The 60,907-nt window shown below is 42.8% G+C and overlaps 1 protein-coding gene and 2 long non-coding RNA genes across 5 annotated transcripts in view; 2 read left to right on the top strand and 1 right to left on the bottom strand.

Annotated features, from left to right (window-relative positions):
- Nucleotides 1-9,394: 9,394 nt before the first annotated feature.
- On the top strand, nt 9,395-43,282 carry LOC110538371 (uncharacterized). 2 transcript variants are annotated; one of them, XR_002475740.3, is made up of 11 exons: nt 9,395-9,526; nt 9,608-9,701; nt 34,262-34,328; nt 34,560-34,691; nt 35,038-35,190; nt 35,679-35,732; nt 36,189-36,323; nt 36,669-36,821; nt 37,021-37,074; nt 39,011-39,112; nt 39,301-43,282. It is a non-coding gene; the product is annotated as an uncharacterized LOC110538371 (long non-coding RNA). The 2 variants fall into 2 exon arrangements; XR_002475741.3 differs by having other exon boundaries at nt 9,446-9,526; nt 39,304-43,282.
- On the bottom strand, nt 23,302-32,724 carry LOC110538396 (uncharacterized). The gene is made up of 4 exons (XR_002475752.3): nt 32,458-32,724; nt 31,902-32,237; nt 24,236-24,307; nt 23,302-24,144 (listed from the first exon to the last, which is right to left on the bottom strand). It is a non-coding gene; the product is annotated as an uncharacterized LOC110538396 (long non-coding RNA).
- An 11,269-nt stretch (nt 43,283-54,551) lies between the features above and the next one.
- The window catches only part of LOC110538238 (uncharacterized), an 11,804-nt gene continuing 5,448 nt past the window's right edge, over nt 54,552-60,907 (top strand). The window contains exons 1-2 of one of the 2 annotated variants that reach the window (XM_036942736.2): nt 54,552-54,650; nt 59,210-60,420. In XM_036942736.2, coding sequence (XP_036798631.1) covers nt 59,309-60,420 — 1,112 coding nt within the window. In that variant the 5' untranslated portion in view covers nt 54,552-54,650; nt 59,210-59,308. Of the gene's footprint in view, nt 55,040-59,209; nt 60,421-60,907 lie in introns of both variants that reach the window. The other variant, XM_036942732.2, reaches the window with a different exon arrangement.

Raw genomic sequence — 60,907 nt, 5'->3', positions numbered from 1 at the left:
GTAGTGAACAAAACAACAAGATATTTATATTTGGGGCCAATGTCTGGCACAGGATGTGTGGGGTTGGTGTCTAGAACCATTGCAATGTAATTTTTATCAAAGATTCTCTGTAATGAGTTATTACGCGATTAGACTGATTTATCACGTAACCGTAATTACTAGGAAGTCGGGGCACCAAGGAAAAATATTCAGATTACAAAGTTCATTTCATTTCCTAAAATAACTTTTCAGATATTTTATCTGATCAATTAGTCTCAGAATTAATGAATGATTTACTTTACCTCACGTTAGTCTCATTCCAAACATTGTAAATTGTTGGTTATCTGCACAAACCCAGTCTTCACTATGAGTCATCCATACATCAATTGTCTTAAATAATTTATTTATTACTAACTAAGTAATTCACAGAAATGCACAAACAAACAAACAAACAAGGTAAATGTAATGATAGGAGAATGTGCCCTTGTGGGCTAAACCGGCATGGCAGCTTGCTAGACAAAAGGGGAAGTGGGGGTCAACTAAGAAGTCACTAAAGAGTGATAATTATAACAATTGAAATGCTAATCCTTTACACATGAACGCTCACTCATTCCGGAACAATTGCAATCTATATATATATATGTATTTACGCTCAGTGTGTCGTCTTGCTCGCTGGTGAAAAGTTTGTCTTTTGTAGAATTGTCCATCTCTCTCCCTCTCTCTCTCTCGGTTGTGGTGAGAATCAAATCAAATCAAATCAAATTTTATTTGTCACATACACATGGTTAGCAGATGTTAATGCGAGTGTAGCGAAATGCTTGTGCTTCTAGTTCCGACAATGCAGTAATAACCAACAAGTAATCTAGCTAACAATTCCAAAACTACTACCTTATAGACACAAGTGTAAGGGGATAAAGAATATGTACATAAAGATATATGAATGAGTGATGGTACAGAGCGGCATAGGCAAGATACAGTAGATGGTATTGAGTACAGTATATACATATGAGATGAGTATGTAAACAAAGTGGCATAGTTTAAAGTGGCTTGTGATACATGTATTACATAAAGCTGCAGTAGATGATATAGAGTACAGTATATACATATGAGATAAATAATGTAGGGTATGTAAACATTATATCAAGTGGCATTGTTTAAAGTGGCTAATGATACATGTATTACATAAAGCTGCAGTAGATGATATAGAGTACAGTATATACGTATACATATGAGATGAATAATGTAGGGTATGTAAACATTATATTAGGTAGCATTGTTTAAAGTGGCTAGTGATATATTTTACATCATTTCCCATCAATTCCCATTATTAAAGTGGCTGGAGTTGAGTCAGTGTTAGACTCAATGTTAGTGGTGGCTGTTTAACAGTCTGATGGCCTTGAGATAGAAGCTGTTTTTCAGTCTCTCGGTCCCAGCTTTGATGCACCTGTACTGACCTCGCCTTCTGGATGATAGCGGGGTGAACAGGCAGTGGCTCGGGTGGTTGTTGTCCTTGATGATCTTTATCTTCCAGGTGTCCTGGAGGGCAGGTAGTTTTTCCCTGGTGATGCGTTGTGCAGACCTCACTACCCTCTGGAGAGCCTTACGGTTGTGGGCGGAGCAGTTGCCGTTCCAGGCGGTGATACAGCCCGACAGGATGCTCTCGATTGTGCATCTGTAGAAGTTTGTGAGTGCTATTGGTGACAAGCCGAATTTCTTCAGCCTCCTGAGGTTGAAGAGGCGCTGCTGCGCCTTCTTCACGATGCTGTCTGTGTGGGTGGACCAATTCAGTTTGTCTGTGATGTGTACGCCGAGGAACTTAAAACTTACTACCCTCTCCACTACTATTCCATCGATGTGGATAGGCGGGTGTTCCCTCTGCTGTTTCCTGAAGTCCACAATCATCTCCTTAGTTTTGTTGACGTTGAGTGTGAGGTTTTCCTGACACCACACTCCGAGGGCCCTCACCTCCTCCCTGTAGGCCGTCTCGTCGTGGTTGGTAATCAAGCCTATCACTGTTGTGTCGTCCGCAAACTTGATGATTGAGTTGAAGGCGTGCGTGGCCACGCAGTCGTGGGTGAACAGGGAGTACAGGAGAGGGCTCAGAACACACCCTTGTGGGGCCCCAGTGTTGAGGATCAGCGGGGTGGAGATGTTGTTACCTACCCTCACCACCTGGGGGCGGCCCGTCAGGAAGTCCAGTACCCAGTTGCACAGGGCGGGGTCGAGACCCAGGGTCTCGAGCTTGATGACGAGCTTGGAGGGCACTATGGTGTTAAATCCCGAGCTGTAGTCGATGAACAGCATTCTCACATGGGTATTCCTCTTGTCCAGATGGGTAGGGGCAGTGTGCAGTGTGGTTGAGATTGCATCGTCTGTGGACCTATTTGGGCGGTAAGCAAATTGGAGTGGGTCTATGGTGTCAGGTAGGGTGGAGGTGAAATGGTCCTTGACTAGTCTCTCAAAGCACTTCATGATGACGGAAGTGAGTGCTACGGGGCGGTAGTCGTTTAGCTCAGTTACCTTAGCTTTCTTGGGAACAGGAACAATGGTGGCCCTCTTGAAGCATGTGGGAACAACAGACTGGGATAGGGATTGATTGAATATGTCCGTAAACACACCAGCCAGCTGGTCTGCGCATGCTCTGAGGGCGCGGCTGGGGATTCCGTCTGGGCCTGCAGTCTTGCGAGGGTTAACACGTTTAAATGTTTTCCTCACGTCGGCTGCAGTGAAGTAGAGTCCGCATATTTTGGTTGCGGGCCGTGTCAGTGGCACTGTATTGTCCTCAAAGCGGGCAAAAAGGTTATTTAGTCTGCCTGGGAGCAAGACATCCTGGTCCGTGACGGGGCTGGTTTTCTTTTTGTAGTCCGTGATTGACTGTAGACCCTGCCACATACCTCTTGTGTCTGAGCCGTTGAATTGAGATTCTACTTTGTCTCTATACTGACGCTTAGCTTGTTTGATTGCCTTGCGGAGGGAATAGCTACACTGTTTGTATTCGGTCATGTTTCCGGTCACCTTGCCCTGATTAAAAGCAGTGGTTCGGGCTTTCAGTTTCACGCGAATGCTGCCATCAATCCACGGTTTCTGGTTTGGGAATGTTTTAATCGTTGTTATGGGAACGACATCTCCAATGCACGTTCTAATGAACTCGCTCACCGAATCAGCGTATTCGTCAATGTTGTTGCTTGATGCAATACGAAGCATATCCCAGTCCACGTGATGGAAGCAGTCTTTGAGTGTGGAATCAGATTGGTCGGACCAGCGTTGAACAGACCTCAGCGCGGGGGCTTCTTGTTTTAGTTTCTGTCTGTAGGCAGGGATCAACAAAATGGAGTCGTGGTCAGCTTTTCCGAAAGGAGAGCGGGGCAGGGCCTTATATGCGTCGCGGAAGTTAGAATAGCAATGATCCAAGGTTTTTCCAGCCCTGGTTGTACAATCGATATGCTGATACAATTTAGGGAGTCTTGTTTTCAGATTAGCCTTGTTAAAATCCCCAGCTACAATGAGTGCAGCCTCAGGATATATGGATTCCAGTTTGCAAAGAGTCAAATAAAGTTTGTTCAGAGCCATTGATGTGTCTGCTTGGGGGGGAATATATACTGCTTGATTATAATCGAAGAGAATTCCCTTGGTAGATAATGCGGTCGACATTTGATTGCGAGGAATTCTAAATCAGGTGAACAGAAGGACTTGAGTTCCTGTATGTTGTTGTAACCACACCACGTCTCGTTAACCATGAAGCATACGCCCCCGCCCCTCTTCTTACCAGAAAGATGTTTGTTTCTGTCGGCGCGATGCATGGAGAAACCAGCTGGCTGCACCGACTCCGATAGCGTCTCTCCAGTGAGCCATGTTTCCGTGAAGCAAAGAACGTTACAGTCTCTGATGTCCCTCTGGAATGCTACCCTTGCTCGGATTTCATCAACCTTGTTGTCAAGAGACTGGACATTGGCGAGAAGTATGCTAGGGAGTGGTGCACGATGTGCCCGTCTCCGGAGTCTGACCAGAAGACCGCTTCGTTTCCCCCTTTTACGAAGTCATTTTTTGGGGTCGCCGGCTGGGATCCATTTCGTTGTCCTGGGTGAAAGGCAGAACACAGGATCCGCTTCGCGAAAGTCATATTCTTGGTCGTACTGATGGTGAGTTGACGCTGCTCTTATATTCAGTAGTTCTTCTCGACTGTATGTGATGAAACCTAAGATGACCTGGGGTACCAATGTAAGAAATAACACGTAAAAAAACAAAAAACTGCATAGTTTCCTAGGAACGCGAAGCGAGGCGGTCATCTCTGTCGGCGCCGGAAGTCACAGAGGGGATAGTTCAGAGTGACATTCGTTATAGAATGGATGTTTCGGCGGTTGTCGTTCATCGCGTTCAATGATACCGAATTCCTAGCTGCAGACTAGTAATTAGTATCAAAGACTTGTTCTTATTCTGTCGGTATCGATAGACTAAGAGTTTAACAACGTGGTATGGTTAACAGAATCAGCAATGGTCTACAACCTTTGTCCCCCTCCTAATGGAGAAAAACATGGTCTGCAACCTTTAACCATCTCGTAATTGAAGTAAGCTCGGTCTGCTGATCACAAACCCGAGTGGGGTTTTTATTCGGAAGGGCCGAAAAGGGCTGTCCCAGGATGTATGACCCTAACTGGGCTCAGGGGCGGTCCTATGATTTAGTTCAAATCAAAAGGGAATTGTATTTTTCTTCATTAAACAGTCCAAAATCATATTACACAACTATACAAACAGTATCATACTCACTCATCCATCTTATACAACAATTAGATGTAAACCTCATATCTGAGGCTATTATATAAACAGCGTTATGGTAATGTGGCCACACCGTCTCCCATGAGCTTCCCCAAGTCGGGACAAATGGACCAGTTCGTAGCTGGATTCTTCACCAATCTTTTATACTTTCTCCAGAACATGAAATTTGTTCGTGCCTCAAGTTCTGTGAGGTGGAAGGAATTCCTTTGTTCTCCATGACAATCTACTCTCTCTATACAGTGTGTCCATGAGGAGATCCTCAGGAATTTGCGACGTCTCTCTGAGCGCAGCAACCTTGTTGAAGGAGGCAAGGGGGAGGCAGGGAGAGGGGGATGGGGCTTGCTATACCCAAAGAGGCCAACGTCATGACACGCCTATATAGTATATAACCCAGAGACTCACTCCACTCAGTGGGCTCTCACTTTACTCACTTTGTGGGTGGTATGACCAGCTCCCTTTACTAAAGTTAATATCCTGATTGAGTAAAATGTCCACCACATTATTTGGTTTTTAGCATATAGATCATGCTCCAACAGTCTTCCCACTCCTTTCCATGGCCCGTGGATTTGGAAAAGGCCATTTTCTATTCGTCACCTGCACGAATGCGCACCAGATTGCAGATTGTGAAGTACTGGGCCCCATGCATTTGTTTGATGATGGTTGGGATGAGGGGTAAAGGGTAGCTGAACCTAGTGGTGGCTTTATTCAGAGTTCGATAATCAATGCAAAGCCGCGGTCCCCCACCTTTCTTTTTAACAAAAAATAAGCTTGAGGAGGCTGGTGACATAGAGGGGCGGATAAAACCCTGCTGGAGGCTCTCCTGTACCTACAGTGCCTTGCGAAAGTATTCGGCCCCCTTGAACTTTGCGACCTTTTGCCACATTTCAGGCTTCAAACATAAAGATATAAAACTGTATTTTTTTGTGAAGAATCGACAACAAGTTGGACACAATCATGAAGTGGAACAACATTTATTAGATATTTCAAACTTTTTTAACAAATCAAAAACTGAAAAATTGGGCGTGCAAAATTATTCAGCCCCCTTAAGTTAATACTTTGTAGCGCCACCTTTTGCTGCGATTACAGCTGTAAGTCACTTGGGGTATGTCTCTATCAGTTTTGCACATCGAGAGACTGACATTTTTTCCCATTCCTCCTTGCAAAACAGCTCGAGCTCAGTGAGGTTGGATGGAGAGCATTTGTGAACAGCAGTTTTCAGTTCTTTCCACAGATTCTCGATTGGATTCAGGTCTGGACTTTGACTTGGCCATTCTAACACCTGGATATGTTTATTTTTGATCCATTCCATTGTAGATTTTGCTTTATGTTTTGGATCATTGTCTTGTTGGAAGACAAATCTCCGTCCCAGTCTCAGGTCTTTTGCAGACTCCATCAGGTTTTCTTCCAGAATGGTCCTGTATTTGGCTCCATCCATCTTCCCATCAATTTTAACCATCTTCCCTGTCCCTGCTGAAGAAAAGCAGGCCCAAACCATGATGCTGCCACCACCATGTTTGACAGTGGGGATGGTGTGTTCAGCTGTGTTGCTTTTACACCAAACATAACGTTTTGCATTGTTGCCAAAAAGTTCAATTTTGGTTTCATCTGACCAGAGCACCTTCTTCCACATGTTTGGTGTGTCTCCCAGGTGGCTTGTGGCAAACTTTAAACAACACTTTTTATGGATATCTTTAAGAAATGGCTTTCTTCTTGCCACTCTTCCATAAAGGCCAGATTTGTGCAATAGACGACTGATTGTTGTCCTATGGACAGAGTCTCCCACCTCAGCTGTAGATCTCTGCAGTTCATCCAGAGTGATCATGGGCCTCTTGGCTGCATCTCTGATCAGTCTTCTCCTTGTATGAGCTGAAAGTTTAGAGGGACGGCCAGGTCTTGGTAGATTTGCAGTGGTCTGATACTCCTTCCATTTCAATATTATCGCTTGCACAGTGCTCCTTGGGATGTTTAAAGCTTGGGAAATCTTTTTGTATCCAAATCCGGCTTTAAACTTCTTCACAACAGTATCTCGGACCTGCCTGGTGTGTTCCTTGTTCTTCATGATGCTCTCTGCGCTTTTAACGGACCTCTGAGACTATCACAGTGCAGGTGCATTTATACGGAGACTTGATTACACACAGGTGGATTGTATTTATCATCATTAGTCATTTAGGTCAACATTGGATCATTCAGAGATCCTCACTGAACTTCTGGAGAGAGTTTGCTGCACTGAAAGTAAAGGGGCTGAATAATTTTGCACGCCCAATTTTTCAGTTTTTGATTTGTTAAAAAAGTTTGAAATATCCAATAAATGTCGTTCCACTTCATGATTGTGTCCCACTTGTTGTTGATTCTTCACAAAAAAATACATATCTTTATGTTTGAAGCCTGAAATGTGGCAAAAGGTCACAAAGTTCAAGGGGGCCGAATACTTTCGCAAGGCACTGTAGGTCTCCATGACCTCGGTCTCCGCATAGGAGAGGGGATAGACATGTCCGGTGTGTAGCCTGGGTACTGGTGGCCCACTTTGGCTAAGGATGTGAGGGTTTATGTTTCCTCCTTCTCGGTGTGTGATCAGTGTAAGGCTCTTAGGCACCTGCCAGATCAGACACTATATCCTCAGGCACCCCGTAGTGCCAGAAGATGTGCGTAAACAAGGCCTCCGTAGTCTGAAGGGCTGTCTGAGGTGCGGGAGGTTCCTCCGCCCCCTCTGGACATCGAGGGGGTCCCAGCGTACTCCGTTCACTCTATAATGGATTCGAGGCGTCGGGCGAGGGGCCTCCAGTACCTCGTGGACTGGGAGGGGTATGGTCCGGAGGAGAGATGTATCATTACCAGGGTCTCCCAGGTGGTGCAGTGGTCTAAGGCACTGCATCGCAATGCTAGCTGTGCCACCAGAGATTCTGGGTTCGAGCCCAGGCTCTGTCGCACTCTCCGGGTTAGGGAGGGTTTGGCTGGCAGGGATATTGCGCACTAGCGACTCCTGTGGTGGGCCGGGCACAGTGCACGCTGACCAGGTCGCCAGGTGTACGGTGTTTCCTCCGACACATTGGTTCTTGTGTCAAGAAGGAGCGCGGCTAGGTTGGGTTGTGTTTCGGAGGATGCGTGGCTCTCGACCTTCGCCTCTCCCGAGTCCGTACGGGAGTTGGACAAGACTACCTACCAACACTTTAATGTAACTTGACAAGCAAATAGTGGTTAAACCTCTGACCAACCATATCCTCACATCAGTATTTGGAATGTAAATCAGTAACAAAGATTTTAATAAAGATTTATCAACTAATCCATCCTCTTACTCTTCTGGTCTAGAATAAAGGTGAAGTCCATTATTTTAATGAAAGCATGCAGATTTGGTGTATGATGTAGTTTATGTTGTTCCTGTTCTTTGCTTTTGATAAGATGGAAATGTGTAATGGAATAAAAACCAAAAAAGAATACCATGTGCTGTTCAGAGAGAGAACATTTTCCAAACATGACTGTTGAAAACGGACTGTTGTAAAAAACCAGCACAAGACGATACAGTTAACTTCTGACTGAATGTATTTTAGGTAGATGTTGAGACATTTCTTCTTCGGTAGGGCATCACTCCCCTAGTAGAACCCCAAGGACTAACCGGTAATCAGTAGACAAGCTACATATCCAATACCTTCCTCATTATCTCACTGTAGTTTAACACTGGATGTCTCTTTTCACTATTTGCAGGTCTGAATGAGAACAGTGGGATGTCATTCATTATTGTGGTGCAATGGACTTCAGCATTAGGGAACATAGTGATGTTGGCAACATGGTGATGTGGAACAGTTGCACCTAAGGAGGTATGCCGAGGACTGGACTATTGCTCAGATTGGGTGGGACCACAATATTTGCTTGAGCACACCTGAGCTATTTTCAGTTTATTGTTTCAAATTCAAGTTAATCTTTAGGAACATAGCCGGTTTGCAGGCAGGATGAACATACAAGACAGAACATATAGATTCTGTTTAAACACCAGTTGAATGTTAATCCACTGTTGTTGCTACTTTTTCAGTCCCATTTCTCATCCAAGGGAAATGGGTTGCATCTCACTGAAGCATCGGTCACAGTTGTTATGATCAATATCATTCACTGTATATAGATAAGGAGGGATTGTCCTCTTTACAATGACTGATTGTTGACCTCTTGGACCTCTTGAATTTATTTTCCACTACATGACTTTGGTACCAGAGAGAGTTCTCTGAGAGTTCTCATTTACAACTGCGACCTGGCCAAGATAAAGCAAGATAAACAGCTTTTACCCCTAACCATTAGACTCCTGAACATCTAATCAAATGGCCACCCAGACTATTTGCATTGCCCCCCCCCCCCCCCCCCCCTCTTTTATACCGCTGCTACTCTCTGTTGTTATCATCTACAGTATATATAGTCATTTTAATAACTCTCCCTACATGTACATATTACCTCAACTAACCCGTGTCCCCGCACATGGACTCTCTACTCCCCTGTATATAGTCTCGCTATTGTTATTTACTGCTGCTCTTTAATTGATTTATACTTTTATTTGTTATTGTTATTCGTATCAAACACCTGCATTTTGTGACTAATAAAATGTGATCTGATTTGAATTTCAGGACCTGAATGGTAGTTTGATCATAGCACTCCTCTCACAGCTATACAAGTATTCCCTGAATTTACTCAGTTTGTTTGGAATGGGATGTATACCCAGAATACCTCCAGCAGAAGGATTGGCCTGCTAGAGTTGTAACATTTGCTAACATGAGTACACATTGCATACAATGGTGTATGTTTCATTTTTTACCTTTATAAACTCAACTTGCGTCTGTAAATATCTGTATTCATTATACTATTATTATTTCCGTAGCCTAGGCTACACTAATGGTCACGTTCCAAGCCCTATGCCTGTAAATTGATTTGAACGCCAATCGGCTACACTCCGGTACAGTACCTGCACCACGGTAGGAATTTATGTTTTACGCCTCAATTTTAACCAAGATTAAAGTGAATAGTTAACTTGATTATGATAAGTTATGTAATAATCAATAGCATAGTAGTTCTACAGTAGCTATAGAATTAACGTTGTAAAGTTGAAAAGATAAAATAAAAACAAAAGCAACATTTAACTTTCGATTTTGATCATACTGTAGGTAGCCGATTGTATTACCTCATCTAATCACTATGTATATCATACAACATAAAGATAAATTAAGAGAGTAGGTCTAAACCTAGCAACAACAAAAAATATCACGTCCTTCTGCCATATTGATAAGTATGTGTTAAATATACAGTCTGGGATTTGAAAAACAGCAGAGGCTATTAAAGCTTTCATTTTAATATCCTCTGGGATTTTATTTAGCAGCTGAGATATGGGGCTGAAACGTAACCACTCTCATTTATAGACTGAGCTATGAATGGAAGGACATGATTATGCATTGATTGAAAATTATCGTTTTAACCATGGTTTAAAGTGGTACGGTGTTCCGTTTATAATTAGAGTACATTGTTTACAAACAATGGCGTAAAACAATGTCTTATTTTGTGTTCTTATGGTGTAAAACAGTGGAATTTAACAATAGTCAATGGCTGTATAATTCATTTAAACGTCCAATAATAGATGTACCAATCAAATAAACTTGATTATGATGAATTATTTGTTCATCAATAGCATAGTAGCCTACAGTACCTCAAGAATGAACATTGCAAAGTTGAAAATAAAATAAAAACGAAAAAAACATTTAACTTTCGATTTTGATCCCCATGACGTCACAAGATGTTATCTAACCGGTTTTACAGGTGAACTACAAAACTCTGCACCCGACTGTAGACTAGGCTAACCTACATGTATGTGGCATTGGTAGCCTATTTCATTAGCTCATCCATCACTATTCACATCATATACAAATATACACCAGTTTATTAGGTGCACCAACCCGTTCACTAAAATTAAGCGTGATTCGTCACTCCAGAGAAATCGTTTCCACTGCTCCAATGGGGCGTGCTTTACATCACTCCAGACGACGCATGACATTGCGCATGGTTATTTTAGGCTTGTGTGCGGTTGCTCGGTCAAAAAACAGTTATTTGGGAATTCGGTAGTGAGTATTGCAACTTAGGACAAACTATTTGTTTGCGCTAAGCACTTCAGCACGCAGCGGTCCTGTTCTGTGAGCTTGTGTGGTATACCACTTCCCAGCTGAGCAGTTGTTGCTCCTAGAGGTTGAAACTTCACAATAATAACATTTACAGTTGACTTGGGAAGCTCTAGCAGGGCAGAAATTTGAAGAACTGAGTTGTTGGAAAGGTGGCATCTTATGACGGTGCCACTGAAAGTCACTAAACTCTTCAGTAAGGCCATTCTACTGCCCGTGTCTATGGAGATTGCATGGCAGTGTGGTCGATTCTATACACCTGTCTGCAACAGGTGTGGCTGGAATAGCCGAATCCACTCATTTGAAAGGGTGTCCACACACTTCTGTGTATATATAGTGTATATTATTATGCTCACTCAACTGTGCCTCACAATAATAATACAACAAATTATATATTACCATTGTGATCATATAGATTTTGTAAATATAATTTTCAGAAGAACAACATTGGCAGGGCAATTCAAGCATAGTGATAATGTATTGGGCCTACTGTACATGTGGCCATAGAGGCCAGATCGTTTTTCAAGATGTTCAAACATTCATAGATGACCAGCAGGGTCAAATCATAACTATGATGGCTATAGAGGGTGCAACAGTTCAACACCTCAGGAGTAAATGTCAGTTTGCTTTTCATGGCAGATGTTCAAAAGTTTCTCTCCCTGCAGTGGCAGGTAGGCAAGGTATTTTATGCTAATGAGACAGTAGTGTCCCCTCTTTCCTGCTTATAGTACTTCCTTATACCTTAGCACTTATTTGTACTTTATCAGTGTGACCTTTGACCAGTGGCGACCCACCTTTGACCAGAGCCCCTCCTGTTTTGAGCCCCACCTGTTTAGCTAAAAAAATATATAATAATAATAATAATAATAAATATATATATTTTTTTGCATATATCATATATCAGTTTGCAAATAATGTTAAAACAATTATGTAAAAAACATGTTTTCTTTCTTGCTTTCTTGAGTAAGGCAGCTCCAAAATGCAGGCGTTTGATTAAGGCAGAAAACACATTTCAGTTGAATGCATTCAGTTGTACAACTGACTAGGTATTCTCCTTTCCCCGTTCACCCTAGCTCAATGCTTTCTGTGTTGGTGGGGTAGCCAGCGGAAAATACGGAGCATAGGGGCTAGTAATGTTCTCTAGTTGCGGCCTGATTGGCTCAGTGTTCTGTCACTCATGGGGACACTACGTCAACACAAAATCTATGGGGAGAGATCGAAAATTCAAACCCCTTGGGTGCTGCCATAGAGTTACATTAGATGTGCCCATCCACAAAGGCTCAAGGTCATTGGCCACAGACAAAATTATGTCAAATCAGGTTATATGTCCCATAGCTTCAACATCATACATTCAAAGTCTTAGCTAGCAACCATCATCATGAATGAAGTCAACAATCTACTGGCAAATCCTTTACAATCGTTGTCATATGAAGAGAAACTATAAAGAGAAATTAAAGATACAATGTATCTGTGCTCATCGGCCATTGGACAAGTTGGAAATCACTAATTCAACAATGAATGGTTTGGTAGGAATCAGTGGCTAACTCCAAGCATTGCAAAGTAAATACTGGCCTGCTATTCAGTGGAGTGTGTGTGGTCCAAGTCTGGGTTTAAGTGTCTCTTTTCCAAGCTTATAAGGACAAACATTCAACACTGGTGTCACGACTTCCGCCAAAGCCGGTCCCTCTCCTTGTTCGGGCAGCGTTCGGCAGTCGACGTCACCGGTCTTCTAGCCATCGCCGCTCCACCTTTCATTTTCCATTTGTTTTGTCTTGTTTTCCTGCACACCTGGTTTACATCTCCTCATAATTACTATGTGTATTTAACTCTCTGTTCCCTCCATGTCTGTGTGGGGTATTGTTTACTGGCAAGGTTGGCACGCTTCCGGCTGGTTTGTGCCAGGTTTTGTTTTGTGCCCGTGCTTTGTGGCAGCCGGTACTTTGTACTTGGTTATTGTACTTTGTATTGCCTCAGTAAAGTGCTTTGTCCACTCATCTCTGCTCTCCTGCGCCTGACTTCCATGCACCAGCTACACTCACCATTTGACAGAATACCTCACCCTCAATGGAGTCAGCAGGTGCAGGTGCCCCTGTTTTAGGGGTAGAGGAGCGCGTCCAGGAACACGCAGCGATGCTCCACCATCTCGGCACCGCCATGGACCGTGTCGTCCAAACAATGGACCGCTGGGAGAGACAGGGAGTCCCTCCAGCACCTCCACCAGCACAACAGGGGCCTCCACTTCTCGCTCCCTATGTACCCGGTTCCAGGTGTATTCGTCTCGCCCTCCCCAGGGAGTACGATGGGACTCCCCAGTGTTTCCTGCTGCAGTTGGAGTTATACCTGGCGGCCGTCCACCCGGCTCCTTCGGGCCATGAGAGGGTGTCCGCCCTCGTCTCATGCCTCTCGGGGAAAGCCCTGGAGTGTACAAACGCTGTGTGGGTGGAAGGAGATGCGGTGCTGGACCACTTAGAGGAGTTCACCCGTCGTTTCCGAGCAGTCTTCAACCACCCGCCCAAAGGTAGAACGGCTGATGAAATTCTCTTTCACCTGCGGCAGGGGACGAGGAGCACCCAGGAGTTCGCTCTGGACTTTCGGATCCTGGCCGCCGGAGCGGGATGGAACGGCAGGGCCCTGATCGACCACTATCGCTGCAGCCTGCGCGAGGATGTCCGTCAGGAGTTGGCCTGCAGAGACACCACCCTCACCTTTGACCAGCTGGTGGACCTGTCCATCCGGCTGGATAATCTGCTGGCCACCAGCGGACATCCAGATCGGGTTTTGTTGGTTCCATCCTCCATCACCACCGCTCTGATACCTATGGAGCTGGGAGGTGCTGCGCTTAGAGAGGCAGGAGGAGGGGCCTTCTCGTGCACCATCTGTGGCCACAGAGGTCACACTGCTGGTCGGTTTCGAGTTTGTTCCTCTGGGGGTCGAGGCAACAGGCAGGGCACTCTAGCGTCACCCCAGGTGATTCGGCACCATTCTCACCCAGAGTCCTCTGTTGCACCCCTGTTTTTGCATGTCATTTTTCCTGAGTTTTTCCCGCAATCCCAGCATAAGGTGCTCGTCGCTTCAGGCGCAGCTGGGAATTTTATAGACAGAGCATTCGCTCATAGTTTAGGGATACCTATTGTTCCAGTGGCTGTGCCCTTCCCACTTCACGCCTTAGACAGTCAACCATTAGGGTCAGGGTTGATTAGGGAGGCCACCGCTCCCCTGGGCATGGTGACGCCGGGGGGTCACAAGGAGAGAATCAGTCTCTTCCTCATTGACTCTCCTGCATTTCCCGTGGTGCTAGGCCTACCCTGGTTAGCCTGTCATGACACCACTGTTTCATGGCAACGGAGGGCTCTCACGGGGTGGTCGCGAGAATGCTCGGGGAGGTGTTTAGAAGTTTCCGTTGGTGCTACTACGGTGGAAAGTCCAGACCAGGTCTCCACCGTGTGCATTCCCGCCGAATATGCTGATTTGGCTCTCTCCTTCCCCAAAAAGAAGGCGACTCAATTACCACCCCATCGACGGGGGGATTGTGCGATAAATCTCTTGGTAGACGCCGCACTTCCCAGGAGTCACGTGAATTCCCTGTCACAGGCGGAGATGGCGGCTATGGAAACATATGTCTCCGAATCCCTGTGTCAGGGGTTAATTCGGTCCTCTACTTCACCCCTGTGCTTCCTCAAGTTTATTTTTTGTGAAGAAGAAGGAGGGAGGTCTGCGCCCGTGTATTGACTATCGAGGCCTAAACCAGATCACTGTGAGGTACAGTTACCCTCTCATAGCCACAGCGATTGAGTCAATGCACGGGGCGCGCTTCTTCACCAAACTAGATCTCAGGAGCGCTTACAACCTGGTGTGTATCCGGGAGGGAGACGAGTGGAAGACGGCGTTCAGTACTACCTCAGGGCATTATGAGTACCTCGTCATGCCGTACGGGTTGATGAATGCTCCATCAGTCTTCCAAGCCTTTGTAGACAAGATTTTCAGGGACCTGCACGGGCAGGGTGTAGTGGTGTATATTGATGACATTCTGATATACTCCGCTCCACACGCTCAGCATGTGTCCCTGGTGCGCAGGGTGCTTGGTCGACTGTTGGAGAATGACCTGTACGTCAAGGCTGAGAAATGCTTGTTCTTCCAGCAGTCTGTCTCCTTCCTGCTTCCGTGCTCTCTCAGCGCTCGGCTACGCCACCGAAGCTCCACCCCTGTGCCTTCTTCTCGAGGAAGCTCAGCTCGGCGGAGCAAAACTATGACGTGTGGGACCAGGAGCTGTTGGCTGTCGTCAAGGCTTTGAAGGCGTGGAGACATTGGCTTGAGGGGGCTAAACACCCTTTTCTCATCTGGACTGACCACTGCAATCTGGAGTACATCCGGGCAGCGAGGAGACTGAACCGGCGCCAGGCAAGGTGATCCATGTTTTTCACCTGTTTTGTTTTCACCCTTTCTTACAGACCTGGTTCCCAGAACATGAAGGCAGACGCACTTTCCCGGCTGTATGACACAGAGGAGCGGCCTATGGATCCCACCCCCATACTCCCGGCCTCCTGCCTGGTGTCGCCGGTAGTGTGGGAGCTGGACGCGGACATTGAGCAGGCGTAGAGCCTGCTCCCCTCCAGTGTCCCGCTGGGCGTCTGTACGTTCGGTCTGCTGTCCGTGACCGGGGTGATCTATTGAGCCCACACGTCACCTTCCTCTAGTCATCCAGGCATCGATCGGACGGTACACTGTCTGAGTGGGAAGTACTGTTGGCCCACTTTGGCTGAGGATGTGAGGGTTTATGTTTCCTCCTGCTCGGTGTATGCTCAGTGTAAGGCTCTTAGGCACCTGCCCAGAGGTAAACTACACCCCTTACCCGTTCCACAACGATCCACAACCTGTCGACCGATCTCACCCATCACAGGGAAACACCACGATCCTGGTTGTTGTGGATTGTTTTTCTAAGTCCTGCCGTCTCCTTCCTCTGCCCGGTCTCCCTACAGCCCTTCAGACTGCAGAGGCCTTGTTTACGCACGTCTTCTGGCACTACGGGGTGCCTGAGGATATAGTGTCTGATCTGGGTTCCCAGGACACTTCGAGGGTCTGGAGGGCGTTCATGGAACGTCTGGGCGCTCTGGCGCCTTGGCATCAGAGTCAGACTGAGGCTCCTGCGGTGAACGGCGCGGTTCAGGCGCGCGGAGGATACATGGGACGCCGCCCATGTTCACCTCCAGCGGGCCGTGCTGCGCCAGAATGCCAGCACAGACCATCACCGCAGTGAGGCCCCGGTGTTCCCCGGTCTGGCTCTCGACCCGAAACCTGCCCCTCCGCCTGCCCTGCCGGAAGCTGGGACCGCGGTTTGTGGGGCCATTTAAAGTCCTGAGGAGACTGAACGAGGTGAGTTACAGGTTACAGCTTTCCCTTGATTAACGTATTAACCCCTCGTTCCATATGTCTCTCCTCAGGCCGGTGGTGGCTGGTCCACTCCAGGAGTCTGAGGTGCGGGAGGTTCCTCCACCCCCTCTGGACATCGAGGAGGTCCCAGCGTACTCCGTTCACTCTATAATGGATTCGAGGCGTCGGGTGAGGGGCCTCCAGTACCTCGTGGACTGGGAGGGGTATGGTCCGGAGGAGAGATGTATCATTACCAGGGCCTCCCAGGTGGTGCAGTGGTCTAAGGCACTGCATCGCAATGCTAGCCGTGCCACCAGAGATTCTGGGTTCGAGCCCAGGCTCTGTTGCACCCTCCGGGTTAGGGAGGGTTTGGCTGGCAGGGATATCGCGCACTAGCGACTCCTGTGGTGGGCCGGGCACAATGCACGCTGACCAGGTCTCCAGGTGTACGGTGTTTCCTCCGACACATTGGTGCGGCTGGCTTCCGGGTTGGATGTGTGTTGTGTCAAGAAGGAGCGCGGCTAGGTTGGGTTGTGTTTCGGAGGACGCGTGGCTCTCAACCTTCGCCTCTCCTGAGTCCGTACGGGAGTTGCAGCGATGAGACAAGACAACCCTACCAACACTTTAATGTAACTTGACAAGCAAATAGTGGTTAAACCTCTGACCAACCATATCCTCACATCTGTATTTGGAATGTAAATCAGTAACAGAGATGTTTTATCAACTGATCCTCTTACTCTTCTGGTCTAGAATAAAGGTGAAGTCCATTATTTTAATGAAAGCATGCAGATTTGGTGTATGATGTAGTTTATGTTATTCCTGTTCTTTGCTTTTGATAAGATGGAAATGTGTAATGGAATAAAAACCAAAAAAGAATACCTTGTGCTGTTCAGAGAGAGAGAGAGAGAGAACATTTTTTTGACTGAATCTATTTTAGGTAGATGTTGAGACTCCATTTCTTCTTCGCGAGGGCATCACTCCTTCTTCAGTAGGGCATCACTCCCCTAGTAGAACCCCAAGGACTAACCGGTAATCAGTAGACAAGCTACATATATCCAATACCTTCCTCATTATCTCACTGTAGTTTAACACTGGATGTCTCTTTTCACTATTTGCAGGTCTGAATGAGAACAGTGGGATGTCATTCATTGTTGTGGTGCAATGGACTTTAGCATTAGGGAACATAGTGATGTTGGCAACATGGTGATATTGTGGAACAGTTGCACCTAAGGAGGTATGCCGAGGACTGGACTATTGCTCAAATTGGGTGGGACCACAATATTTGCTCGAGCACACCTGAGCTATTTTCAGTTTGTTTCAAATTCAAGTTAAGCTTTAGGAACATAGCCGGTTTGCAGGCAGGATGAACATACAATACAGAACATATAGATTCTGTTTAAACACCAGTTGAATGTTAATCCACTGTTGTTGCTACTTTTTCAGTCACATTTCTCATCCAAGGGAAATGGGTTGCATCTCACTGAAGCATCGGTCACAGTTGAAAGCAAAGCAAAGCAGTGTGACAAAAAACAACACATGGGAGAAACAAAAGTACAGTCAAAAACAATAGAAAAATCTATATACAGTGTATGCAAATGGAGTAAGGCAATAAATATGTCATAGTAGCGAAGTAATTACAATTTAGCAAATTAACACTGGAGTGAATGATGTGCAGATGATGATGTGCAAGTAGAAATACTGGTGTGCAAAAGAGCAAAACAGTAATTAAAAACAATATGGGGATGAGGTAGGGAGGTGAGCTGCTCAGATAGCTGTTGCTTAAGGTTAGTGAGGGAGATATAAGTCTCTCTGATTTTTTGCAATTCGTTCCAGTCATTGGCAGCAGAGAACTGAAAGGAAAGGCAGCCAAAGTAGGTATTGGCTTTGGGGATGACCAGTGAGATATGCCTGCAGGAGAGCGTGCTATTAGTGGGTGTTGTTATGGTGACCAGTGAGCTTTACCTAGCGAAGACTTATAGATGACCTGGAGCCAGTTGTTCTGGCGATGAATATGTAGCGAGGGCCAGCCAACGAGAGCATACAGGTCGCAGTGGTGGGTGGTATATGGGGCTTTGGTGACAAAACGGATGGCACTGTGATAGACTGCATCCAATTTGCTGAGTAGAGTGTTGGAGGCTATTTTGTAAATTACATCGCCAAAGTCAAGGATCGGTAGGATAGTCAGTTTTACAAGGGTATGTTTGGCAGCGTGAGTGAAGTAGGCTTTGTTGCGAAATAGGAATCTGATTCTAGATTTAATTTTGGAATGGAGATGCTTAATATGAGTCTGGAAGGAGAGTTTACAGTCTAGCCAGACACCTAGGTATTTGTAGTTGTCAGAACCGTCCAGAGTAGTGATGCTGGTCGGGTGAGCGGGTGCAGGCAGCGATCGGTTGAAGAGCTTACATTTAGTTTTACTAACATTTAAGAGCAGTTGGAGGCCACGGAAGGAGTGTTGTATGGCATTGAAGCTTATTTGGAGGTTTGTTAACACAGTGTCCAAAGAAGGGCCAGATGTATACAGAATGGTGTTGTCTGTGTAAAGGTGGATCAAGGAATCACCCGCAGCATCATTGATATCATTGATATATACAGAGAAAAGAGTCGGCCGAGAATTGAACCCTGTGGTACCTCCATAGAGACTGCCAGAGGTCCGGACAACAGGCCCTCCAATTGTACACACTGAACTCTATTTTAGAAGTAGTTGGTGAACCAGGCAAGGCAGTCATTTGAGAAACCAAGGCTGTTGAGTCTGCCGATAAGAATACGGTGATTGATAGAGTCGAAAGCCTTGGCCAGGTCGATGAAGACGGCTGCACAGTACTGTCTTTTATCGATGGCGGTTATGATATCGTTTAGTATCTTGAGCGTGCCTGAAGTGCACCCGTGACCAGCTCGGAAACCGGATTGCACAGCGGAGAAGGTACGGTGATCAGTGATCTGTTTGTTAACTTGGCTTTCGAAGACTTTGGAAAGGCAGGGCAGGATGAATATCGGTCTGTAACAGTTTAGGTCTAGAGTGTCACCCCCTTTGAAGATCTTTCCAATCTTTAGGAATCTCGGGCGATACGAAAGAGATGTTGAACAGAATAGTAATAGGGGTTGCAACAATGGCGGCAGATAATTTTAGAAAGAGAGGGTCCAGACTGTCTAGCCCAGCTGATTTGTACGTGTCCAGGTTTTGCAGCTCTTTCAGAACATCTGCTATCTGGATTTGGGTGAAGGATCAGCTTGGGAGACTTGGGCAAGTAGCTACGGGGGGTGCGGAGCTGTTGGCCGGGGTTGGGGTAGCCAAGAGGAAAGCATGATCAGCCGTAGAGAAATGCTTATTGAAATTCTTGATTATCGTGGATTTATCGGTGGTGACAGTGTTTCCTAGCCTCAGTGCAGTGGGCAGCTGGGAGGAGGTGCTCTAATTCTCCATGGACTTTACAGTGTCCCAGAACTTTTTGGAGTTAGAGCTGCAGGATGCACATTTCGGATTGAAAAGCTAGCCTTTGCTTTCCTATCTGACTGTGTGATTTGGTTCCTGACTTCCCTGAAAAGGGACTATTCGATGCTAGTGCAGTACGCAACAGAATGTTTTTGTGCTGGTCGAGGGCAGTCAGGTCTGGAGTGAACCAAAGGCTATATCTGTTCTTAGTTCTACATTTTTTGAAAGGGGCATGCTTATTTAAGATGGTGAGAAATGTACTTTTAAAGAACAACCATGCATCCTCTACTGACGGGATGAGGTCAATATCCTTCCAGGATACCCGGGTCAGGTCAATTAGAAAGGCCTGTTCGCAGAAGTGTTTTTGACAGTGATGAGGGGTGGTCATTTGACCACGGACTCATAATGGAAGCAGGCAATGAGGCAGTGATCGCTGTGATCCTGATTGAAAACAGCAGGGGTGTATTTGGAGGGCAAGTTGGTCAGGATAATATCTATGAGGGTTCCCATTTTTACGGATTTAGGGTTGTACCTGGTGGGTTCCTTGATAATTTGTGTGAGATTGAGGGCATCTTGCTTAGATTGTAGGACGGCCGGGGTGTTAAGCATATCCCAGTTTAGGTCATCTAGCAGAACAAATTTTTAAGATAGATGGGGGGCAATCAATTCACCAATGGTGTCCATGGCACAGCTGGGAGCTGAGGGGGGTCTATAACAGGCGGCAACAGTGAGAGACTTATTTCTGGAGAGATAATGTTTTTTTAATTAGAAGCTCTAACTGTTTGGGCATAGACCTGGAAAGTTTGACAGAACTTTGCAGGCTATCTCTGCAGTAGATTGCAACTCCTCCCCTTTTGGCAGTTCTATCTTGATCATTTTTCACTACTGTCAGAATTCTGAAAATAGCACTTTTTAAAACACCACAAGTCCTGACACATCCTTAGAGGTTCATAGTTTATTTATAACTCATGGCTAGGTTGTTCTGCTGTGTACTCCATGAAACCTCTTGTGACACGAGGGAGTAAATTATTGATCACATCAGAGGAGAGATGTGGCTGACTCACCCTCATCACCTCAAACCGTTCTGTTTCTTTATTCAAACACTGCTTTGAATATGGGAAGAGGAGTTCAAATGCTTGAACTCAGAGATTTGATTTGTTCATGTATTGCTTTTGGATTGTAGTAATCACAGGTTGTGTTTGCTGCATCAAGATAAGTAGAAAGCCGAGATAGTCTTTGTATAATTTGTACAGCTCCGTTTAGTGAATGAAAACGTGGAATGTTCACAGTTTAAGTCAGTTGAACCTTGTATCGATACTACTGAAACCATAGAAGAGAACAAACTTGCCTATGTTTCGCCAAAGATTCAAGGTTTTCATACCAGCATTTAGCAGATGTAGAATGGTGAATACTGTAGTGACTGAACACACATTTGTATGTCCTCTCTTGATTAAGATACTTCTATGTTGGCCTTCCTCCCCTCCCCACCAGAGAAATCTGAACAATGAATTAAGCATTTTAAAACTGTAATACAATGACAAATGACCCACAAAACCCTGTCGCTCTGTTTTCTTGAATCACTGTTCTTCACCTCTAAGCACAGGATGGGATATTTGTAATATCAGCCTGCTAGGGGTCACCAAAAATATGAATATGTTCTATCACAGTTAGAACCATAGAGGTGGTTATAATAACACATTAATAAACACACCACCAACAGGAATGTGGAGTGTTCTGAAGTATGTCGTATGACTTAGATTGTGTGGCTGGGTGTATTGTATTGTCTAGATTGGAGCATCTATACTGTGTGCAACACAATAAACAATTTGCTGCCATATTTGAGGTTTGAGAAACATAACCAGCATTGATAGTTAAGGGAATAAAACCTCAAGTGTTCTGCAAATGTGTTTATGCCGTTTTATGGATGTCAGAGAGGGGAGTTGAACACAACCACACATCAACCAAACCTCTATTTAAATTAAACAGAACATGAAGCACAAAGTCATCACATCCTGTTCTTACACCTCAAATGTTCCATTGCAGCTGTTCTCCTTTAGAGCTGAAACCATCACAGACTTTTCTCAACCATGAACTGTGTTGTAATGGCAGGAACAGGAGCTAATCAGAGCCAATCAGTAAAAAACAACAGCACTTTTACCCCACATTTTAACACTTTTGTGTCAATGTTTTTTATTCAACTAAACCAACTGATTGAAAAAGGCCCTGGGGTTTGTTGTGTGCGATCATTACAACAAATGTAAATTTTCATCAGCAATGCTGTCTAGGCTTTGTCCGGCTATTTAGTAGTGAATGTCGCGACATACATTTATCTGAGTGTGCTATGTCATTGTTTACTCAGTCTTTTTTCCATCCCGAGGTGATTGTGATAAAGTGCAGTTATGACAATTATTTTATGGATTTACGAACCTAATCTTATCAAAAATAATTGTGGCAAAAATGGATTTGGTCAAATATATTTGAGCATATACAGTTTATTAATTCAACTGTAATCCATCCAAAAACAATTTATTGTTTTTGGTTTCGTCAATAATTATAAATCTATGAATGGTGCTGTCCAAGCTGTCACAGAGTGCCCGCTTTGTGCTCTATCGTTTTTATCGTGATGAGATTATTTTTTTTTATGACAACACAAACAAATCACATTCCCTACGACCATTCCGTGTTTTCTCCACATTCAAGATGTCGAAGGTGACCTACTTTAGTTTTCAACTTAATTATATAATAAACAATGAACTTATTTACTTTTAATCAATATTATATCAATAGCAATATGTCTGTTTTAACATTATAGGCTACACAAAGAAATGTTGGTGATATAGGAATTGCCTCACAAAAGTAAAAGAGGCAGCTGTAGCCTAGCCTTGTGCAGGGCTTCCCAAACTCGGTCCTGGGGCCCCCTCCTGGGTGCATGTTTTAGGTTTTGCCATAGCACTACACAGCTTATTCAAATAACCAACTCATCATCATGCAACTTTAGGAAACCCTGGCGTAGTGTGTGGCTGCAACCTGGACTCAGGTAGACAAAACATAGTAAAATCACATCAGGGACACTCCAATTACAATGATATGTTAAATTTTGTATGGTATGTATACATTTGTAGATGTCCATAATCCATTTTATATAATATGTTATGAATTGCAATTTGACGTGGCTTACGTTAGCTAGGTGGCTAACGTTAGGCTGGGGATTAGGTTAAAGGGTTAAGGTTAGGTTAAAGGGTTAAGGTTAGCTAACATGCCAAGTAGTTGCAAAGTAGCTAAAAAGTAGTAAGTAGTTGCAAAGTTGCTGAAGTTATCCAAGATTAGATTCAAATGTAACCTTTTGGGTTGCTAGACATACGTGTTAAATGCCCACCCATTCACACCGACAGTTGCTAGACGTTTGTGTTATACGCCCACTCATTCACCCTGACCAACCACCCTACTTTTGCCTTAAGTAACCCTACCAAAAATAAGATATACTAATATCAGTGTCCCGGGCTTATGTTTACTATGTTACATCTAGTCTGAGACCAGGCTGGTGTGTGGGAGAATGTATCCATATCGTGCATAGTGTCACATGGAATGACGCTGGAGAGACGAAGCAGGTACGGGAGTCAAACATTTAATAAAGAACCGACATGAGACAGGAACAGCGTCAGTAAACTAATAATACAGACAAAAAACAATCAATGCATCAGCAGGGAAACCGGCTGCGACCGGGAGGTCCGTGGGGCGACGCACAATTGGCCTAGCGTCGCCCGGGTTAGGGAGGGCTTGGTCGGTAGGGGTGTCCTTGTCTCATCGCGCACCAGCGACTCCTGTGGCGGGCTGGGCGTAGTGTACGCTAGCCAAGGTGGCCAGGTGCACGGTGTTTCCTCCGGCGCATTGGTGCGGCTGGCTTCCGGGTTGGATGTGCGCTGTGTTAAAGAAGCAGCGGCTTGGTTGGTTGTGTATCGGAGGACGCATGACTTTCAACCTTTGTCTCTCCCGAGCCCGTACGGGAGTTGTAGCGACGAGACAAGATAGTAGCTACTACAACAATTGGATACTACGAAATTGGGGAGAAAAAGGGGTAAAATTCAAAAAAAAAAAAAAAAATGCCTTTCAGTAGGCATACATTCTATACATTAGAGTAATAAAATATGAACAGGCCTAAAAACACAATAAAAATGCAGTGCATGAAGAAAGCTATTGTTCCGAAAACGTTTCAAATCACAGTTTACAGTTTACTAAAGGTAACATAGGTTTACTAAAAGCATAGGCTTTAGGCTATAACTCGGAAGGGTGCTTCAGGCAATATTTTAACAACTAATGCAATCCCTTTTTAATTCATATTCATTTGGGTTCTGATGTATGACACACAAATTATTGTGGCCACAATGAAAAGCAGGATGTTTATGCTGAGAAAAACATGGTTCAGCCAAGTGAGAGCATGTTCCTGTTTGATTTCTGAAACAAGAGGAAAGTGGTTGTTACAGTCATGTCTACTTGAATAGTAGGCTAACAAAACAGACACATGTCAAGTTGTACCAACACTTACCCTTTGGGACCAGTGTTGTCAACTCTGGGACCAGTGTTGTCAACTTTGAGACCAGGGTCATCTGGTTGATGTCTTACACAGGAAAAAGGAGAGATGGTGTTAGTGTTCAAATACTGGAGAGTTGAGACCAAATCACGGACGCTGGACAGAGTGGATTTCAGTTGTAACAAAAGACAGTTTTAATGAGTCAGAGATATCTTGTCCCGCAGTTTTACGTGCACGGACCTAGTTCACATAACTCGGCAAGGAGCCAGGTGAAAAAGAGGCCTATACAATGGTTACACACATTTTTATACATAGAATAAAGTAGGTGGAGTCTTGTCGTTTCGGTCTTCTTGACTGGTCGGAGGGTTGGAGGCGGGCCTTGCTCTAGCCAGAGCGGGCCCCATTGGTGCACAGCAAAAGTTCTTTGCTCTTGGGACCGGCCAGTTAGAGGGAGATGAGATGTGTGTTTATATAAGGAAGAGGGGGTCAGTCTTCTGGCTGGGTGTATGTGTTCTTACGACGGAATGTCTTTGTTTATATGAGCTATGTGTATGAATATTTATATAACAAATCCCCCTCTTCACGTCTATTAGACGTGAAAACTATAGCAGAAAGGTGGCGGTTGCAATCGTGGGTATACATAAGGTGGTGCTCCTAACCTTGTCTGATTTGCATGGTGGGTCTGTAGGTGTAGTGCTACGTTTGGGACGGGAGTGATTGGAGGGAGTGATATCAGGAAAGGAGTTAGGGACATGTGTAGGGGTTGGTGTATGTGATGTGGCAGGGTGAAATAGTTGTTCAATTAACCATGTGAAAGTCCTAGGGTTACTCCAAATATCAGTATGAATATCACAAATAAGGGACCAGATATCCCCAGCCTCACCCAGAGAGGGAGAAATTTCCCTCTAACTGGGCGAGGTTCCCTTCTCAGGGGAGGCGGAGTTTGATGCCGCATCACCTGAGGAAGGAGTGTCTTCATTTGGAATCGAATTTAGGCCGCTCAAATCAGCTCTGACTTCAGTCAGTGTTCTAGAAGGAATTGGGGCTGGGGTGCAATGTGTAAGGCGGTGTCAAGGTGTGCCTGATTTACCTTTGACCTGGACTGAGTGTGAAGTAACCTCCTTCACTTCGTACGGTCCAGTCCACCTGGGTTCCAGCCACTTTCTCTTGTGGACTGTAACCCTCACCCCGTCACCAACCTTTACCTTCAGTAGTGTCGTGTCCCCCGGCAGCTCCCCCTCCTGGACCTTGTGAACCTGGGTAGAGAGTGCTGCAGAGAGAACCGTCAGTTTTTTCACATAATTAGACATTACAATTTGTTGTACATCAAGGGCGGGCATATGACCTCCCTCCCTTGGTGGACCATGCATGATTCTTCCAGTCATTATCCCATGAGGCACATACTTTAGCTATCTTAGCTTTTGCTTTTGGTTTGACGTTCCACCAGATTTTGGGATTGGGGCCTGTACACAGATCCAAATCTGTGGGTTATGCCAAATCTTTCTTCCACCTGTCTCAGGTGTTTGTTAAATGTGAGCCATTTGTCAAATTTGATTTGTCTTGGGATGCCATACCTGGGTATTAGTTTGGTTTGTAGCCACTTAAAAGACTGACCTAGCATCCTCCCCTTTTGTTAGTATTGCCTCTACCCATTTGGAGAACCTATCTACTATGACTAGGAGATAGAGTTTGCCTTTAGATACATTTTCGGGGCCCATGTCGGTGTAGTCTATACTAATATCCTGAAAACATGCATTAGGTATTACGTATGAGCCCATTGGTGTTTGATATGGTTTCTTTGGGTTGTGTCTGTCACAACCATTGCATTCGTCACAAAATAAATAATCGTCATAAAATAAGTCAGTCATATTTTTTATGTGAGGGTGCCACCAGATGTGCGAGGCCTTTTTGGAGGGTCTTTAGTTTGCCTTCGTGTGTGGGGCCATGTGTTTCTCATAAAAGTTCTGGGTCCATCAGTGTGGCCTGCTTCATGGGCATGGGCTGAGTCTGTATAGATATTCAGTCTTTCCTTTTCCTCTGATGAGGACCTGCGTCAATCCGATGATTTCAGCTAATTTGGCCGATGCTGGTTGAGGGATGATGGCTGATTGAAGGGTGACATCACGAGGTGAGCTGTTTTTTCAATAGCTTTTGCTACTGCAGCAACGTATCTGGAGCATGTTGACTGTCCTACCACAATGTGGTCAAGTTTGAAGAGTAGTACATCAAGACCCTTCTCTCCCCCTCTTGTTTCTGGAATAGGACGGATGAGGTGAATCCTTCCCTTTCAGAAACATCCAAATGGAACTTGTTCTTGTAGTCAGGTGCAGTCAGAGCTGCTGCCGCTGATAGATCTGTTTTCAGGAATGCTATGGCTGTTGATGCTTCAGCCGTCCAGGCCAGGGGTGCATGGAGGTTCCTTGATCGTAGGATGACCGGTGCTGCCACCCCCTCTGGGCCACACCCAATGGTACAACACCTGATAGGTGGGGTCAGGTGCATCATGTCTTCGTCCCAGTCTGCAGTGTAGAGGCAGTCATCAGTTTCTGTTGCATTGAGTGTGCAATGGATCTCAGCTTGGGGAGTCTTATATGGGTGCAGAGTGTAGATTTGAGCTTTCAGTTGGTTGAACTTAAACTGGATGTGAGGGGTGGCAGGCCCTGTGGGTAGGCATTTTAGCCAGTACACTTCTTGGGCTTCAGACAGTGTGGTCATCGGCAGGAGTGGCATCCTCATCATTCTTACTGGGTGATCAGGTGTTGAAGTGGGAGGGTTGGTTGTAATCTTGCTGCTCCTGTTGCATGTGGCTAGATTCTGGGTGGTTGTATGCTGGCTGTTGCTGATGCATGGGTGTGGGTCCTGGTTGCTGATGTTGCAGAGGTGGGTTTCCCCCACTTCCTCTTGCTCTCCATTGCTGTTGCTGCGGGGAGAGTGGTTTCATGCAATCTCTGGCAAAATGACCGGTAATTCCGCAGTTAAAACACTGGTAATTTCCCCCTCTGTGTTGTCCAGTGTAGGGACCCCGTCGAGCCCATACTGGGTGTTGTTGTTGCAGGATATACTGCTGTGGGTGAGGGTATTGGGGTGGTGGGGCTGCCTGCTGTTGGATCATCTGAGAGACAGTCTGTGCCACGATTTGGGAGATGTCTGTTTTGGTTCCCGGCTCCTTCGTTTCTTCCGCCACCATCTGTTTCTTAGGTTTTTCTCCTTGTTGTGCTTCCTTCAATTGGAGTTTCAGGAGTTGTACCTGGAGGGACTGCACCTGGCTCTCAGCACCCCCTCTTTCCTTGTTGTGCTGGGTCACATGGTGGTGCACATGCGTATTGAATTGGGTCAGAGGAAGTGCAATCAACCCTACCGTTCCTCTGAGTTTGGTTTTAACATCTCCAGGACACCCGTTGACCACCATTTCCTTCCACATGCTGAGTGTGGTATCAGTGTGATCGAATGGTTCTTCGTGGACCGATCTCCATGTGGTCTTAGCCCTGTCCAGGTATGCTGCAGGTTGCTCACCTGGGTTGATTGTAAAGGAGGATAAGGTGGCATGGTTTCTTTCTGTAGGGTATGCTCTCCGTAGAACTTCCCATAATCTGGTACGGAAGTGGTCTATGGGCAGTGTTGGGGCCCGCCATCCAAGGTCAGCTGCTGTCATGAGGGCCTCCATGGTTCCGTGGTCGGTGGCTCTTGCTAGAAGTGCTTTCATGTCTCCTAGGCAGAGTTGCAGGCCTGACGTAAGTGTCTGCAGTTGAAGTAGCCACGCTGAAGCTCCTCCATGTAGGCTAGGCATCTGTCCCATCAGTGTTGTTAAATCAGTCATTTTCCAGGGCTGGTACTCCACAGTGTGTGCATCACCTGGTGTCGGTCGCAGGGGGTACTGTCCTGCCATCTCCTGCTCTCGCTCTCTTCTATCAGCAATTCTGGAGGACCGACGGAGTGTTTCGGACCCCATTGATTCGGTAACTTTGGTTACTGTTCCTCTCCTTATGCCTACCACACGGTAGGCTCCCTCTCTGTTGTTATCTTGGTTAGCTATTAGCTCCCTGAGTTCCTTAGCTCGAGCTATTGATGATTTCAGCAGCTCCTGCATCTTAGTCACGTTTGGAGCTCCCATCGGAGCTGGGGTGAGCACCATGTCAATTTCTTCTTCGTTTTCGATGTCCATGTTCTGATGACAGTCCTCCCTATCCGTCTGATAGAAGTGGTTTGAATCTAATCTTGTTTGTAGGTGTCCTCTGGTTTCAGAGGTGAGAGAGTTCACAGAGGAGCATTGCGGCCTCCGTTCCTGGGGGAGGTCTCCTGCTCCTGGAATCCCAGTTTCGAACTGTTCACATACCATATGGCCAGCCGTTATCCCCAGGGTAATTTCCCCTTGGTCTATTCTCAGAACTGGAGCCTGTATTGTGGGAGGTGCCCTGGGTAGGAATGGGTTGTGTGACGGGCTCCGGTGATTTTGTCCCTTTGAGTATGGCTGGGGCTGAACTGCCTCCATTGTCAATTGTGGATATAGTGAGGGAGAAACGGCCACAGGGGGAGCCGTGGGCAAGTTCTCAGGCGGAGCTTTAACATCCCCCGACGCCACAATAGCCACGCCCATCATGTCTGGTGTGTTTTTGGGCAGCACCCTCCTACTCTCCTGTATGGCCCATGTACCTATCTTGAGCTCCCCCTCTGCTCTCTCTCTCTCTCTTGTACCTACTTTTTTGAACATGTGTATGTTGTTTCTCTCCGCCTCACTCGCTTTTGCATGCTCTACTGCGTCCTCTAATTCTGTCTGCATATCTTGGAGTTTCCCCCCTGTAGGTGGTCCTCCGCTAAAATAACCTGCTTGTGTCCATCTTATCCGTAATCCTTTCCACACTTTCTCCACTTTCCCATACTGTTTTTTACCTCCCGCTCTATCAATCATACTCTGATCTAAATAATCATTGAATTTTAGTTTGGGCGTGGTAGCTGCAGACATTTTATCTAGTTCGTCTGATAATGTGTATAATGCGTTATTTAGGTATATTCAATTCTTACTATGTGGTGTTTATTTCTATCGTTGTATGCTTAGCCTGTCCCTGGTCGAGACAAAGGGGGTTATCAGTATGTGACGCCCGCCACGTGTGTATTTCACCGGTATTTTATTTGAATTTGTTCAGCGATTCGTTTAGGTATTTTCTATAAATGATTCTGCGATTTCCTTTTGGAACAATATATCAGTGAATATATGCGGTTCTATAACAATTTTCAGAGTAATTCTAGCTCTTTAGGAAATATAGATAGAATTTCTAGACAACTAAAAGTTGTTCAGTGAATTATTTAAATACATTCTGTAAACAATTCAGTAAATTCCTTTATGAACTTATATCAGTAAATTCGAGCGATTCTATAGCAATTGTCAGAATAATTCTATATATTTAGGAAATATGGATAGAATAGAAAAACCCCAAAATCAGTGTGTAGCTTTTGGCGTCTGTAAAACAAAGTCTGTACTAAGCTCGGCGGCTTATTTAAATACTTTCTAGAAACAATTCAGTAAGTTCCTTTATGAACTTATATCAGTAAATTCCAGCGATTCTATAGCAATTGTCAGAATAATTTTAAACTTTAGGCAATATCAACAGGAATGAAAAAAAAAAAAACGAAAATCAGTATTCCAGCCCGGCTGCTGTCAATCAAAGTTGCACGGCCATTCGATACTAAGGTGGCTTTGTCTTTCAGCACGTGTGCCTAATAGCCCAGTTACGTATCCCAACCTACTCCGCGACAAACGTTTCTTTCAATTTAATTTCCCCCATCCCCAAATCATGGAATGTCAACTCTGGTTCATCTTATGTTTATTGTTTGATGTGCAATAGCCACATCATTCCCGATCTCTGTCTAGTGGAAGGCCAAACTTACATATCCTGTATCTACTCGACTACACCTCTTACAAAACCTATTAAATAATACACAGCTTTTTTAATAGGGCATTTTTCATGCAGATTCATTCAATCCAACCACACCTCCACAAGACCTATTCGATGTTATATGTATCAACAGGAGATTTTACTTGCAGATCCGGTTCATCTATCATTCAACTATAACCACACCTCCACAAGACCTTACTTGCAGATTCGGTTCATCTATAACCACACCTCCACAAGACCTTACTTGCAGATTCGGTTCATCTATAACCACACCTCCACAAGACCTTACTTGCAGATTCGGTTCATCTATAACCACACCTCCACAAGACCTTACTTGCAGATTCGGTTCATCTATAACCACACCTCCACAAGACCTAACTTGCAGATTCGGTTCATCTATAATTCATTCATTCGTATGAAATTCTCATTGAATTTCCAACATCCATAATTGTGTCCATTACGTGTTAAAACACAGCCACTATTTAACGTCACCTCTATACACAACCCAATACATATATAATTAGGACAGTTTTCTATGCAGATTTCAGAACAAATAGGGTCCCTGGAGGAATTTAACACATTGGTCAATCACAATTCACACATTCCTATTAAAATAACTGAGTATAGGCCCATTAATAAGAATATATATATATATTTTTTTTTTTTTTTTTACAAAGCAAGATATCTTTAATCAATGTCTTAGGTTCTTATGTAAAAAATTTGGGCACCGATTCATACTCACGCCCAGTACTTTCTGATCAAAATTTGGTTTAGACTATAATACAATATGCAGATTTCGATATAACGGGCTCTGCTCACCTTTATATAGAGCGCTCCGATCAGATTTCCTGAGGCAAGATGAATGGCTGGGGAAGTCACTCTTCCGTCTGATTTTTAGCCGTGATCAGTCTCGTCCTCTCACACTAACTTATAATAGATCGAATTCAAGAACAACCAACCTCTGCTACCAATTCTGTTAGTGTTCAAATACTGGAGAGTTGAGACCAAATCACGGACGCTGGACAGAGTGGATTTCAGTTGTAACAAAAGACAGTTTTAATGAGTCAGAGATATCTTGTCCCGCAGTTTTACGTGCACGGACCTAGTTCACATAACTCGGCAAGGAGCCAGGTGAAAAAGAGGCCTATACAATGGTTACACACATTTTTATACATAGAATAAAGTAGGTGGAGTCTTGTCGTTTCGGTCTTCTTGACTGGTCGGAGGGTTGGAGGCGGGCCTTGCTCTAGCCAGAGCGGGCCCCATTGGTGCACAGCAAAAGTTCTTTGCTCTTGGGACCGGCCAGTTAGAGGGAGATGAGATGTGTGTTTATATAAGGAAGAGGGGGTCAGTCTTCTGGCTGGGTGTATGTGTTCTTACGACGGAATGTCTTTGTTTATATGAGCTATGTGTATGAATATTTATATAACAATGGCCACTTTACAATATTATAAACAATTTCTTTAGAATTTCATCAGAAATTCAGCTGCATAACAATGGTTTATTTTGTAATGTAGCCTATATGCGTGTTACATTCTTAAAAGTGTTTCAAAAGTATGCATAAGCTACAACAATTTTGTGGTTGTTGGGTAACACCCAAACGTGTGCTCTCTGTCATTATGAATTATTATGTAACAGTACAAAAGTACAGAAAAAAAACATAAGAACTTATCTGGTGTTTTCACCTGCAAAAGTTTTTGAAAGCAAACTAAAGTTTTATCCATATTTTCTGAAAACCAATGTAATTTAAACCAATTACATGTCAGTGGTGGTGTTGATGATATACATACCTTCAAAAATGTGAAGTGTGCCACCCTCCCCATAAACCTTGCTGTTGACACTGTCAATGATGCACTTTGCGATGCAAATTGGCATAATGGTGTCATTCAAGGTCAGGTTTCTCAATGTCATAGTAGTAGCTGTTTTGCTCAAATTTATGTTGACACGTTGCGTATACAACTCCAAACTTGTGACATCACCTTGATCTTCAATGATCCATCTCATTTTGCAATTTCTTATTTCCTCATGATCTGAGGTTATGTTGCAATAAAGAGCAGCTGTTTCCCCTACTATGTAAGCATTCTTTGAGGACCACTGGTTCATCCACACCCTGGCATTTGCAGGGACTAGGAGGAAACAAACATGCATAGTAATGAATGTCTGAACTACCCTTTAACCTTAACTTGCATGCAGTATGATTGTCAACATCTTCTGAAAATGTTCAAGGTAAAAGTGCCTTACATTCTTATTTTAGAAATAACATCCATTATATCAACCATAGCAATACTTATCTTAGATAATTATTATGGATAATAATATCTTACATATATTTGTTAAGTGTCTTACCTGGGAATAACAGCAATACTATAGAACACCAAAGGGGAAGTTTGCACATGATTCTGTAGATTGTTCTCGTTCAGTGTCAACTACGGATGAAAATGAACAACCCCTGTTTTCCTGTAATCATATAACTTCATACTGTAGAACAGAGTACAAAAAAAAGCCACAATGAACACAGAGACTCAGAAACGTTACGGAAGCCTGTAGACAGGATATGCTGTATAGGCTACTTGTCATAAAGTGCAGCTTGGTCAATGGTTCCCCGTAACGTACAGTGGGGCAAAAAAGTATTTAGTCAGCCACCAATTGTGCAAGTTCTCCCACTTAAAAAGATGAGAGAGGCCTGTAATTGTCATCATAGGTACACTTCAACTATGACACTTCAACTATACTTATTTTCCACCATAATTTGCAAATTAATTAATTAAAAATCCTACAATGTGATTTTCTGGATTTTTTTTCTCATTTTGTCTGTCATAGTTGAAGTGTACCTATGATAAAAATGACAGGCCTCTCTCATCTTTTTAAGTGGGAGAACTTGCACAATTGGTGGCTGACTAAATACTTGTTTTTCCCCACTGTATATTCTAGGAGTCAGGAAGCAGGTGCAGAAGGTGTGTTTTAATAATGAGAATAAGCAGATAAACAAAACAGAAGAAGTGTACTGAACGTAAACAAAACCAATACTGCTTGAAGACTGAGGCTACTGTGTGCTAAATAAAGGGTAACTAATCAAGGTAATGATGAAGTCCAGGTGTGCATGACGATGGGGAGCAGGTGTGCGTAATGATGGTTGCCAGGTGTGCGCAATGTGGGTTGCCAGGACCGGGTTTAGTAGACCTGCGGCGTCGAGTGCAGGAGAGAGAACGGGAGTAGGCGTGACATTCCCAACCTTTTTTCAGTTACTTTACCACCAACTAAATTAGGCTTTGCCAGAAGTACCCCCTCATGTGCATTTTAACAGTAGGCATGTGGTGTCATGAGTCTTCTCAAGTAACCTTATGTTGATAGAGCTAGATCATGCTGCAGTCACCTCATCTGACATCTGAAGATAGTTGATGATGGCAGACTATTTGATTAAATTGGTGTTGGATCACATAATCCTACCATCTTCACATAGGCTTACTGCAAGTTATAGCACATTGTCAAATTATATTTCTCAGATTCCCAAGCAATCTCTGCATATTTTCTCAGTTTTTATTGATATATGAAATAACTTATATGAAACTGAATTGACTATCTTCTGAAGATTTTGTTTTGGTTTATGGTTTATCTTGGTTTGTCTGAATGTAACACATTTTTGAGTTGAGTCACATTGCCTTGAAAGTAAACATACTAGCAAGATGCCATGGGATTGTGGGTAATTGTGTGTCCCTTGAGTTCATATTTCTTTGTTTCTTGTTCCTGTGTTGGTGTCTAGAGGTGTTTGTGTGTTTGTCTCTAGCCAGATTATTTAAATGGCATAGTTCATATATTGGTACCTTTTGCTAATTTATCAAACACTGCAACATAAACTCATAAACGTATTACCTACTGTAGGACGAAAGATTTTGACTTCGCCAGAAACATTTCATTATAAATTCCCCCAAAATGATGACATTAGCTTGCCTTAGACTTTTATATTTGAAATATTCTACAAAATCATACTCTTCAAGTTCTCTTGAAGGGATGTTGTAGAATCTAGTTTTAGTGAAAGTGTCTGTCCTAACCGATGCCATGCTGAAGATTACGGATATAGTTACATTATGGTTATATCCAAATTAAATACCTTGACTGACAGAAAAATCTATCTTTTTTTTGTCTCTTTCAGAATATGACATCGTTTTTCCTCTATATAACCATTATATTTGTTACGCTACTTGGGCGTACCTATAATGGTAAGACACCTAACCTATTTTGTTGACTATTGTAATTACCTTGTCCAAGAGACATTTTAACCTGCAGTAATTTAAGAAAATTAATTCTCAATTCTCATAACTGTTATGGTTGTTAACTACAATTAAAGCCACAGTCTAACATTTACAGTCATTTTAAGTCGTGAAATATAGCCAATGATTTTGAAGAATGTTCATGAACTAAATTATGTTTTACTTGTATTTGGTTTCTAGGTTTGGAAGAGAACCATAAACCAACCACTGAATTAAATTGTAATGACGGTCCTAGACACATATGTACTAACACAAATTGTAGCTGGACTGGCTTCTTGAAAGACGTTGTATTTGATTGCCCGCTTGATAATGGTAAGTTCAGCGATTAGCATTTGTAAACGTGTTCTAAAATGTTTTACTGTATTTATCAATGGCAATTAATCCCAATGAAATGTTCACTATTTTTATGCTGTAATATAGACAAGTGAAAACATTGTTCTCATGCAATTGATTCATTTTTCACAAAACTACAAGATAAGTTTCCCCCAAACACTGGTCCAGAGTCACAGTCTATAAGTGCCACCAAGTCCTTTCTGACCTCTCTTGTTTTCCCTACAAATAATAATCATTGTAATTGTACTCAGTACCACCAGGGTTGGCAGAGGAGAGTGAAGAAGAGTGTTTCTAATGTGCACTTTTATATGATTTACTTTTCTAGACAAGTTTCAATGTTCAGTGGAGACGGATGAAGTAAAGAAAAACCAGGAAGAACAACAAACAGTACCAGTGGCACCGATATGCAAAGACAATAGAAGCTGTGGATTCCCTACAACATTTGTCGGTGAAAGTGTAAGATGCACCATACATATGCGTAAGTAAAGGGGGCTTCCGACTGGCTCCTGAGTGGCTCAGCGGTCTAAGGCACTGCATCTCAGTGCTAGAGGTGTCACTACAAACACCCTGGTTTGAATCCAGGCTGTATCACAACCGGCCATGATTGGGAGTCACATAGGGCGGCGCACAATTGGCCCAGCGTCGTCTGGGTTTGGCCGGTGTAGGCCGTCATTTTAAATAAAAATGTGTTCTTAACTGACTTGCCTAGTTAAATAAAGGTTAAATAAAAATAAAATAAATAAAGTATATAGCTTGTCATTAGGACTCATATAAATGTTTTATATGCCTTGTTTGACCTATTATACCATAATAATTTAAATGACAACAAGGCTATCCATATCCTGAACTAGTAGTTGGTATAATTGAACAAACCAATTTGAACAATGAATTACATCATTACATCAATGTGCATGTTTCAGTGCTGATTTTTATTTAGAAATAGTGTTTTTGACATATTTTCAACAGAAATACAGCCACCAATAACATCAAGAGGACCAGAAAAGATGGAAGATGGAAAAGGTCATTGATTGTTTACATTTTGGAATTCCACTAACGGTCCATATGTAGCCAAACGTAGCTGCTGCTCATGTTGGTATCTGTAATGATGGGGCAAAAGCCATGACAGGGAGACATAGTGGAGTGGTAACGCGCGTGCAAGCCGTTGCTCCCGACGCTAGTTGGGTACACTGCAGCATCCACCGAGAGGGTCTTGCTACCAAGGGAATGCCTGACAGCTTGAAAGACATTTTGGACACTACAGTGAAAATAGTTAACTTTGTTAAAACAAGGCCCCTGAACTCTTGTGTATTTTCTGCACTACACAATGATATGATTGACCATAACTGTTATGGTTGTTAACTACAATTAAAGCTACAGTCTGTAACATTTACAGTCATTTTAAGTAATGAAATATCGTCCTTGATTTTGAAGAATATTCATAAACTAAATGATGTTTTACTTGTATTTGATTTCTAGATTTGGGAAAGAACCATAAACCAACCACTGAATTAAATTGTAATGACGGTGGTAGACGCATATGTTCTAACATCATGGATTGTGGATGGACTGGCTTCTTGAAAGACGTTGTATTTGATTGCCCGCTTGATAATGGTAAGTTCAGCGATTAGCATTTGTAAACGTGTTCTAAAATGTTTTACTGTATTTATCAATGGCAATTAATCCCAATGAAATGTTCACTCTTTTTATGCTGTAATATAGACAAGTGAAATCATTGTTCTCATGCAGTTGATACATTTTCACAAAACTACTGAAGAAGTTTCCCTCAAACACTGGTCCAGAGTCACAGTCTATAAGTGCCACCAAGTCCTTTCTGACCTCTCTTGTTTTCCCTACAAATAATAATCATTGTAATTGTACTCAGTACCACCAGGGTTGGCAGAGGAGAGTGAAGAAGAGTGTTTCTAATGTGCACTTTTATATGATTTACTTTTCTAGACAAGTTTCAATGTTCAGTGGAGACAGATGAAGTAAAGAAAAACCAGGAAGAACAACAAACAGTACCAGTGGCACCGATATGCAAAGACAATAGAAGCTGTGGATTCCCTACAACATTTGTCGGTGAAAGTGTAAGATGCACCATACATATGCGTAAGTATATACTGTAGCTTGTCATTTGGACTTATATAAATGTTTTATAATGTATACAATAATAATTTGAATGGCAGCAGGGATATCCACATCCTGTACTAGTAGTGTCGTGAATTACATCATTACAGGTTTACATTATTGTGCATATTTCATTGCTGTTTCTTATTTAGAAGTTGTGTTTTTTCCATATTTGCAACAGAAACACAACTACCAGCAACATCAAGAGAACCAGACAATCTGAAGAATGAAACAGGTAATTTATTGTTTACATTTTGTATTAGATTTTATCACAATGACAATCTCTCAGTTCCCCAGAAGAAGAAAAAGCATTGGGTTGGAAGATGTGGATGTATTAATACCTGATGTACAGAGATACATTGCAAAATGAAGGGTCTACTGGACAGAGGTTGATCTACAGCAGTGGTTCCCAAATGTTTTAGAGTCCCGTACCCCTTCAAACATTCAACCTCCAGCTGTGTACTCTGGCACCAGGGTCAGCGTACTCTCAAATGTTGTTTTTGCCATCATTGTAAGCCTTCCACACACATGAGTGTGAGTTTTAGTCACAACCCGGCTCGTGGGAAGTGACAAAGAGCTCTTATAGGATCAGGGCACAAATAATAATAATCAATCATTTTGCTCTTTATTTTGCCATCTTACATATAAAATCTTATTTGTTCACCAAAAATCGTGAATAACTCACCACAGGTTAATGAGAAGTGTGTGCTTGAAATGATGCACATAACTCAGCAATGTTGGGTTGTATTGAAGAGAATCAGTCTTAAATAATTTTCCACACACAGTTTGTGCTTGTATTTAGTTTAATGGTAGTGAAGGCAGATAATCCACGTGGTACGTGGTTGCAAAGGGCATCAGTGTCGTAACAGCGTGATATGCCAAGCCAGGATACTCTGAGCGCATCCCAATCCAGAACTCTGGCAGTGGCTTCTAATTAAATTCAATTTTCACAGAACCGCTTGTTGAGGCTCCCTTGTTCAGATTTCGGTAAGTGGACTGGAGGCAGGGCATGAAAGGGATAACGAATCCAGTTGTTTGTGTCATCCATTTCGGGAAAGTACCTGCATAATTGCATACCCAACTCACTCAGGTGCTTCACTATATCACATTTGACATTGTCCGTAAGCTTGAGTTCATGTGCACATAAAAAATCATACAATGATGGGAAGACCTGTGTGTTGTCCTTGTTAATGCAGACAGAGAAGAGCTCCAACTTCTTAATCATACCCTCAATTTTGTCCCACACATTGAATATAGTTGTGGAGAGTCCCTGTAATCCTAGATTCAGATCATAAAGGTGTGAAAAAACATCACCTAGATAGGCCAGTCGTGTGAGAAACTCCATCATCATGCAAGCGGTCAGACAAGAGATAATTATGGTCAGTAAAGAAAACTTTAAGCTCGTCTCTCAATTTTAAAAAAGACGTGTCAATACTTTGCTCTTTGATAACCAGTGCACTTCTGTATGTTTTAAAAGCATTACATGGTCGCTGCCCATATCATTGCATAGCGCAGAAAATACACGAGAGTTCAGGGGCCTTGCTTTAACAAAGTTAACAATTTTCACTCTGTGTCCAAAACGTCTTTCAAGCTGTCAGTCATTCCCTTGGCAAGAGCCTCTCGGTGGATGCTGCAGTGTACCCAAGTGGCGTCGGGAGATACTGCTTGCACGCACGTTACCACTCCACTATGTCTCACTGTCATGGCTTTTGCTCCATCAGTACAGATACCAACATGAGCAGCAGCTACATTTGGTTATATATGGACCATTAGTGGAATTCCCACGAGAGAGTTATGGTTAATGTGATTGGATGTTAATTATTTGACTAGGCTACCTGTATTCAACATTGTGTTGTTATTTCGCTGAACAGCAGATGGTTAAATTTTTATTTTGGGCAGTGAAACGAGGCTACTCAGGCGAGAGAGAAAAAACTCACCCAAATGTATAACCCCGTTGGAAAATATAAGGACTGTTTGAAAATGTGAAAAAAAAGGAACGTTTTTTAAATGTGAATCACATTTTTGTTTGGAGTAACCCTGACGGTATTGCGCATACCCCCTTCCCAGTTTGGGAATACCTGATATACAGTATGTATCTGCATGGATTCATTTGAGTATCAGTCGTGTATTGTTCCTTTGGAGTTCCATGTCATAGTTCTCATGTTTTTCAGAGCCAAAACACAATATACCCTGGTGGATTTGGTTAATCATTTGCCTTTGCCTTTGGCATTAGCGTTGGCATTGGTGTTGGGATTTGGATTAATCGATGTCAGGTAAGTTATCTACAGTAATATAATTGTGCTTTGTAGAGACATTTTTTATTCAGAATAATTTATTCATAATAGGAGTATGATTAAGTGTTGATATACTGTAACTCATTACTGTTGTTTTTCAATAATTGCTATGATTTTGGAGCACCAACAAAAATAAATATGCAATCCAACCTTTGTTTTATTCTCAGAAGAAAAAGGATTCATTTGAGACACGTGATGAGGCGTATATAGAAGTGGATGGAATGGTATAAAAAACGAATGAGGTGGTATTATTGCAGGGGTTAACCTATGGGTGCACTAGTATGAGCCATCATCACCCCTCAGCCAGCAGGCTATTTTAATACTAATCTCATTGGGGTAAATTAATAAAATGTTTTAAAAGATATATAAAATCTGCATGGATTAGTGTTTGCCATCATGTGTGATGCAGTGATAAAACACCTGAAAGAATGCCTACATTAACATACAGTACCGGTCAAAAGTTTGGAGACACCTACTCATTCCAGGGTTTTTCTTAATCTTTTACTATTTTATACATTGTAGAGTAATAGTAAAGAAGACATAAAAACTATGAAATAACACATATGGAATCATGTAGTAACCAAAAAAAGTGTTAAACAAATCCAAAGAAATTCTTCAAAGTAGCCACCCTTTGCCTTGATGACAGCTTGGCATGCTCTTGGCATTCTCTCAACCAGCTTCATGAGGAATGCTTGAAGAAGTTCCCACATATGCTGAGCAGTTGTTGGCTGCTTTGCCTACACTCTGCGGTCCAACTCATCCCAAACTATCTCAATTGGGTTGAGTTCGGGTGATTGTGGAGGACAGGTCATCTGATGCAGCACTCCATCACTCTCCTTGGTCAAATAGACCTTACACAGCTTGGAGGTGTGTTTTGGGTCATTGTCCTGTTGAAAACAAATGATAGTCCCACTAACCTTACAGTGAAATGCTTACTTACAGGCCCCTAACCAACAATGCAGTTTAAAAAATATGAATAAGAATAAGAAATAAATGTAACAAGTAGTTAAAGAGCAGCAGTAAAATAACAATAGCGAGACTATATACAGGGGGTACCGGTACAGAGTCAATGTGCACTGGTTAGTTGAGGTAATATGTACATGTAGGTAGAGTTATTAAAGTGACAATGCATAGATAATAACAGAGTAGCAACGGCATAATAGGGGGGGGGGGGCAATGCAAATAGTCTGGGTAGCCATTTTATTAGATGTTCAGGAATCTAATGGTTTGGGGATAGAAGCTGTTTAGAAGCCTCTTGGACCTAGACTTGGCACTCTGGTACCGCTTGCTGTGCGGTAGCAGAGAGAACAGTCTATGATTTGGGGGGCTGGAGTCTTTAACAATTTTAGGGCCTTCCTCTGACACTGCCTGGTATAGAAGTCCTGGATGGCAGGAAGTTTGGCCCCAGTGATGTACTGGGCCGTACGCATTACCCTCTGTAGTGCCTCGCGGTCGGAGGCCGAGCAGTTACCATACCAGGCAATGATGCAACCAGTTGTTGATGGTGCAGCTGTAAAACCTTTTGAGGATCTGAGAACCCATGCCAAATCTTTTCAGTCTCCTGAGGGGGAATAGGTTTTGTTGTGCCCTCTTCACGACTGTCTTGGTGTGCTTGAACCATGTTAGGTTGTTGGTGATGTGGACGCCAAGGAATTTGAAGCTCTCAACCTGCCCCACTACAGCCCCGTCGATGAGAATGGGGTCCGGTCCTCCTTTTCCTGCAGTCCACAATCATCTCCTTTGACTTGATCACATTGAGGGAGAGGTTATTGTCCTGGCACCACATGAAGCTTGTTGAGCTGTCATCAAGGCAAAGGGTGGCTCCTTTGAAGAATATCAAATATAAAATATATTTTGATTTGTTTGACACTTTTGGTTACTACATGATTCCATATGTGTTAGTTACTTCATAGTTTTGATGTCTTCACTATTATTCTGCAATGTAGAAAATAGTCCAAATGAAGAAAAACCCTGGAATGAGTAGCTGTGTCCAAACTGTTGACTGGTACTGTACCTTAACAGAAAGTTTGAAAATGGTTTACAGTAGTTACTACAAATGTTATAATAAGGAGTAATTAATATGACCGCCACAAAATGACATACGATCAAAGGCTTCTCCCTCTTCTATTGTTAGTTTAATAATCTGATAAAATGTGAAGCATGACTCAGGTGGAACGTGGGAGGTTTCCCAACATCCACTCACTCAATCTACTCCCCATGACTCAACTTTACTGTTAACTGCTGGGGCTCAAACTGGATATAGCTGTTTTAAGGTTTGCGACACTACTAACTACACTAACTGCATTAATCATCAACTGATATGAGTACTTTGACTTCATCCTAACCCCAATTACAATACTTTTTTCAAGATACCAAACAAATAACATAATATTTGGTTAAGATATGATAAGATGATAATTTTTGAAGAGAGCAAATTACTTTTTTTGTCCATGTCACTGGAATAGTAAAATTAACTTTATTTGTCCATACAGTGTAGTTACTGTTTTGCCTAACCCTCTCCTACCTAGGACTTATTGTTTACTACTGTTAAATACTAATTGTGTTTGTGCACTTACTCAAGAAAATATTTGTGTTCAATTTTAATTATTGAAATGTTTTTATTTCTGTAATTTAGGATTTTATAATTGTGGGGATTTCTTCTACTGTTGTTTTTGATTTACAGTACCTATGGTGCATTTTGTGCTTGCTTCATTATCCTTATTGGGATGCACTCATTGCTTGATCATCAGCTAAATGATTGAATTGTTCATTGTAATTCTAATGTTACATTTTAGATGTTCAAGCAACTTTAAATAAGGTGAAGATTTCCTTTCTTAATGTAATCGGAAAAATAACATTTGAAATAACCGTAAATATGTGAAAACTGTGGAAAAAACAAGCTACAGTCTAATATGCATATGGAATTATATTGGTGCAGGCACATGATTCTACCTTGTACCTAGCAACGTCCTTAAACTGTGACTATGTTCATGATGTAACAGGACCTCATGTGCCATAATGCTCAGGGAGATTAGCAGACACTAAACCAAATGAATAAAGCTGGGATTCAATCATTGCTGATTTTCTTATACTTCTCCCCGGTTATTTATGCAGTGTCAGAGGTGCCTGATTTATTATGGCTGATAAACTTTTCTGCTTCCTATCACAACCCTGTGCACTCATATAATGACATTCTGTTGACATTGTCATTGGATATTGATATAGTATGAAGACACACCCATCCTAACCTTCCTTTGTATTTTCAATATGAATTGTTTGTTATTTTGTGGACTTTGGTGCTTTATCCACAATGATTGAATTCTGCCTACATGAGCTCTGTTGATATACTTACAGTAACTCCACCTTTTTGTCACAAGAGGGCAGTGTCTTGCTTTAGAGAGAGACAGAGGGAGAGGCGGGATCAACATCCCACACTTCATCTCCCAGCTTCTCATGTTGGCTTTTAAAAATATATATTTTATTTTATTGTGCTTACTTGATTGACTGAATGTGCATCTTGTCAAATGTCTTCAGTTCCAATACTTTTAAATATGCAACTAATTAAGTATCATTAAATGGCATGAACACTATATTTGCATTAGTCTTGATAATAGAAATATATGAGTTTGACTTCACTGAAAGTGAAATGGTTCTGTGTACTACAGTGTGAAAGGGCAACTGAGAGGGTACACCCTGTATAAAGGACCTAATTGGATGTACATATAGTGGGTTCCTGCTCTTTAACATTGGGGAAGACCCCTCCCACACTCTACTCCCTACTCAGTTCTGAAATATACATTTAAAAGCAATATTTTGCATTCGTGGAGACAGCATTCAAGGTAAATGCTGCATATGTTGGCTCAGCCGGAAATGACCTGATCTTCAGTGCCACGGATTGAGTCGAGCCCTAAGAACCTTGAACTGACCAGAAACCTTGAACTAACGTAACTACTCAGGACTAGACTATAATGTATATATTCCCTTTGTTTTTAACTTTTCTACCATGAATTATGTTCACTGTGTCTGGTGTATGTACAGGTTATGCAAGTATAAAGATTTATATTAATTTGTAACTTTGTCGCTGTGATCTGAAATAAATCAATTTCCTAACAGGTTCGGTTGGTATGACAATAAAGTGTTGAATCTTGATTGTTCCCTTCCTTCCTTGGAGATGTTGCAATACATGATAAGCATCTGTAGGCTATATATAGAAGGGGAAGTAATTGGAGCTTTTATTATGCTACCTGTGTAGTGTAGAAGTTGTCATTGAATGGTTCATGTTGGGTAGGGGGAAGGCCCTCTGACTCAAAGCAGTGCACATTCAAGTTGGAAAATTTGCTTTTCTTAGGAAATAGAAACTTACACAAGAGTTTATACAGTCATGTACATGTGCACACAACTGGATGGATAGCTCGAGATTTCGACAATGAAGCCCTTTATCTACAGTGCCCTCTGTATTTATTGGGACAGTTCTATTGGCTCTATACTACAAAAGTTTGGATTTGAAATCAATCTATGAGGTTAAAGAATGGATTCTCAGCTTGTATGTATGTGTATTTGTGTACATATTGGTTGTACCATTTAGAAATGACAATACTTTTTACACATAGTCCCCCCTATTTTCTGTTGTTCCATGTGGTGAATCTGTTATTTAATGCGTTTGTATGGGCTAATAGTACTAAGGGACAAAATCATTTTTCATTAAATATTTTTTGTATACATTTTTGGGATATTTCAAGGGGTCTTACAATTCTAAATCAAATAGCAAAATTATGCTTGGTATGACCTTCTTAAAACAATTCCACATAGCTTAGTATTTTATTCGTCACTGCGCCGAATACAACAGGTGTAGACTTTAAAGTGAAATGCTTACTTACGAGCCCTTAACTTCTTAACCTTAACCTTAACCTTAACCTTAACCAACAATGAAGTTAAGAAAATTAACTGTTAGGAAAATATTTCATAAATAAACTGAAGTAAAAACAAATGTATACAAAAATAGAAGCCAAGAATGCTAGTACCATGCAAAAATCTTGAACTATCCCTTTAAGATTGTAAGCAGAAGAGTTTAGCTGAAAGTAGATATTATCATCTGTTCTCTTGTACCATAAGGACTACTAACTGGCTGCCTATTACCTCAAGGATTCCTCACTTACTCAAACGTTGACTACAGCAACAAGCTAGGGTTCCACCGTAAAGATTTTCACTTAACACCAGATTTGACCAAAGGCTGGGGCTCTCTGGCCTATTGGGTTAAGACAGACTGAAAAAAAAGAGGTGTAATGTAAAATGTGTTTGCTGTATTCAGGCTTGTGTCATGAATTGTGGTTATGGTACATGCACATTAGCCAGCTACATGGTGAAATGTTCTCTACCTCCTTGTCAGGAGCCACACCACCTCTTGGTTCCATTGAAACCTTTGCACATGATGCTATTGTCCCCATCTGACCCCACACCTAATGGGGTGTTAGTTACACCCAGACCCACGGTATTTCCACCCAGTCTGTCTTGGTTGAGATTCTCATTAAGCATACATGCATATCCACACTTATGGAGCAATTGGGGTTAAGTGCCTTGCTCAAGGGCACATTAATTAACAGATGTTTCACCTAGTCGGCTGGGAATTCGAACCAGTGACCTTTCGGTTACTGGCCCAATGCTCTTAACCACTAGGCTACCTACTGCCCCGGCTGAAACACTGGCTTTATGTGTCTGCTGGACCAAGAGAGCGTCTAGTTTGCAAAAATTGTAGAAGACTCCAGCCACCCAAGTCATAGACTGTTCTCCCTGCTACTGCACGGCAAGCGGTACCGATGCACCATGTCTGGAACCAACAGGACCCTGAACAGCTTCTACATCCAAGCCATAACACTGCTAAATAGTTAGTTAAATAATTAACCAAATAGCTACCTGGACTATATGCATTGACTCTTTTTGCACTAACTTTTTTGACTCATCACATACGCTGTTGCTATTGTTTACCATCTGTCACTTCATTCCTAGTTATATGTAAATATCTACCTCAATTAGCTTGTACCCCTGCACATCGACTCGGTAATGGTACCTCTGGAATGTAGGCAAGTTATCGTTACCCTTTGTCTATCTTTTATTATTACCTGTTTTACTTTTCTATTATTTCTCTATTTTCTTTCTCTCTGCAGTGTTGGGAAGGGCCCAAAAGAAAGCACTTCCCTGTTAGTCCACACCTGCTGTTTACGAAGCATTTGACGAATAGCATTTTATTTTAGTTGAACCAGTGATGTTATGGACAAGAGTTTGTTGACCAGGGCTATACAAGGTATGGTCCCTATACAAATAATCCTGTGCAAATAGATCAATCAATGACATTGGCACAACACACAATGCTTTATCTGTCTGTACCACCTTTCCCTGCCCAATGATCAATACAGAACTACAGTTACAAAATGACATTTTTCTCATACATCTACAGTGCATTTGGAAAGTATTCAGACCCTTTGACTTTTTCCACATTTTGGTAGGTTACCGCCTTATTCTAAAATTGATTAAATTGTTAGTTTTTTCTTCATCAATCTACACACAATAACCAATAATGACAAAGCAATTTTTTTATTTAAAATAAAAACTGATAATTACATTTGCATAAGTATTCAGACCCATTATCAGTACTTTGTTGAAGCACCTTTGGCAGTGATTACAGCCTCAAGGCTTCTTGGGTATGACCCTACAAGCTTGGCACACTTGTATTTGGGGAGTTTCTCCCAATCTTCTCTGCAGATCCTCTCAAGCTCTGTCAGGTTGGATGGGGAGCATCACTGCACAACTACTTTCAGGTCTCTCCAGAGATGTTCAATCGAGTTCAAGTCCGGGCTCTGGCTGGGCCACTCAAGGACATTCAGAGACTTGTCCCGAAGCCACTCCTGCGTTGTCTTGGCTGTGTGCTTAGGGTCGTTGTGCTGTCGGAAGATGAACCTTTGACCCAGCCTGAGGTCCTGAGCGCTCTGGAGCAGGTTTTCATCAAGGATCTCTCTGTACTTTGCTCTGTTCATCTTTCCCTCGATGGTCTGTGCGTCCTTTAGGTGCCTTTTGGCAAACTCCAAGCGGGCTGTCATGTGTCTTTAACTGAGGAGTGGCTTCCGTCTGGCCACTCTACCATAAAGGCCTGATTGGTGGAGTGCTGCAGAGATGATTGTTCTTCTGGAAGGTTCTCCCATCTCCACAAAGGAACTCTGGAGCTCTGTCAGAGTGACCATCGGGTTCTTGGTTACCTCCCTGACCAAGGCCTTTCTCCCCCGATTGCTGTTTGGCCGGGAGGCCAGCTCTAGGAAGAATTTTGGTGGTTGCAAACTTTTTCAATTTAAGAATGATGGACGCCACTGTGTCCTTGGGGACCTTCAATATTGCAGCATTTTTTTGGAACCCTTCCCCAGATTTGTGCCTCAATACAATTCTGTCTCAGAGCTCTACAGACAATTACTTTGACCTCATGGCTTGGTTTTTGCTCTGACACGCACTGTCAACTGTGGGACCATATATAGACAGTTGTGTACCTTTACAAATCATTTCCAATCAATTTAATTTACCACAGGTGGACTCCAATCAAGTTGTAGAAACATCTCAAGGATGATCAATGTAAACAGGATGCACCTGAGCTCAATTTCGAGTCTCATTGCAAAGGGTCCAAATACCTAAGTTGTATTTATTTATGTTTTATATATTTTTTTTATACATTTGCACCAAACAAATGTGTTCTGTCATTATGGAGTATTATGTGTAGATGTATGAGGGGAAAATTATGTAATACATTTTAGAATAAGGCTGGAAAAAAGTGAAGGGGTCTGAATACTTTCCGAATGCACTGTAATTGCAGTAGTAGCATTAGCATACAATAGACACAAGACCAAATACCTTCAGCAGTCTCTGACACAGTTCCCAGGCTATGATCCACCTGATAGTCAATGTGTACAGGCTCTCATTGTCATCTCCACCATCACCCACAAATTAGAGAGAATTTCACAGACCTGTCCTCTTTATTTCTCACTGCAGCTTCACCTCTACCACACCACAACTTTTAGGCGCCTCTGCTCTACTGACTGTAAGACCCGTATACACAGATTACTCTGAACAGGGTCTGCGGCCGTACAGTGACGGTTTGCCATTCATGCATTTTGTGTAAGTCACAGTCATCTTGGTAGTGGTTCCTCTGAAGTACTCAGACTCAGGCGTTTACGTGTTGTAGTGTACTGTAACAACGCAGCATCGTAGCATCACATTCAAACCTTATCAATTCTGTTAACATCTCACCTGCTGCTTCTGCTTTTCATTCATGGACTCTTTGATTCATTCAGAGACAATATAAAACTGTTTCTAATAGAAACAAAGATGTGTGTCAAGAGACTCAGATCAAAGCAGGGAGAATTAACAGTGAGTTTGTCTCATCTGAGTGATGACTGAAATATAGGTGTTGTCATCCAGGTCACCTGGGACTAGGAGAACTGGAATAAACGTCTGTAGCAAAGTGACAGATGTGCTGAATGGACGACCATGTCAGCAACCATGCAGACATTCCACTTACATTGGTTTGGTTGATAAAGACTAGACACACACACACACTCCAGTGACACACACCAGTGAGTCAGCATAGACGCGGGGCAGGGTGAGTGTAGTGAACGTTAAACTGGCAGTAGAGGACTAGCAGGTGTTAGGGGGTGGGATGTGGGGGAGAGGTACTCTTGCTATTACTGTATAAGAGACCGTAAAGAACAGCCTCATACACCATCTCTCGCTGTCTCTGCCCGGTATCTGAAAGGGTGACATTTCTGTGTTTGGTTAGAGGGACCACTCATAATCACTTACAGCCACATAGAGTAGACGAGACAGTCCGGTGGTTTGAGTTCAAGTCATTTCAACACCAAACAGTGAAGTAGTCTCAGAGCATGACACAGGAGCTCTAACGCTAACTCTCTCTCTCAGCTAAATTAATTGCCAAAGCAAGTGAAATAGATAATAAACAAAAGTGAAATAAACAATGTAAAATGAACAGTAAACATTACACTCACAGAAGTTCCAATGGAATAGAGACATTTCATATTTCATATTATGGCAATATACATTGTTGTAACAATGTGCAAATAGTTAAAGTAGAAAAAGGAAAATAAATCAACATAAATATGGGTTGTATTTACGATGGTGTTTGTTCTTCCCTGGTTGCCCTTTCGTGTGGCAACAGGTCACAAATCTTGCTGCTGTAATTGCACTGTGGTATTTTACCCAATACATATGTGAGTTTATCAAAATTGTATTTGTTTTTTAATTCTTTGTGGGTCTGTGTAATCTGAGGGAAATATGTGTCTCTAATATGGTCATAAATTTGGCAGGAGGTTAGGAAGTGCAGATCAGTTTCCACCTCATTTTGTGGGCAGTGTGCACGTAGCCTGTCATCTCTTGAGAGCCAGGTCTGCCTACGGCGACCTTTCTCAATAGCAAGGGTATGCTCACTAAGTCTGTACATAGTACATAGTTAGAGCTTTCCTTAAGTTTGGGTCAGTCACAACGGTCAGGTATTCTGCCACTGTGTACTCTCTGTTTAGGGCCAAATAGCATTCTAGTTTTCTAGTTTTTGTTGTTGTTAATTATTTACAATGTGTCAAGTCATTATCTTTCTCTCTCTATCTCTCTCTTTCTCTCACTCACTCACTCTCTTTCTCACTCTCGCACAATGTGAATAGTTTTCTTCTGAAAGGTTCTTCTTTCCTGTGAGAAAGATGCGTAGGTGTGTTTCTTGACAGCTACCCTTACACCTTGTATTATCTGTGATCCAAATAATGTGAAGAACAGACCACCATGTGGCTAACCCCAACAACAGGAGTGCTTGATGAGGACTAACTAAGGGAGATGGCAAGTTGGTCATCAACACCTCCATCACTTCAAATGGAATGCCTACTGCACTTCATCATGGTATTTGCGTTACTTCTGTTTCAAGCAGGCAACATGCACATCCAGAGTCAACGTGTTATGAACATTATGAGGATGAAAGACTTTTCAGAAAGTTACATTTTGGATCAATCAAATCACATGATCAGTTACTTTCTCTGCTGAAAAAAAGATGTCCTGTAAAAATAAACAAAATGTCTAAATTCAGCTTTTCTTTGTGTGGACCTATAAAGGGGAGGATTAGGCAGGGAACCCCACAGAAGGGTTTGACACTAAAGTTGACATGGTTTCCCCTCGCGTGTGTCATCGTTGCTCTTTCTGTCTCGGAAAGCCGTTGGGCAGATATGCAAAAACAGGCGTTAGGGGTGAAGGAGTAGGGGTGAAAGGGAAACCACTGGACCATTCAGATGGTTGAGTGTCCCTCTCACCCACCCACCCACTTTCTTAGTAAAATTGAAAAAAACATCAGGCATAGTGCAGAACAAATGATTGGTCAAGACTCTCCTCTATACAGTACAGTATGTCATCTCAACACAATGGAGGTTCATTTAAAGGGCCAATGCAGACGTTTTTATGTCAATATCAAATTATTTCTGGGTAACCATTAAGAACCTTACTGTAATAGTTTTCAATTAAAATGGTCAAAAGAATATAAAAGATTTCTCAAACAAGAATTTATTTCCGACTGTCTGGGAGTGCTCTGAGTGCGGAGGGGGAGAAAACTGTTATTGGCAGAGAAGTTTGGAACTCTCGTTGTGATTGATCTATTAACCCTTGTGTAGTCTTTTTTTTTTTTTTTTTTTGAATTTTACCCCTTTTTCTCCCCAATTTCGTGGTATCCAATTGTTGTAGTAGCTACTATCTTGTCTCATTGCTACAACTCCCGTACGGGCTCGGGAGAGACGAAGGCTGAATGTCATGCGTCCTCCGATACACAACCCAACCAGCCGTACTGCTTCTTAACACAGCGCGCATCCAACCCGGAAGCCAGCCGCACCAATGTGTCGGAGGCTACACCGTGCACCTGGCAACCTTGGCTAGCGCGCACTGCGCCCGGCCCGCCACAGGAGTCGCTGGTGCGCGATGAGACAAGGAGATTCCTACCGACCAATCCCTCCCTAACCCGGACGACGCTAGGCCAATTGTGCATCGCCCCACGGACCTCCCGGTCGCGGCCGGTTATGACAGAGCCTGGGCGCGAACCCAGGGACATTCTATATGCTCCCCTTGTCCTAAGGGTCAAAAATAATCCGCATTCACTAAACCCCTAAAACAAAACCGCTTCACCCAAATCTATTTTGCATGAAGAAACAACCTGTCATTCATCACAAACTTTGTGAATATTGGGATTTTCCCTCTTCACAATGCAGAAAGACTGCATTTCATCAGGGGACACCACAATTTTTTAAATTATTGCTAAAGGTACTGTATAGGTGTCAACATCAAATCAAATCAAATCAAATTATATTGGTCACATACACATGGTTAGCAGATGTTAATGCGAGTGTAGCAAAATGCTTGTGCTTCTAGTTCCGACCATGCAGTAATATCTAACAAGTAATCTAACAATTTCACAACTACCTTATACACACAAGTGTAAAGGAATGATTAAGAATATGTACATATAAATATATGGATGAGTGATGGCCGAACGGCATTGGCAAGATACAGTAGATGGTATAGAGTACAGTATATACATATGAGATGAGTAATGTAGGGTATGTAAACATTATATAAAGTGGCATTGTTTAAGTGACTAGTGATACTTTTATTACATCCAATTATTAATTATTAAAGTGGCTAGAGATTGAGTCTGTATGTTGGCAGCAGCCACTCAATGTTAGTGATGGTCTTGAGATAGAGCTGTTTTTCAGTCTCTCTATCCCAGCTTTGATGCACCTGTACTGACCTCGCCTTCTGGATGATAGCGGGGTGAACAGGCAGTGGCTCGGGTGGTTGTTGTCCTTGATGATCTTTTTGGCTTTCCTGTGACATCGGGTGGTGCAGGTGTCCTGGAGGGAAGGTAGTTTGCCCCGGTGATTCGTTGTGCAGACCTCACTACCCTCTGGAGAGCCTTACGGTTGTGGACGGAGCAGTTGCCGTACCAGGCGGTGATACAGCCCGACAGGATCCTCTCAATTGTGCCTCTGTAAAAGTGTGTGAGTGTTTTTGGTGAAAAGTCAAATTTCTTCAGCCTCCTGAGGTTGAAGAGACGCTGTTGCGCCTTCTTCACCATGCTGTCTGTGTGGGTGGACCAATTCAGTTTGTCTGTGATGTGTACGCCGAGGAACTTAAAACTTTCCACCTTCTCCACTACTGACCCATCGATGTGGATAGGGGGGTGCTGCCTCTGCTGTTTCCCGAAGTCCACAATCATCTCCTTTGTTTTGTTGATGTTGAGTGTGAGGTTATTTTCCTGACACCACACTCCGAGGGCCCTCACCTCCTCCCTGTAGGCTGTCTTGTCATTGTTGGTAATCAAGCCTACCACTGTAGTGTCATCTGCAAAATTAATGATTGAGTTGGAGGCGTGCATGGCCACGCAGTCATGGGTGAACAGGGAGTACATGAGATGGCTGAGAACGCACCCTTGTGGAGCCCCAGTGTTGAGGATCAGCGGGGTGGAGATGTTGCTTCCTACCCTCACCGCCTGGGGGCGGCCGATCAGAAAGTCCAGGACCCAGTTAGCCCGGGCGGGGTCGAGACCCAGAGTACTATGGTGTTAAATACTGAGCTGTAATTGATGAACAGCATTCTTACATAGGTATTCCTCTTGTCCAGATGGGTAGGGGCAGTGTGCAGTGTGATTGCGTCGTCTGTGGACATATTGGGGAAATATGAAAATAAAAACTTACCTCTGACCAGTTGCTCATCCACTGTTACTTCAGGCCCAGGGTTGTAGAGCTATGGCAGACGCTCCACCCACTTCTCCCAGACCTCTCTTATGGCCGCCAGTCTGTCTCTCACACGTCTTGCAGGTCTTGACTCACGCTTATCAAATCGTAGCATTCTTGAGAATATTTCAATTGCCCTTCCACTCTCTGCCCAGAGACTACATGTAGCCTCGTCTCAGGACCTATACACACCGCTAAGATTAGCAGCTCTATGTAGGCACGCAGGTCAATCTCATCCATCCTTTTCCAGTTGTCTCCATATTTACGGAAACACTCCAAATTTGTCATCTCCAGGATGATTTTTTTCGATGGCTGGTGTGATGAACATGTAGAATGTTGAGGAGATGTCCTGGGCATGGCAACGGCATGTCTTGTGGGCCCTGTGGTCATCCTTATGAAATTTTGTGCTGCCATCCTGCCCTGGTTGTCATATGGTGACAAGGACCATGTTATTTTGCTGTTCTTTGATCAAATTGTCTCTCTTTCAGCTTGGGGGATTTCTTCTTCATCTGAAGATGATGCATCGTGCTCTGGGTTGTATTCTTCCTCATCTTCTTCTTCAGATACCTCCTCCTCTTCTAAATCATTTGTAACGCTTGAAGAGTGATGGGTGTGGAGTCAGACACAGAGAGCTGAAGATTCGAGGGAAAAACGCTTTAATGTCCAAAAACCAGGAACACGTACAAATGGGTGAAGCCAAAACACAGGCGCAAACACAGTCCAAGGACCACTGGTAATAACCCGGACAGCGTAAACCCAACAATAAACAATACACCTCTTACGTACATAGAAACAAGCCCGCACAAACACAAGCGGGCTAATCGAACTTAAATAATACCAACCCAAAAACCCCAACAAGGAACAGGTGAAAACAATTAGACAAAACCAAACGAAAAGGAAAAGGGATCGGTGACAGCTAGTAGACCGGCGACGACGACCTCCGAGCGCCACCCGAACAGGAAGGGGAGCCACCTTCGGTGATATTTGTGACATCATTGTTCTCTTGTTCCTCCTGGACATCTGAATAAATCTGATCTACGACCTGTTGGGCACTGAACCGTGCAGTCATGGCACGAAGAGAGAGAACTGGGGGGACTGTCAACTGCAGCACCTTTATAGCCTCTGACTGTATTCCCCATTAGTAAACAATGCTTTCAAGAAATTTCGATTTTGTCTGAAATGTTGTTTATTTTGTCTGAAATTGTTTTTATTTTGTCACTTGAGTCATGTGTGGGGTCGTGGAGGGGAGATGCTGCACATGCCCAGTAAAGTTTTAATTTTGTCTGAGTTCAATCAGTAGCACACATAGTTTCATTGTGTGTGTGTGTGTGTGTGTGTGTGTATGTGTGTGTGTGTGTGTGTGTGTGTGTGTGTGTGTGTGTGTGTGTGTGTGTGTGTGTGTGTGTGTGTGTGTGTGTGTGTGTGTGAGTGTGTGTGTGTGTGTGTGTGTGTGTGTGTGTGTGTGTGTGTGTGTGTGTGTGTGTGTGGTTTGTAAATGATTTTATAACTGCCGGGTCAAAATGACCCTAAGACAATCTTTGTACCCTGGTGGTGTACAGCTCACATGGGAATATGAACAAAGGTGATGTTTCACTTTTTCTAATGTTGGGGTCACTCTAGGATGAGTAATCAAATTTCAAGTTGAAAAAATATCATTTAGGGTGTTTTCTCTGCTGTTAAACATAGTGGCAGGACATGTTTTACCCTTAAGAGTTAAGTCATTTACCACCTGGTCACCAGCCAAGACGAAACTTCACCCATGCAAGCCTTTTTAGGTCCTGTGTAGATTGTATTTTCAACCAGCAAATATCAGGAAATAACACTGATCAAATGTATTTCATCAGCTGTACAATATGATACAAACTGAATTTTGACTGAACTGGTCCTTTAATCAACATAAATATCTTTGAAAAACAGAGCCTTAAAATTCCAAGCTTCACTACTGTATAACGTATTACTAAAGATGATGCATGCATTGTAAAGAGTGCAAGATCTGACCATTGACCCCACAGTAGTAACCTACATCTCCATATCATTAATTTATCATCGTTTTCACATCAGCCATCTCACACCCACATGAAATGCCGCACCGTCAGGCTAATGCATGTGCTATTTCAGTTAGACAGGTTGTAGCTTGGTTCTATGTTGTGAAAGCCTCTCCAGCCTCTCTAGCGTTCAACATCCTGTCAAAGCAAATGGTTTTCTCTGAGTACTGTACAAAATAGAACCTGGTTGTTTTCCCCACACTAAAACAGTTTGTCTTTTTTAAACATGAAAAATATATATTAGAACATTTCAGTAACCTGCAACTGTGATGTGAGTGGGACAAAAATAATGTTTGTGCCTTTAAGGATAAGATCATAAATATGATTAAAGAGATTACTCTGGTATAACCTGTGTGTTGCTACATTTCAAACTGTCAGTCGCAGCCTAACGCATTATTTTGAAATTAGATAATTAACCAAGATCAATAATTTGCCAGTTCAACTCTGTATACTGTACTAACCAATCATATCTCACGGATGCTCCCATGACAGACCAATCAGGGCCAGATTAGGTTTTAAGAGGAGGGACTGAGAAGAGAGAAGAGTTAACCACCCTTTCCCTTACCTAAACGGACACCCAGCCATCCGTGTCATTCAACAGCCAGGTCACAATGCGTGTAGGGTCGACACTCTCCACAGTGGGTGGGTTGAGTCACTCGTGAACTGGTGAGTCTCTCCATCACACTGAACACTTCTGCTTTACTTCACTTTTCCTCCCTGCATGGTCTCCCAAGCCATTCTGCTCAATTTGACACATTTTCTCTAGATTTCTTTCTATCTTTCTTTCATTCTTTCTTTCTTTCTTTCTTTCTTTCTTTCTTTCTTTCTTTCTTTCTTTCTTTCTTTCTTTCTTTCTTTCTTTCTTTCTTTCTTTCACTCACTCACTCACTCACTCACTCACTCACTCACTCACTCACTCACTCACTCACTCACTCACTCTTTCTCTCTAACTCTTTCTCTTCACTATCTCTTCTCTGTTGATCCTGTCATCTAGCTGGTGTCTCTGTGGTTTTTAGCTTCAAAACGTTCCTCGCATGCGACTCCAGCCTTTACATGTGAGTAGAGGAGAGGCCCTCCGGTTTTTCATGTGTTGTCAGAGGATGTTGAAGTTGTGTCAGTGCACACTAGGTTTTCCCCTTAGCTTTATGGGCTATTGAGGACATGTAGATTTGCTTGTGGTAATATTGAGGCCTGCATACTGAGGGCCTAATGTCTGTCTGTAGCCCGCTACTGTATGTGTGATATTCAGTAATCCTATCGCCATCAGTACCTGATTTATGATGGTACTGTCCTATATGCGTATAACCAGGGAAAGTCTACTCATTCAACTTTGTGGATCGATTAGTTTGTATGGATGGTTGCATTGATGGTGGATCAAGCTGTTGTTAAAGGTTCTGCATGTAACATTTCTACCTGCAAATGTCAATAATAATAATGCATTTTACTTCTATGGCACATGTCAGTATCAGTAAAGGAACATACAGTCGTGACTCAAATTATTGTCACCCTGATAAAGATTAGCAAAAAAGACTGTATAAAATAAATAATACAAGCTATGCTGAAAATATTAGAACATGGTATTATTTTTACTAATACAATTGCTCAGAGAAAGATCTTTTGTTTAACAACCAATATTTTCTTTCTCAAAAAGATAGGGGTCATAATGATTGGCACCCCTGTTTTCAATACTCCGGTACCCTCCCTTTGTGAGGACAATGGCTCTGAGTGTTTTTCTCAAATGTTTCATGAGATTGGAGAACACATTGGGAGGGATCTTAGACAACTCCACCATACGAAATCTTTCCAGATCCTTGATATCCTTCGTCTGTGCTTATGGAGTGAGGGCTCTCTTCAATTCAAACCACTGGTTTTCAATGGTGTTCAAGTCCGGAGACTGAGATGGCCATTGCAAAATGTTAATTTTGTGGTCAATTAACCATTTCTTTGTGGAACTTTATGTGTGCTTGGAGTTATTGTGCTATGGCTGGATGACATGAAAGTAAACATCTCTGGCCATGCAAGAAGGATGTGATAAACAAAAAGAACTTCATACCTACTGTAAAATATGGAGGTGGATCTTTAATGTTATGGGGCTATTTTGCTTCCACTGGTCCTGGGGCCCTTGTTAAGGTCAATGGCATCATGGAATTTACCCAGAACCAGGACATTTTAGACAAAATCCAGGTTGCCTCTGACAGGAGGTTGAAGGCAGGCTTGGCCAGAGTTAAATTTTCCAGCAAGACAATAACTCCAATCCCAAAAAGAATATATAATGTCCCCTTTTTTTTCCGCATACAATATAGTATTTGTATTATGTATTTTATACAGTATTTTCTGCTCATCTTTATCAAGGGTGACAATCATTTCTGTGATGACTTTATTTTTTTTTTAAATGAACTAATATACAGTAAATAATCAAATTAATGTCAGTGAATATGTTCTATAAATTTGCACCCTATAAAGTATTACTGTACCAATAAAAATAGGGATGAAATGATGATGGAATACATTGTCGATAACTGCTAATCTGTAGTTTCACTGACGCATGAACATCATTGTCATTTTCAAGAAGGGTGGTCAATTTAATTTAATGAACTTAAAGCAGTTGCTTCTCAACAATAAGAAATTCAAAATTTTGATTGCGGGATCCCTCATGTTGTGTAGAGAAAGTTTAGCAAAAAAATTGACATGACGCAACGTGGAGCCGTGGTATGTTGGCCATACACCATACACCCATGAGGTGCCTTATTGTTATTATAAACTGTTTACAAACGTAATTAGAACAGTCAAAATAAATGTTTTGTCATATATACCACAGCTAAGGGCTGTTCTTGGCATGACGCAACGCGGAGCCATGGTATAATGGCCAATATACCACAGCTAAGGGCTGTTCTTAGGCATGACGCAACACGGAGCTGTGGTATATTGGCCATACACCATAAACCCCTGGGCTGCCTTATTGCTATTTTAAACTGGTTACAAACGTAATTAGAACAGTCAAAATAAACGTTTTGTCATACCCGTGGTATACAGTCTCATATACCACGGCTTTCAGCCAATCAGCATTCAGGGCTCGAACTACCCAGTTTATAATATGATATAATCTATAATAATACAGAGGTCATGATTATTTCCTAAAGCTACAGATTAGGGGTACTAGCAGTGTAGCTGCAGGAAACGTTCAAGAGACACACAAACAAAAGTACGAGAGAGCAGGCATCGACCCATTCAGCAAACAAACCACATTTAGGGTGTTTAGTAATATGTAAGCAAATAAAGGAATGTATTACTTAAAATACTGAGTTCATACTTTTGGGAGTGGAACTGACACTTTGTTTGACTATGTGTGTGTTGGAAAGAGATTAAGCATCAATTACAGTAACGATGATATTAACGTGCTGTCATTTCAGTACCATTTCAGTCTACTTTCGATCTTATCCACTGTCGCCGTCGGCGGACAGAAATGGAGTTACTGTACTGAGCAGAGGTTACTGTGCCAAAGTGCTCCATGGGACAGTTCTCTCAGAGACAGGTCAGCTGGAGGGGCAGAACAGAGGATACACAACCACACATCACTGACCACTTGAATATTTTAATGAAGGGGGGTTTAATGAGTTAAAAAATAAAGTTCATTTGAACCTGTTTTGCAGTAGTGTAAGTAAGTGGTTTTTTTTTAGTATCTGTTCTTCACTATTTATATTTTTGACTACTTTTACTCCACTACATTCCTTAAGAAAATATGTATGTTTTACTCCCATGCATTTTCCCTGACATCGAAAAGTACTCGTCATATTTCAAATGCTCAGGCAGGACAGCTATATGGACCAATTCACGCATCTATTAATATAACACGTTGTTATCCCTACAGCCTCTGATCTGGCTGACTAAACGCAACTACTGCGTTTGTAAATGATGTCTGCGTGTTGGAGCGTGCCCCTGGCTCTCCGTAAATAAGAAAACCAAGAAATTCTTGCCACCTGGTTTGCTTAATAAAATGAATTTTTATGCACAGCATTTACTTATACTTTTTACTTTCACTCAAGTATAACAATTTAGTACAGTTTTCCACCATTGTAGTTAAGTACATTTAAAACCAGATACTTTTAGACTTTTACTGAAGTAGTATTTTACTGGGTGACTTTCACTTTTACTTGAGTCATTTTCTATTAAGGTATCTTTACTTTTACTCAAGTATGACAATTGAGTACTTTTTTCACCACTGCTGTTTAGTAGGACTGTGCACAATATAGCACAGAACTACGGTTGACCCACTGTAAATTGACGTGACCCCGTTTCTTTTCGACACAATCCTGTCATATCAAGACTCACTACTGCATGTTCCAATAGTACAACTTGATTTATGCCACATACAGCACACTGTTACAACTGTAGATGCCTATCTAAACCAAATTACAGTACACTATAGGTTGTTGTTGATCAAACAAACTTGTCGTCTGTCTGTGAAGCCTGTGTGTACTGGCATTAGTCATAGTGTCATATTCTGAGGAGGTTTGTGGCTTCTGAGCGTATACCTGAGAGATTCATTTCAAAGCTGACATGAAACATAACATTTCCACACGTCAACCAGACATACAGCCTCCGCCACTTATTTTTACTACAGAGGTCAGATATAAGACGTGCTAAAAACATCTGTGAAATATGCTGTACTTCATCAACCACAGAATTGACATAGACCTTTTAAGCCACAGATTGCTACACAAGGATTTCAGGGGAAATGGACTTAAAGATAATATCATGAATGGAAATAATTTAACACAACATGTTCTTGAGATTCATTTCAGTTCATGCTGCAGACTGTGAAATGCCACTCAATATTTATTGATATGTAACATGATCGACATATCAATTGCTCCTGTAATGTTGAACTTTTTAAGTCGTTCTTGCATTGTGTCTGTCCCTTTCGGGCTATGAATTTCCAAAACCCTAGTAACCAACAGCACGTTATCAACCTAACCTACGTCAGCAGGTGATATGATCTGCCCGCTGAGTTTCCAACCCCCTCTTCTCTCACCCCTGATAGCTTGATGGAAAAACTCTAAGAACCAGAGGCGTGGGATATAATCTATTTATCACAAACTCAATCTCTGAAATTTACCTATTTATACAAATTAATTTTCCAACTTGCTATCTGACAATTTTTATTTCTCAGAAACATAACAAAAAATGACCACATTTAGATAATTTCACTCTCCTTTTTCCTATAGGTTGAATGGCGTTGTCTCAAACAGTTTCTAAACCATCTACTATTCACCTGCCCATCTCCTCTTCCCATCACTCCTCCCTTCCTCCTCCAGACCTCCAAGATGGTCCGAGTTCACAACACCCAGTACTCCCTCTTCCTGCGCCAGGCAGATGTCCTGCGTCGCTCGGGGACGCTGTGTGATGCTGTCATCTCAGTGGAGAGCCAGGTGTTCAGGGCCCATCGGCTGGTGCTGGCCTGCGCTAGCAAAACCCTGGAACATCAGCTCACCCTGCAGGCTGCATACTCAGACCAGCCTGATCACCTCGACCAACCTTACCACTGTAGTCTGGAGCTCCTCTCTCCACAAACATTCCAGCAGGTCCTGGACTTTGCCTACACCGAGACCCTGGAGGTCCCTGTGGATGATCTGCCCCAGCTTCTGAGGGCCGCCAAGCTCCTGGAGATGCATTCCCTGGAGGAGCAGTGTCGCAGCCAGCTGAAGAGAAATCGGGGGTGCCTGACGAGAGAGAGAAGAGAGTTGAGAGAAATAAGAGTGAGAGGAACAAAAGAAACTAGAGAAATGACAGAAACGAGAGAACTTCAGATAACAGAGGAGAGAGATGAGAAAGAATTCCTGAAAGGAAGTCACATTCCAGAAGAGGGGGATCCCCAGACAATTCCCTCCATTGATCTGGAGCCCCAGAGCAGCCCATTCACTGAGGACCCCACTCTTCCTGACACTAGGGATAACACCTCTGGTTCATCACCCCCACAGAGAAAAAGGCCAAAGCCACTCACACCCACACTAGTGACCACCACACCGCCTCCATCCAGAGACAGTGTCATCGCCACCACTGCTGCCACCATCCAACCCCATCCCCCTCCTCCCCCAGCGTCGAGGGTCACGTGGCACCAAGTCAACACCCTGAGGAGGATGGCCTTGAACTATAACGACATCCTAGCAGCCAGTTCTTCTTCCCTTCAACCCTCACAGCACCTGGTGACATACCCTTTCCACCTCTCCACTCCTCACATGTACCCCCTGCTAATGTCCTCCATCCCGCCCCAGGTCCACAGCGCCGTCCTGGGCTACCCTGGTATCCTGCATCCATACCACCACCCCCTGCTCTCTGGGTCTCAGGAGCTGGGGGACATCCTGACGCAAGGTTTGCTGGGAAAAAGAGACCCGATGGATAAAGTGTTGATAGGTGGAGCACCAGGGGAAGGGCAAAGGTAAAACTGCTGTGGAGGGGTTTTATACTACAGACGTTTTTGTCTTCATTCTTCTCCTTCTTTCCCTGTTCTCATTTCTACAATATAGTTCAGAATATCCCTAATTTGCTTACATTAAGTAACACATATCGACACAGCTATCTGAGTCTTTGTGTTTTGGGTGGATCTGAGTGAAAGTCTCCTGTTCTTTCCAACAAGCAGAGTTTCCCCTGTCTCCAGCTAACACTCTCCTGTCTGTCATATTCATATGATGTATATTATGGATGTAGATGGTCATTCATATTAGCTGTGTCCAAACCACAGAACAGCTGCTGAAGTCATGTTATGTGGTCTGTCCCTTGATGGTGGCATTACACACTATCTGGTTTCTGGTTTTACAGTGAAGCTACTTCCTCTTTTCTAATGCAGAGACATGATGTACAGTATGGTGTAATTGAAAGGCTCCATAAAGCAGTTTTCTGCATAGTATCTAAAAGGGGAGCCCCCT

This window comes from Oncorhynchus mykiss, chromosome 2 (assembly GCF_057628025.1).
Source record: "Oncorhynchus mykiss isolate SJ-2025 chromosome 2, ASM5762802v1, whole genome shotgun sequence".
NCBI classification, from domain to species: Eukaryota; Metazoa; Chordata; class Actinopteri; order Salmoniformes; family Salmonidae; genus Oncorhynchus; species Oncorhynchus mykiss.
The sequence above is the reverse complement of the archived record's forward strand: the minus strand, read 5'-3'. Positions and strand labels throughout refer to the sequence as shown.